The sequence below is a fragment of the Benincasa hispida genome, chromosome 12 (assembly GCF_009727055.1).
Source record: "Benincasa hispida cultivar B227 chromosome 12, ASM972705v1, whole genome shotgun sequence".
NCBI classification, from domain to species: domain Eukaryota; kingdom Viridiplantae; phylum Streptophyta; class Magnoliopsida; order Cucurbitales; family Cucurbitaceae; genus Benincasa; species Benincasa hispida.
Window position 1 is genome coordinate 45,214,725 of NC_052360.1, and position 72,089 is coordinate 45,286,813.

Below are 72,089 nucleotides of genomic sequence, written 5' to 3' on the forward strand. Positions count from 1 at the left end.
TCATCTAGCTTTTACACTTATTGTGTAGCTCTATCATCTAGCACATCACTTCACATCGTTTAGCGCCGCCTGAAGCTACCCGATCGTCCCTCCAGTGCCTTGCACTCATTATCTCGCTCTCTGGCTCTCGCTCATGCAGCCTTAATGAATGAGTAACCTTTGGCAATGCCTCTTGCCAATGCTTCGGCCAACATGCGTCCCTTGTCATGCCAACGATTGGTCAAACTTCATAAACACAACACTTGGCTGTCCTTGGCTTTAAGGCTTAATTTCCTTATAACCTCTATAAACTTAGCCTCATCTCATGTATTAATGTTTTCTAACACCAAACGGATGGTTTTCTTTTGACTTTACACTTAGCCAAATTCCACTAATTAAGGCTCAACTTAAAACTACTCAAGGAAAATCTCTTCAACACTTAGAAATTTCCTTCTTTTCAACATAGGATTTAACCTATACTTAGTTAATTCCCTTAATTACCTTTTTAAGTAGGGAAATTGAGATCCGGGTTTCACAGACTAATTGTTATGGCAGCCTTAGAGTTCCTAAATTCCTGAAGTAGCAATCCTTTCATCGAGCCAGTGATAGCTCTAGACACCATCGACTTCCTACTTAGAGCCTCAACTACCGCATTTGCCTTACCTGGATGATATTCAATTGAGCAGTCATAATCTTTGATCAACTTAATCCATCTCCTCTACCTTAAGTTCAACTACTTCTGGTCAAAGATATATTTCAAACTCTTATGATCCGTAAATATACGACCACGCTCTCCAAACAGATAATACCTCAAAACCTTCAGAGCTAAGACAACTGCTGCTAATTTCAATTCATGGGTAGGATAGTTGCACTCATGCTTCTTTAACTGTCGAGAAGCATAGGCTACCGCTTTCCCATCCTACATTAGCATACAACTAGTCCCTATCTGGATGCATCACAATAAATCTCAACCTCTTTACCTTGAGTAGGTAAAGTAAGCATTGGTGCTTATGCTAATCTCTGTTTCAGTTCTTGGAAACTATGCTCAAATTCTGGCCTCTTTCCCGGAATCGAGCGTTATAAGCATGCGGATGCTTTTTCCCACTAAATTAAAGTTGTCCTCTTTCCCGGAATCGAAAAATTACAGCCTAAAAACGACTTTAATGACTCTAGCAAATTTATAGACCCTTTGCCACACATTAAAGCTCATATACATGTGAGCAATTACAAATTTAAAAAAGAAATTAAATGAAAACTAATGTCAAAACCGTAATGTATCCACTTTAGTCAACCAAACATTCATCATATGTATAACACCTACCAAAATGCAATAGAATGCTATAAGCATGCTCTGATACCATTTGATGGAATATAAAGAACACATACACAGTGGAAGAGATGAAATCGACAATATTCTAATTGCAATAAATACAAGAATAAGCATGCAAAGGGATAAAGAATACAACCTTTGAAGACTCCACCGCAATCTTCCTCTCCTAAGCTCGATCGACACCACCAACGGTAAATCCCGCTATTCTCCGGTTGAAGAACATGGTTGTGGGACTGTTATGTTAGTGAAAACAAGGGAAATTCATTATAGAAAGAAGGAGAGTAAAGAGAAATGAGGTGGAAAATTTTAGGTCAAAAGTTGTGGAAGCATTGATTTTGCAAAATTAAAAAACAAAGCCATTTGTAGAGAAAACACATGCAAAATCCCATTTTGCATGTCTACCACCTCAAACTCCATCAACATATAATCTCTAGGTGTCAAGCTTGGGAAATGCCACTTCAATGTCCACTTAATTAGTGGAAAAATCCAACAATTGGATTTTTCCTCTAACTAATTTTTTAATAAAAAAAATGAAAAACAATTTTCAAATTTTGGAAATTATTTAATCAAAACAATTTCAGTTAAATAAAATAAACAAATTTAATATCATATATTAAATTGTTTAAGACACCTAACTTTGATTAATCACATTAATCAAGTTTAAAAAATACTTTCATGCTAATGATCAAGTATACTCTAAAAAATAATTAATTATTTAATTGTAAATTATATCTCATATAAAATATAATTTTCCCTAAAACCTGAATTTGAACATTTCAAATTCTTACTTCACCTAGTTCTTCAATTTTTCCGTCTTGAGCTAGCAAGGAGACCGATAGACCTACAGATCATGGGCTCCAACAATCCGAGACTAACCAGTCAAACTGTTTAACCTAGTTAATCAACATTCATTAACTAACAGAACTACCCACTATAGCCTATAGTTGCACTCCTCTCACTGTAGATATATTATGTGTCCATTTGATATAACCATCATCAATAAGTTGATCCTTCACAGGTTGTTCGTAACCTCAGCTAGGTCAAATACCGAAATACCCTTGAGTTACATCTTCTCTCCTTAAGTACCATTGTCCCTCTAATGAACAATTGATTTAGGATCATAATCACTAAATCCATTCCCTCTCGGGCCAACTACAGGATGGGCCCCTTGTTCAAGACCTGAGATTAACCCCTTAAGAGAACAACCTTTCTACTATCCCAAAATGGGAAAGAGTGAATTCCATCTTGAAAATTCTATGTCCCCAGCAATCTACCCAGTCTTATCCTTGAAATGGGAGGCATATTGAGCAGCGACGTTGGGCTTACCTTACCTATGCAAATCAAGAGACAATCGCGAATAAACAGGATTTCATAGACAGCTCAGGATTCAGATCAAGTTATCTAGGTCATCAAGAAGTGAAATTAATCAGTGTTAACAATAAACGGTGTTAATACGTAACAGTGATTATTTTGTGGTCTGTCTTACACAATCTCATCGTGTAGAAAACCCCCGATCACATGTCTCTACATGAACGAACTGATCACATCGTTTATGACACTTTACAACATTTGTAAGAATCATAAAGCGGGTCGTATTCAATAGTATCGCCAGAAATAGGTACCCAACCTAATCCAAGTACTACAAATGGTTAAGGCTAGTTTACTTGAACTTAATCAAGTTTATGTCTCCAGTATTCATGACAATAGCCAAGGGTTCGTAGTTTATTGGATTTAGAGTTATTAAACAATCAACAACACTTGTCTGAATAAACTTCATATATATTTATTGTTTACAAAACTATGAGTTTTAGGACATACAACCCAACAAACTCCCACTTGGACTAAAACTCCTAGTGGGTTACAACAAAGTTGAGTGTTGTGAGAGAAAACTAAATACAATAAACTAGGACATCTCATATCCACATTTTCTCCCACTTTCCCTATTTATTCCACACGTAATTCTAAACTCTTTAAGAGACCCTCGAAAATCTTAGCCGGGAGAGCATTTGTAAATGGATTAGCAATATTGTCCTCATTCTTAACTGTAGTTCAATGTTCATAACCAAGATTGGACTGATACCTACTAACAATCCCTACTGCAAAGCATATGTCTGGACGAGTACATAGCATTGCATACATTAGACTTTCGACTGCTGATGCATAGGGAACCCATCTCATATCCTCAACTTCTTGAGGTGTCTTAGGACATTGTTTCTTTGACAAATGTGTTCCATTCCTAAAAGGTAAAAGACCTCTTTTTGAATCCTACATCTTAAACCTAGACAACACCCTGTCTATATAAGAAGTTTGAGACATGGCTAGCGCTCTGTTCTTTCAATTTCGATTTCGAACTATTTGAATCCCAAGAACATACTGCGCCTCTCCCAGATCTTTCATTTGAAATTGGGTTGCTAGCCAATTTTTAATGTCAGTTAGGTATCCTACATTATTCCCAATAAATAAGATATCATCTACATACAAAACTAGAAATGCTACAGTGGAGTTGATGATCTTTTTGTATACACACAGTTCATCAACATTCTGTTCAAAGCCATAAGATTTTACCGTAGTATCAAATCTTATATTCCAGGATCTAGATGCCTGTTTCAATCCATAAATAGATCTCTTCAGTTTGCAAACCTTTTGCTCCTGACCCTGTACAATGTGTTGGGGTTAATGCCCTAAAGTCTCGTGTCCGGTAGTTTGTAAACAGTATATACGAACAGATGTGATTGTTAATATATGATATTTACTTCACATCTTGTTGTTTTGCTCGATTATTTGTTTTATTTGCTTTACCACAAACCAACAAACATAAAATCCCTGGTTATCTGTATGTGATTCAAGCATGTATGTGGTGACATACAAGTAGATCATGTCTTGAGTGATAACCAAAATGGTCTGTGTATATGGATATAAGAGGGAAACCTTCTCCTGGTAATGCTACAGACACGGCCTGCTTTGTGGAATGGTCACAAGTGTTGTGACTTGCCATAGATGGTCTGATCCTGATCATTCGTGTTGGGGACATGCGAGCGGGGGAGTCCTATACAAAGAGTTTGTATAAGACCTGACCATGAAGTGTCAATGTCTCGTTATATAACACCGTTCATGACAGAGACTTCACTTCATTAGGATGACTATAGATAACATGACCTCAATCCTGAGTGAGTTGGGAACTCCTGCCATTAAGGGCGGTCCTTTTATTTGTATGGGTGCGAGTCGCCAGGTCGCCGATTCAAACCTACCATTTTGGCGATTCGTCTGATTTGGGAGCTGGGAACTCAGCTACACAAGATGGAATTCACTTCTTCCCTGAGGCAAAGGTAAGTAGATAGATGGCTCCCTTAAAGGCTGATTTCAGGGCTTGAACGATGTGGCGCCACATACCTTCTCTTGGCCCGAGAGGTGTTCACACATAGTTGGACTATGTTGTATTGTTCATTAGAGGAATCAGTGGTACTTAAGGAGTGAGATGTAACTACAGAGGCAAAATGATAAATTGGCCCAACTGTACTTACGAGCATCTGTAAAAGGTCATCGTACTCATGATTGGTTATATTTGATGGACACAGAAATATATCTGTGGTAAGAAGAGTTCAGTTGTTAGTCTTTAGTGGAATCACTGACAGTTAACGGATGGTGGATCTCGTAGCTAAAGAGTTTAGTCAGCTATTCACGTACCATTGGAGCTTCGAGCCACAGGTCCATTAGATCACCTGGGTAGCTTGGATAAAGTCGAGAACCAGTGTTTAGGTTAATTTGAAATGTTCAAATTGACAAGAGGAAGTTCAATTATATATGATATAATTGGACTAGTTAATTATATATGATATAATTGGCAAAATGTATAAGATACATTATTTTGGAAGAAATTAGATATAAATATGATTTATGTCAAGAAGAGGAGAAAATACTATAGTAGATATATGATATCAAACTATAGGATATAAATATAATATGATTATATTTATTAATTAAAGTAATTGATTAATTATTTGATAATTAACCGATTGATCCACGTTCGGAGGTGGGAAGTGGGGCTGCGAAGATTATGGTAACCGGTAGGTTAAAGTAATGAAAATCGTTTTCATTTTTTTTTCAACTGAACATTTGTATCCCCCGCGCCCAAAAAGAATCCATGAAAGAGCGATCGCGAGAGCCTATACGATAGAAGCTCGTTCGTCTAAATGATCATCTACTTCACGCATTCTCTAAACGATCGTATACATCTTTTCTAAATGATCGTTCATTTTTTCCTAAACGATCGTGTAGCTCTACTATACAATAAACAATTCTGCTATACGATAGCAGAGTTCATCTTCCACTTGCTTATCGTCTACATGACGTCTTCTCTTCCGTCCTCTACCAAACTCACCAGAGCCCACTCTTTGAGTTTTTAATGTCGAGGATACCCGGGTTTCTCTTGTGGTGGTGTCGTCCCCGCGGCATTGTTCGTGTACGCTCGGATCGTGTTGTTGCAATCGACATACTTGTCGGGTGCTGGTAGATCGGTGGGAGGTTTTTCGCTGATTTGAGTTCAGTCGTTCAAAGAGTGTCTTCATCTGGTATGAACCCTTTCCTTATGTTTTATTGTATTCAAAGCATGCCGATAATGAGATTAATATGCATAACTGTATGTATGGAATGTATATCGTTTGAGTTTTTGTCACTGTGAAATCGGAACGATCTAAGCCCGCTCATGGAACTTTCAGCATGAGATCGTTCACAATGAACCCTTCTGATTGGACCATATAAATACTCTTTTCAAGTTCTCAATTTAGAAAGGCAATCTTGACATCCATTTGCCAAATTTCATAATTATAAAAAAGTGGAAATGGACAAGAGTATCCTGATTGATTTAATCATAGCAACAGGTGAGAAGGTTTCTTCATGTCCACCCCCTCAACCTGGGTGTAACCCTTTGCTACTAACTGGGATTTATAGGTCTGTATCTTCCCCATAAGATCTCTTTTATGCTTGTAGATCCACTTACAACCGATAGGTCTTACCTCATCAGATTTATCTACAAGTTCCCAACTTGAACTAAAGTAAATAGAATCTATTTCAAGGTCAATGGCTTTGATCCACTGATCTTGATCAACATCATCCATTGCCTGTTTATATGTTAATGGATCCTCTAAGCCATCATCAGGTATGTGACTTTGGTTTCAGTTAAGTCCATATAGCGGTCAGGATGTCTCACAACCCTCCCACTACGTCGAAGCTCTCTCAACTCTTGAGTATGATGTGATGGACCAGACATCCTTGATCTACTACAACTCTTGTTGATGAGCAAGGCTGATCAACAACTTTTATTGATTCGTCTGTAACATTATTTGAAATCTCTTCCAATACTAGTTTAATGTGGGGTTTATGATCTCGAATGTGGTCTTCCTCTAGGAATGTGGCATTTGTCGAAACAATTACCTTATCATCCTGAGGATCATAAAACTAACCACCTCTCGTTCCTTTAGGGTAACCTACAAATAGGCATAATTTTGAACGATGTTCCAATTCCTTAGGATTTTGCACCAACACGTGTGTCGGGCAACCCCAGATACGGAAATGACGTAAACTAGCTTTACATCCTGTCCATAACTCATAAGGTGTTTCTGAAACACTCTTAAAGAGAACGTTATTCAAAATGTAAGTTGTAGTCTCTACTGCATACCTCCAAAACGAGTTAGGCAACCAAGCATAACTCATCATGGATTGAACCATGTCCAACAAGGTTTTGTTTCTCCATTCAGATACATCGTTTTGTTGAGGCGTTCCCGATGCAGAGAGTTGTGACTGAATCCCGTGTCCTATCATATAGTCTTTGAATTCCATGTTCAAATACTCCCCACCTTGATCTGATTAAAGTGTCTAAATAGATTTACCTAATTGGTTCTCAACCTCGGTCTTAAATTCCTTGAACTTTTCAAGAGCTTCAGACTTAAAATGAATTAGGTAAATGTGACCGTACCTTGAATAATCATCTATAAAGCTAATGAAATATTCATAACCTCCCCATGCTTTAAAACTCATCGATCTACAAAGGTTCGAATGCAAAAGTTCTAAGGTTTCTTTGGATCAAACACCTTTTCCAGAAAAAAGATATTTTTGTTATTTTTCCCTCGAGACATGACTCAAATGTCGGTAAAGAGACATCTTCTAACTTGTCTAGAAGACCACTTTTAGCCAGTCTCTCAATCCTATTGAGATTAATGTGGCCAAGTCCCAAGTGCAAAGATAGGTACTCTGAGAAATTTGTTGCCTTTTTATTTGAGTTTCAGCTGTTTTAAACATTTCTGTGTTATATACAGCTTCAACTTTAGATGGTTTTAACTTATATAAGTTACATTCTAGGTTTGCAAAACAGATTTGTATACCTCTTTTTGTAATGAACGCTTCATTAAGGCAAAAATTTACTTTGTACAAATCTTCCAACAAACAGGAAATAAATATCAAATTCCCTTTACAAGAAGATATATAAAGAACATTTTCTAAATATAGATATCTATTCCCAAAAGTTAACTTAACAGCTCCCATTGCTTTAGCTGAGATGTGCTCCCCTGATCCAACCCGGAGAGTAATCTCATCTTCATCAAACTACCTCAAGGAACTAGTTTCTTGAGAAGAAAAACAAACATGATTAGTAGCCCCTGAATCCAAAATCCAGGTAGAATCTTCATTCTCCACTATATATGTTTCAATAACCAGTAAATCTAATTTATCTTGTTTTTCTTTTTCAGCTTTTTGTGCAGTTGGTTTCTTCCCCTTCCCAATTTTCTTCTTTTTCTTTTGAATACCTCTATGATTGGAGAAAGAAGGGCCAGATTTACTCCCATAAGACGATTCTTTCTGGGTTTTCCCTTTAACGTGGAAGCAACATTTGCTTCTGCCTCTAAACCTTTATTTTTCAATAAATATTTGTAAATTTGGAGTCTGTTGACAGATGTGGACTGTTGTCCAAAAAGGCCTTGCAATGAGTCCATGATCTCTTTTGCAGTAGCTAACTTCTCGTGTTTTTTAGACAATACATCAGATATACTGGCTAAGATATAAACCTGAGCCTTCTTATTAGATTTAACCCATCTTTCATATGCATCCTGAACTGTTCGGTTTGTATTGGGACTAGGGGATGGAGGACACTCCTCTGTTAAAACAAATTAGAGATCATCTATTACTAGTATCGTGTTGATATTTGATTTCCAAGTTTCGTAATTATCGTCGTTAAGTTTTTCAGAAGCTGGCAGTTGTATAATGGATGTTGATATTGCTAAAAAAGTAAACAAATTATTAGAGAATTTATTTTAACTCTTTTCAATCCAATTTATTTAGCAAAAATAATGTACCCATTCTCATTATTATTTTGCTACGATACTTCAGTGAGTCATAATAGCCCCCACCGAAGGGCAGTTGACTACTCCTTCACTGAATAAGACATTATTGACTAAATACTAATACCAAAATAACTTTTATCCTTATAGTACTTAGTTACCATTTATTTGGTCAATAACTTTACTAACACTTAGTAAGTCTTATAAGTGTATACCTGCCACTTTCGAATTACAGAGATCAGAATCAAACAAGCCTTCAAAGGAGAAACAATTTTTTGAAAACAGACCTAAGTAACCCTATCCATTTTTGGAGTACACGGTGTTCCAAATGCTATGTTACAACACTCTGAAGGGATAGCCATCGCTAAACGACTAGCAAAGGGTCGTATAAAGCCAACCAGCAGGAGCAACATAGGAATCTCACAATGTGATCTAATGGAAGAGACCGTAGGATGTGTTGACACACACCCTTCACCCACTTACAATAAACTACTTCCCCTATTCACATTGATATTGACCCATGCAAACACTTTTCGAAGAGAGGTTTCCACTAACAGCAACTCGAAGCCGAGCCTGGATCTCACAGTGTGAACTCTTAGGAACGTGAGAGCTAGAAATAATATATCTCATATACTATTAATCTCCGACTGAAGTTTTTTATTTTATAAAATATTGGGCATTTACTTGGTTATTAACCGGCTAATATTTAACAACCTAGGTCCAGGTGATTTTTCCTAGTATAACTCTTATACTGGGATTAACCTATGATGTCTAGGTGATAAACCAATTTTATTATCTTACACCACTCATGCATGCTCATAAAACTAGGGTTATTGACTTAGATGCCAGTTTAATCTTCAGGTAGGAGGTGTTCCGTAAACTGTCAACTTAAGTACACCCAACCTTAGAAAAGATCTCCCTGGGTAAGTAAACAACTCTTGTTTTACAAGTAATTGACCTATTCTAACTCTTAAAAAGGCGATTGAATTATATCGGTTAACCCTAGGTGAGCATGCATCTTATCTTTGTTATAGATTTTAAAAGTCTAGGTTATTTTATAACAATTATAAAATAAATTATAAAATTTATAACCCTAGAACATTCATCTATAACATGCTTCCTTAAACAAACATGCTTTAATATAACACTTATATTAAAACCTAGCATGCATACTATACATTATAACACTTATAACATATAACAAATGCATGCCCCATGCTTATCCTATGCTGGGGTTTTTAAAAAAATATATGGCATACTTTATGCACACATAATCAAACAATATTATACATCACATGCGCAATAAGTAAACAACACTAAAGTAGACTGGTTTTGGCATTAAAAACAAACAAACAACTAAATTATTACATAAAACAGCAAGCAGCTCCCTCGAACCGGCTTCAAACACTTTAAACCAACTCGAACCAGCCAAAAACCACTCGAACCAGCTTGAAAACACCAAAAGCAAGGTTGAGCCGGTCAAACCAGCTTACTAAGTTAACTAGACCAGTCCAGATCATCAGGACTAGCTGGTCAACGCACGCTGGCGCGGTCAACGGGTGGGAGCACGTGGGTCGGGTCGCTGACGGACAACAAGTGCGCAAGGCGTTGATGGAACCTGGTCACACACGTGGAAACGAACCGGGTTGGACTCATGACAGGTTGGACATTGGCAACAGTTGGCGCACGTGGGGAACGCCACCTAACCGAGTCGGATGGCACTGCGGGTCGGGTCTAGGAGCTAAAATCGGGTCTGTGAGCTTTTCTCCACCAAATTGAAGTTGTCCTCTTTCCTAGAATTGAGCAATTATAGCCTAAAAACGACTCTAATGACTCTAGCAAATTTAAAGACCCTTTGCCACACATTAAAGCTCATATACATGTTAGCAATTACAAATTTCAACAACAAATTAAATAAAAACTAATGCCAAAATCGTAATGTATCCACTTTAGTCAACCACACATTCATCACATGAATAACACCCACTAAAATGCAATAGAACGTTATAAGCATGCTCTGATACCATTTGATGGAACATAAAGAACGCATACACAGCGGAAGCGATGAAATCGACAACATTCTAATTGCAATAAATACAAGAATAAGTATGCAAAAGGATAGAGAATACAACCTTTGAAGACTCTATCACAATCTTCCTCTCTCGAGCTCGATCGACACCACCAATGGTAAATCCCGCTATTCTTCGGTTGAAGAACACGATTGTGGGACCGTTATGTTAGTGAAAATAAGGGAATTTCACTATAGAATGAAGGAGAGTAAAGAGAAATGAGGTGGAAAATTTTAGGCCAAAAGTTATGGAAGCATTAGTTTTGCAACATTAAAAACAAAGCCTTTTGTAGAGAAAAGACATGTGAAATCTCATTTTGCATGTCTTCCACCTCAAACTCCATTAGCATGTAATCTCTACGTGTCAAGCTTGGGAAATGCCACTTCAATGTCCACTTAATTAGTGGAAAAATCCAACAATTGGATTTTTCCACTAACTAATTTTTTAATAAAAAAATGAAAAACAATTTTCAACTTTTGGAAATTATTTAATCAAAACAATTTCAATTAAATCAAATAAACATATTTAATATCATAATTAAATTATTTAAGACACCTAGCTTTGATTAATCACATTAATCAAGTTTAAAAATACTTCCATGCTAATGATCAAGTATACTCCCAAAAATAATTAATTAATTAATTAATTAATTAATTGTAAATTATGTCTTATATAAAATAAAATTTTTCCTAAAACCCGAATTTAAACATTTCAAATCCTTACTTTACCTAGTTCTTCAATTTTGTCCGTATTGAGCTAACAAGGAGACCGATGGACCTACAGATCATTGGCCCCAACAATCCGAGACTAACCAGTCAAACTCTTTAACCTAGTTAATCAACATTCATTAACTAACAGGACTGTCCATTTGATATAACCATCATCAATAAGTTGATCCTTCACAGGTTATTCGTAAGCTCACTAGGTCAAATACCAAAAAACCTTTGAGTTACATCTTTTCTCCTTATGTACCACTGTCCCTCTAATGAACAATTGATTCAAGATCATAATCACTAAATCCATTCCCTCTCAGGGCAACAAGAGAATGAGTGTTGATGAATCGCTGATAGGTATGATTGATGATGTTCTATGCTCGAAATGATGCGATTCTACTGCTAGATATGCGTTAATTATGGATGTTCACGTAGTATGCCATGCGTTGTCACAAGTTTCCTAACGATGGAACCAAATGTAATTCCACTACAAGTTTCTCGGTGTGATCCAAGGTCGAACTCAGGGACTTTTTTAGGTTATTGTGATATGTTCATGATATATGCGACCATGTTTTCAATCTTTAAAAATGTGTTTGTACAGGTATAAAAATTGCAATAAAATAAAGTAAAGTAGTAAAGATGCGATAATAAAATAAAATACAATAAACCTAAGCTAGATTATATAAGATACAGGCTTCATGTTACAAGATGCTGGGGTCAAGGCTGGCTGTGAAAGTTATGCAAAGACGTGGAATGCGGCGACAAGTCTTATGAACAGAATAGAAAGAGAAAGATAAATAATATAAACAGCACAAGTTCTCGATTGCGTTGAAGCTAGAAATACTGTTCCGCTCTTCTTTTGGCGTACACCTTTTAGTGATCGGCCACGCTCCCACATGTCTGTGGTGAAACAAAGAATAACGTAATGAACGCAAGGTTGCTTCCATTTATGGAAGTACTACTCACTTTAGTTAACGTATTCTTCTAACCCTCTCTCGATAGATCAGAATGGCATCTTCACTTCTGCTCTCACAGGTGAAGATGTCGTCTAGCGTGCCTTAGCTAAACGCATTTTATACCTTGAACACAGATTAAGTACTTGTTTGATTCATATTAACTATCAGGGGATTAAAAAGACATCATGGAGAAAATGATTAATGAAGAAATGGAAATAGACAGAGAATGGTATATGAAAGCTATCGAAACATTTATATATCTATTAAGCGTTTGATACATGGTGTGTGAATGAAAAGATAAAGAGAAAGTGAAATACAACGATGAAAGAGATAGAACAGATACAAACAAGTGCCAATGTCTTGGCACTGATTCAATGGAGATCTGCTTGTCGGATAGGATGGATTTGATGGTAGGAAGAGCTTCCCTCTCAAGCTTGCTCCACTAGTAGCAGAGATCTTTACATAGAGTTTTCGATCAGGTATTCAGCAGGTTAGATCTGAGATTAACCTCTCGGCCTTATCTCGTCTTCTTCCCGGATATCTTCAATTAAGCAATCAGCTCAGCCTTTTCTCTCAACACTTTAGCAGCAATTCGCCCCGTATCAAGTAGCATAAGTTTTCTCTGAAATCTATGGGGTATTTATAGGTGCAGGTCTTTGACTCCGACCTTGTAGTCCTCACTAATGGTTATGGTAATTTCGAAGATGGAGGGATATTATTCCTTCTGTTATGCAATCAGACTGTCAATTCTGCACAACCGTTAGTTGCACACGTGTTTCAATCCTCCGCTTTTGCGTTGCTCAGTTGCATCTTTCAATCGTGGATTCGCATACGGTGTTGTTTTCATTTCCGCATGCGGTTGAAAGTCAGCTTTGGATCGACTGTCGCATTGCGCCGTCATTGGGTAATCGTTTCTTCATTGTTGATTGATGGGCGCAATGTGACAGAGATGGTTGATCAGTTTCTCGTGAGCCTTGAGCGCAAGCGGTGACTTGGTTTCTTACAAAATAGAGTAAACCTCGGCTTGTCTTCTATCTTTATGGCGTTAGTGGGTGTAATTGCGATCATTTATAATTATTGTAATTATAAGCTAATCTTCATACAATCAGTGCATATTAACTAACTTTTGGCCGCAATATCTAGGTAAGGTGGCATAAATAACTTATATTTCTACAAGTTATCAATGGGACTCCTTGTTCAAGATCCGAGATCAACCCTTAAGGAAACAACCTTTCTATTATCCCAGAATGGGTAGGAGCAAATTCCATCTTGCAAATTCTATGTCCCCAGCCATCTACCCGGTCTTATCACTGAAATGGGAGAAATTGAGCAGCGACGTTGGGCATACCCTCACCCATGCAGATTAAAAGACAATCGCGAATAAACAGGAGTTCATAGACAGCTCAAGATTAAGATCAAGTTATCTAGGTGATAACTTGTAGAAATACAAGTTATTTATGATGCCTTATCTAGATATTGCAGCCAAAAGTGAAGGAATATGTGTCGATTGTATGAAAATTAGCTAAAAAATACAATAAATATAAATTATCGCAATTACACCTACTAACATCATCAAGATGGTAGAAGAGGATATTTCTACTCTATTTTGCAGGAAACAAGGTCACCGCTTGCGATCAAGGCTCAACGGGAGACTGAACAATGCATCTCTATCACATTGCACCCGTCAATCAACAATGAAGAGACGATTAACACAATGACGGCGCAATGCGACAGTCGATCCCGAGCTGAATTTCAATCGTATGCGGTAATAAAAACAACACTGCATGCGAGAAACCGATCGAAAGATGCAAATGAGCAACGCAAAGGCGGAGGATTGTGACACGTGTACAACTAACCGTTATACAGATTTGACGGTTTGATTGCATAACAGAAAGAATATTTATTCCTCCATCTTCAGAATTTCCATAACAAGAAGTGGGGTCCACAAGCCAAGAGTCAAAGATTTTAACCTATAAATACCCCCATAGAATTCAGAGAAAGATATACTGGATATGGGTATAATTGATACGAGGGCTAATTGCTGCTAAATTACTGAAAGAGAGGCTGAACTGAGTACTGATCGGAAGAAATCCGGGAAGAAAAGAGATAAGGCTGAGAGGTGAGTCTCAGTGTTATTCTGCCAGATCCCCGCCGGGAAGCTCTCTCCTGAGATCCCTGCTACCGGTTGAGCAAGCCTGAGAGGGAAGTTCATCCGTCCGCACGATCCATCCACATTGGTAAGAAAATCTCCACCCAGATCGGCGCCAAGACGTTGGCATTTATTTGTATTTGTTTCTAACTTTATTCACCACTGTATTTCATCTTCTTAATCTCTTCATTCATAAATCATGTATCAGACGCTGAATAGAAATAGTGAATGTCTCGATCGATTTCATATCCCCTTCTCTGTCTATTTTCGTTCCTCCATTTATCGCTTTCTTCATAAAGTCTTCTTAATCCCTTGGTAATTAATATGAATTAAACAAGTAACTTACTTTATGCTAAAGAAATAAGAACATTTAGTTAAAGCATGCTAGACGGCATCTTCACCTGTGAGAGCAGAAGTGAAGATGCCATTCTGATCTGTCGAGAGAAGGTTAGAAGAATACGTTAACTAAAGCAAGAAATGGAAGTAACCTTGCATTCATCACGTTTGTCCCTGTTTCGCCACAGAGATGTAGAAGCGCGGTCGATCACCGAGAGGTGTACGTCAAGGGAAAAGTGAAACCGTATTTATGCCTTTAATGCAATTAAGGAACTTGCGATGTTTGTACTAATTATCTTTTCTCTTTCTGTTTCATACATAAGACTTGCCACCACATAACACGATTTTTGTATATCTTCATAGTCAGCCTTGACCTCAGTATCTCGTATCATGAAACCTGTATCTTGTATCATCTTAGCTTAGATTTACTTTAACGCAATTTACTTTAAAGCAATTATATATTATCGCATTTTTACCGCTTTCTTTACTTCATCGCATGTTTAATCACTTGTACCCAAATTCTTTTATTGAAAAACCCATGGTCGCATTTATCACAAGCATAATGTAATAATCTAAAACCGTCCCTGTGTTCGACCTTGGATCGCACCGAGAAACTTGCGGTGAAATTATACTTGGTTTCAACGCAAGGAAGCTTGTGACAATGCACAGCATACTACAAGAACATTCGTTAATAACGCATATCTAGAAGTAGTATCACATATCATCATATATCGCTATGCATATCCATATTCGTACCAGCGCATTGTTTAAGACTCAAATTTGCATTTGTCAAGTTTATGGGGCCGTTGCCAGGGAACTGGTAACGGGGACATGGACTTGAACCTTGCGTGCATCATTGTATAGTTTATGCTGTTACACTAGGTCATCAAGAAGTGAAATTAATCAGTGTTAATAGTAAACGGTGTTAATACATAACAGTGATTATTTCGTGGTCTGTCTTACACAATCTCATCATGTAGAAAACCCCCACTCACATGTCTCTACATAAACGAACTGATCACATCGTTTATGAAACTTTACAATATTTGTAACAATCATAAAGCAGGTTGTATTCAATAGTATCTCCAGAAATAGGTACCCCAACCTAATCCAAGTACTGTAGACAGTTTAGGCTATTTTACTCAAACTTGATCAAATTTATGTCTCCACATAAAGTCAAAGTATTCATGACAATAGCCAAGGGTTTGTAGTTTATTGGATTTAAAGTTATTAAACAATCAACAACACTTATCAAAATAAACTTCATATATGTGTACTATTTACAAAACTATGAGTTTTAGGACATATAACCCAGCATATACCTGGTCCTGAAAGCAGTCTTTGGAACATCCGCCTTCTTTAACTAGTGGTACCCTGATCTCAAATCTATCTTAAAGAACATCGTGGGTCCCTTCATTTGGTCAAAGAGATCATCTATACAAGGTAATGGATACTTGTTCCTGATCATCACCTTGTTCAGCTGTCTATAATCAATACACAATTTGAGTGTATCGTTCTTCTTCTTCACGAACAAGACTGGTGCTCCCCAAGGAGACACACTAGGTCTGATATATCTCTTGTCAATCAACTCTTTCAACTAAACCTTTAGTTCTTTCAATTCTGCTGGTGCCATCTTGTATGGTGCCTGTGAAATAGGAAATGTACCTAGAAGCAAGTCAATAGTAAACTCAACTTTCCTAACAGGTGGTAAACCTGATAACTCTTTAGGGAACATGTCTAAGAACTCCTGTACTACTTGCATATGTTCAGGCTTCAACTTCTTATCTTGAGAAATCATAGCATGAGCCAGATAGGCTTTACATCCTTCGCTCAGTAGCTTCATGGCCTTCACTATTGATATAAGACTCCCTGGAAGTAACCTTTTACTTCCCACAAATGTTACTTCATGTTCTCCTGGTTTCCTGAATACTACTTTTTTCTTATACTAATCAATAGAAGCATAACACTTACTCAGGAAATCAATACCCATAATCGCATTAAATTCTAATAAGTCTAGGGGAATTAAGTCAACACAGAAGTTCTTACCTTTAATAATCACATCACAACTCTTATAACATTCATGTACTACCATAACATCTCCCGTAGGTGTGGAATATACAAATCCTCAAACATGATTTCAGGCAGCTTATTTAAACGTGATGCAAACATGCTAGACACAAATAATGCATAGCACCAAAATCAGATAACACATAGCCAGACTGATTACATAAAATTACATTATCGGTTACAACATTCGAGGATTCTGCTGCCTCTTGGTGAGTAACTGCGTAAACGTGCCCCTTAAGTCCCTCTCAGGCCAATGAGAAGGTGAGGCCTCTTGTTCAAGACCTGGAATCAGTACTTAAGAGAACAACTTCTCTACTATCCCTAAAAGTGGGTAGAAGTGAATTCGTCTTGCACCCTATGTCCCCAGCTATCTACCCCATCTTATCCCTAAAATGGGAGGCTTATTAAGCTGGCGCTGTTGAGCCAACCCTCGCCTATGTAAATATAAGGATAATCTTGAATAAACAGAAGTTCATAATTAGCTCAAAATTAAGGTTGAGTTACCCATGTCATCATTTTGAAATAGTCAGTCTTAAACAGTAAACAACATTATAAAGTAAGAGTAACTTATTTCTTGGTTCGGTCTCATACAAGTTCTTTGTATAGGACACCTACACTTGCATGTCTCCACATGAGCAATTTAGGATCACATCATTTGTACTAAATATAAAATGGGTCGCATCCGATAGTGTTACCAGAATAAGGTACCCAACCTTATTCGTATACTATAGACCGTTTTGGCTATCTATTCGAACTTGATCTATTCTTATGTCTCCACATAAAATCCAAGTACTCATGTAATAGCCACGGATCTTAGTTTATTGGATATAGGCTTTACAAGTGCAATTTAAATATTTAATAACATATTTATTGAATAAACCTCAATAACTCTTTATTGTAAATAAAATATGTTTGATCTTACAAACTGCGAGTTTTAGGACATATAACCCAACAAACTCCCACTTGGACTAGAACTCCAGTGGATTTACATTTATACAAATATACACAATGTCGAGTATAAGAAAATAAATACAATAAATTAGGGCATCATATACATAGTATTTCTCCCACTTGCCCTAGATTTATCTATCTCGCAATTCTAGTCCCACTAGTGACCCTTGAACACTTTAGCCAAAATGACCTTTGTAAAAGGATCAGCTAAGTTGTCTTTTAAGGCTACCTGCATGACAATCACATCTCCTCGGTGCATGATCTCCCTAATAAGATGGTACTTGCGCTCGATGTGTTTTCCGCGCTTATGGCTTCTTGGTTTTTTGGAATTTACAACTACTCCACTATTATCACACTAGAGAGTGATGGGCATATGCATATTTGGAACCACTTCCAAATCGGTCAAGAACTTTCTAAGCCATACTGCCTCTTTGGTTGCTTCACATGCAGTCACGTACTCCGCTTCTATGGTAGAGTTAGTAGTAAAACTTTGCTTTATACTCTTTCATACTATAGTTCCTCCATTCAAAGTGAATACTAATCCCAAAGTTGATTTCCTAGAATCCACATCGGTCTAAAAATCAGAATCAATGTATCCTATAAGGATCAGATCCTTAGCACCATACACGAGCATGTAGTTTTTTATTCTTCAAAGATATTTAAGAATGTTCTTAACGACAGTCCAATGATCATATCCAGGATTGGACTGATATCTGCTGACAATTCCAACTGCATAGCATATGTTAAGGCGTGTACACAACATGGCATACATTAAACATCCAACTACTGATGCATAGGGAATTCGTTGTATAACCTCAACCTTTTAAGGTATCTTCAGACATTGTTCCTTGAGCAAATGAATTTCATACCTGAAAGGTAACATACCTCTCTTGGAATTTTGCATTTTATATCTAGACAATATCTTGTCTATATAAGAAGACTGAGATAATGCTAGCATTCTATTCTTGTGATTCTGAATAATTTGGATTCCAGGAACATATTGTGCATCTTCCAAATCATTCATTCGGAATTGCGATGCCAACCATCTCTTAACATTAGCTAAGAATTCTATTTCATTTCCAATGAGTAGAATATCATCAATATATAAAACCAGAAAAGCTACAGTCTTGTTGACACTTTTCTCGTAAACACAAGGTTCGTCAATGTTTTGTTCAAAGCTATAAGATTTGATCGCAGTGTCAAATCTCATATTCCAGGATCGAGATGCTTGTTTCAACCCATAAATAGATCTTTTAAGCTTGCAAACCTTTTGCTCTAGACCATGTTCTATAAACCCCTCTAGTTGAGACATATAGATACTTTCTTCAAGATAGCCATTCAGAAAGGTTGTCTTGACGTTCATTTGCCAGATCTCATAATCATAAAAAGCAGCAATGGATAAGAGTATTCTAATAGACTTGATCATAGCAACCAAAGAGAATATTTCTTTATAGTCCACCATCTCTCTTTAGGTAAACCATTTTACGACGAGTCTAGCTTTGTAGGTCTGTACCTTACCAGCTTGGTCTCATTTTCTCTTGTAGATCCATTTGCAACCAATAGGTTTTACCCCTTTTGGTTGATCTACATGTTCCCTGACTGAAATGAAGTACATAGACTCTATTTCGAGATCCATGGCTTTTATCCATTGGTCTCTATCCACATCTTCCATTGCCTGTTTAAAAGCCAATGGAACCTTTAAGCCATCATCAGGTATTGTGACTTGAGTTTTTGTTAAACCCATGTACCGGCCAGGCTATTGAACAACCCTCCCACTACGTCGAGGCACTCTCAACTCTTGAGAAGGATGTAAAGTACCCGTTTCATCGACAACTCTTGTTGAAGGACCAACTTAATCAATAACTTTTGTTGATCTATCTGTAGTTTCTCTGGACATCTCACTTAATACTAGTTTACTGCGATGTTGATGATTGTTTATGTGGTCCTCCTCTGAGAAGGTTGCATTTGTCGATAAATACTTTATCTTTCTCAGAATCATAAAATAGACCACCTTTCGTCTCTTTGAGGTAGCCTATAATTAGACATACATTAGAATGGCGTTTCAATTTTTTCGAGTTCTATACCAACACATGTGTTGGGCATCCCCAAATTCTGAAGTGACATAAACTACCTTTACGTCCTCTCCACAACTCATAAGGTGTTTTTGAAACACTTTTCGGGGGAACCATGTTCAAATATACACAACAGTCTCTACTGCATGTCCCTAAAAAGAACTAAGCAACTGAGCTTACCTCATCATCGAGCAAACCATGTCCAACAGGGTTCTATTTCTTCTTTATGCTACACCATTCTATTGTTATGTACCAGGTGTTGTGAGTTAATACTGAATTCCGCATTTTATCAAATAATCCTGAAATTTTAAGTCCATATACTCACCACCTCGATCTAATCAAAGTATTTTAGTCTTTTACCTAATTGATTCTCAACCTCTGCTTTATATTCCTTGAACTTTTCGAGTGTTTCGAATTTATGATGCATTAAGTAAATATAGCAATATCTAGAATAATCATTAATAAAGTTGATTGAATATTCATACCCTCCTCGCGCTTTAACATTCATCAGACCGCAAAGGTCTAAATGTACCAGCTCTAAAGGTTCTTTGGCTCTAAGACCTTTTCCTATAAAAGATCTTTTGGTCCTTTTACTCTCAAGACAAGATTCACATGTTGGTAGAGAATCATCTTCTGACTGGTTTAGAAGTCCAGTCTTAATCAATCTCCCAATCCTATTGAGATTAATGTGGCCTGATCTTAAGTGCCAAAGATAGGTATTTGGAAAAATTTTACGTTTCTTGTTTTGAGTTTCAGCTGTTTTAAACATCTCTAACTCAAAATAACCTTTACCTTAATTGATTTTAATACATATAAGTTATTTTCCAGTTTTTGCGAACATATTTTGATACCTTTCGAAATAATGAACACTTTATTATCTTCAAAAGAAACTTTATAGTTTTTGTTTTAGCAAACATGAGATAGATATAAAATTCCTCCTCATAGAAGGATTGTATAAACATTTTCAAGTAAAATGTAACTATCTTCAATAAATAATTTTATATCTCCCACTACTTTAGCTGAAACAACCTCCTCGATCCCTACCTTAAAAGTTGTTTCGCCTTTTGTAGGCTACCTCTAGGAACTATTTCCTGAGTGGAAGCACAGATATGATTAGCGGCACGTGAATCTATTACCCAAGTTAATTTATCATTTTCCACTAAACATATCTCAATTACAAGTAAATCATGTTGACTTTATTGTGCTTTCTGTGCTTTTTCATCAATGTCATTCGTGTTTATTACTTTTAACGTATCCAGAACATGTTCATTAATAGAGGTTCTATCCTTTATGTCATAGTTATAAACTTTTTCGAGAATATCGATCCTAACAGATTGTCCAAATAATGTCTGTAACGAATCTATGATTTATTTGGTACAAACCATGTCCTTGAATTTCTTAGCTAATACATCAGATATATTTGCTAAGATAAGGATTCGGGTCTTTTCATTTGTCTTAATCCATCTGTCATATGCATTTCAAACTTTTTGGTTTGCTGAAGAACTGGTAGCCTGAGAACATTCCTATGTTAAAACAAACTTTAGATCATCATCTGCTAGTATTACATTTATGTTTGATTTCCATATTGAATAATTAAAATCGTTAAACATATCGGAAGGGAGTAATTTGAAGAATTCAACCGGCCAAAATTATAAACATATTCTAATTAGTAAATTGCTTTTAAATCTAATTAAATTTTAGCAAAAATAATATTATACCCTAATTTTATTATTTATTTGCAAGGATACTTTAGTGAGTCGGAATAGATGCTACCGAGCGGTAGTCAAATACTCCACTAAAGCAAGACATTCTTGACTAAATACTAACTCGGAATAACTCTTATTCTTACTATGTCTTATAGTGCATCTTATTTCTCTAATCTCATCAGCTTGGGATCCAACTTTGTGCTTTTACCATTGAATTGAGCCCCATTTCAATTTTTTTTTTTATTTTTTATAATTCTCTGGAAAAGAATTGTTATCGCTCGGTTTTCACTCATATGTTATGATGGTGGTTCACATACCTTCTGTGTTGGTCGGTGCCCTTACTGCCACATTTCTATTGACATCGAATGCAAAAGATTTGAAGGAGTATTCGAATGACTTGATAATTTTAACAACCCAACCATAGGTTAGTTTTTTTTTTCTCTAGTTTTGATTAGGTTATTGACACGTGCAGGTACACATGTCAAATAATAGTATAGTTAAAATGACTTTGGTTGAGTATTGTTCTTTGGGTATCATTCTTAATTCTTTTAACTACCTAATTGTTCCAATTTTATCTAAGGGACAAACATGTGATAATAATTAATCAAATCTAAATCTAATAGAGCAAATCAATAGCGACAAACAGAATGAAACTAGATAGCATTAATAGATTAACCGAATCAATTTCATGCAATTAATTAATTAGATGCAATAGTAAGACCCTTCATTCTTCATCTCTATTCTCGCATATCACTTTAGTACATAATGCATACATTACCTCCATATATCTCCACAATTGTATTACTTTGGGCATAAATCTCATGGATTTACTTTTGGTTTCACCCAAAAAGCCACACCATCGGAGATAGTTGTTCTCTCTTATAAATCCATGATCATTCCCTTATTTAATCAATGTGGGACTTTGATTGCATTCTCACTCAATACAAGACATTAGATAAAATCAATCAAATAATGGCCGAAAGTTCAAAAGTATTAAACAGAAATATGCTAGAATGAAGATGCACAGATTAATCCAAGAATAATGAAGTCAGTTTGAGCAATCTAAAAACTACATCAAAATGCTGAAATTTACAAACAACAACTCATGGTTATGATACAAACATAGGCAATCCACAACATAATGAAATACAGAAAAATCGAAGACAAAGAAAAAAGAAGAAACAAGTCGGGTTCTCGATTGTCGTTTTCAAGCTTGGGATCACCCTCCAACAAGATCCTCAATCATTCAACTCTCTAAAATTTTTGAGTCACTTCTGTCCAAAAATCTACTCTCGTTTGCCCCCATGGAAGCCCTAATCAAACTCCATTCGATTGATGGAAAAGATAAAATATATAAAATAATTTGTCGACAATGTTGCGACGCTGGTGCAAAATGCCCCCACTGTTGTGTTAGCATGCCGCATCGCTGTGGGAAAAAATTCTTGTAGCATCACGAGGCTGCCTTATTTTTCACTTTCAAGTTTTAAACGTCAAACATAGTGGCGTAAAGCACTGTAACACATTGTAGGTACTTTTTTTCATCTTTCATCATGCCCTAAGTTTAACTTTGACCTTTCTATGGATATTTTTGTCATTTTTGTTCCGATTAACCTGTTTTGGTCTAAAGTCGCAATTCCTACAAATTCAACAAATGAAAGCATCAACAAACATGAATTAACAACAAACCAACTAAATTCTAAGTTTAAAAAAGCACTTTTTGAGTACTTTTAAGTTATACATCATTTTAGTCGAGTCATCTTGACTCGAACATCATTTAAATATATATTTGTATACAAGATTTCTAAAAGATATGAAAAAATGGCTTATAAATATTTATGTTGTTTATAAAAGGTTTTAAAAGATCTAGTTTTTTGAACCCATTGCTCAACCTCATCAATGAGCCTGAAGCACAAAGAGGAGCCAAGCCCAACCCAAGCTTGATTGACCTAGCCTAACTCAACCCTTCAAAATTGTCTTGAAATCTGGCTGAAGTTCATTCAAATTCCTTGAAATTAATTGAGTTTGAAGCTTTTTTTTTTTTTTTTTTTTTGTATAATTTTAAATTTTTAGTTTCAAAAGCTCAAATCTCGGAAAATAAAAAAGTTCAACAAAAAAAGCTTTAAAACTCATTTTAAGATAACTTACCAATTCATAATCTATTCTGATGGGATAAAACATGGGAGGTGAAGACTTAGGTATGAATCATGCTTGTTTGGATGAAGTTTGTTCATCCAATGGACCGACAATGATGTACTAAGACCTCCAAGAGCCAAAATCTACCATGACCTCATCCAAAATAAGGTTAATTTAGCTTAAAAAGGAATACATTCTGATTTATTGTGTGGTTTATGTAGGGAGAAGGAGGAAATCTCAACCCATCTTTTATGGAAGTGTAAGGCTACAACAAAATTTTAGTCTCGTTTTGTGTTTTCTAATCTTAATATTTTTTTTTTTTTTTTGTTGTAATGATGGGATGTTATGGAGTCTTTTAACACCGTTGAAATTGGTTGGTGAACCATGACATAGTTTTACTATCTATGAGTTGGATGAGTTCATTATGACTGCGTGACCAATTTGGGAAGCTAGGAATAAAATTATTTTCCAGGAGTAAGTGACGAATGTTGATACTATTTCTACTTCAATTGGGCGATTTTTGCATCAATGTCAAGAGGTCTCAACTGAGGTTAAAGATAACTCTTTGAAAGTTCCAACCTTCATTTTAGAGACCAATCACGTGATTGCAATAGATTGGTACCCTCCTCCGACCAACTCATGGAAGCTCAATTATGTTGCTATGTGAAGCCCTCAACGACAAGCAGGAAGACTGAGGTAGGTATTGCGTGATTATTTGAGTCATGTCTAGTTTGTAGGATTGTTGCTAGATTATATATTACAAGTATCTTATAAACTACGACCATCATTGAAAGTCTTCTTTAATCTCTCAATTGAATTCTTGAAAGATTGAGGTGGAATCTGATCGTTTAGAGGTGATTAAGCTTATGAATAATGATTCTATTGACCTTACAAAGATCAAATTCTTCATTAAGAAAGCTAAGGAACTATCACAAATGCTTGAAGAAATCTCTTTTTGTCATACTTTTTGTTGTCACAATGGTCTAGATCATGCCCTTTGAGTCAAGGAAGATAATCAACTTCCTTATTAGAGAGTTCGTTTATGCAGTGGCTTATTGAGATTATCTCTCAAGGTTGGATTATTCTATTTTGCCCTTTCCCCAAGAAAAAGAACCCGGGCAATATGGTAATTTCATACTATCTAAAAGTAAAGATGGTCCCAAAATGTACTATTTTTCAAATGGGTCTTTTTATCCAAAACCAAAACATAAATGGGCCATTTCTTGGAATAACCCAATTTTAAGGGTTTCATTTTCAGTTTCCTCCCCAGCTCTTATGCCGATTTCGATTTCCCTTCCCTCGGCCTTCGACACTCGACAGCGTCCTCTGCACCGTTGTTTGCTATTTTGCTCCCTTACCGTCGATCTCCCTCCAGTCCGTCGATATCCCTCACGACGTCTCTCTCATCCAGTCGGTCGATTTCTAGTGACACTGCGTACTAACTCCAAAGGTAAGTCTTCACTCTTCCGTTTCTCTCGTCTCCTTCACTGTCTTTCTCTGTTTTTTCTTTTTCTTTTTTAAAATCTCAGATCTTCATTTCTGATATCTCACACTCAGGGCCTCAACCTTAGATACTCTTCAGTGTGAGGCAGGCAAAATTGTAAATCCAATGTAAAAGAAGTTTATGTGTTGGTGGCTGTTTTATGAATTTGGTGAGATTGTAGTTATTAAATTGTAGATAAATTTAAGTATTTGAAATTGTTGAGGAAAAAGAAAATAATGACCCGTGACCCAACCAAACCGGATTTTGAAGTGTTGGTTTGGAGATATGTTCGGGTCATTCGGATAGCCAATGGGTGCTTTTACCCGACCCATGTACACCTATTTGCTCTTAGATTTGGACTACATGCACAAGTTTTTCCTAATTCTAAAAGCTAACGTGCAGGTTTGATTTACGTCAACAGAAAATGATTAATCTTTTCTTGAGCGGCAACTCTTCCTGAGTCATGCCTGCTATAAAAAAGGTAGTCCAAAGTCGTATTTCCTTTATTTCCTTTACTATTAATACTATTTTTTTTTTTGATAAGAAGTCCGTAGTTTTATTTTTTTTTTTTTTGTTAATTGATCTTTGCTTATTTGCACCGTCCCTTGTCTCATTCCTATTTATGTCATAGAGAATAGAAGGCTTCTTTTATATCTTATTACTAATTTACTTTTGCTTCGTCTATTCTTGGTTTAGCTTGAAGTCGACATATAGTAGTACATACTCTCTACAAATATGTTAATGGGCTTATGGCTCTCTGCCTTTGCTAATGGTGTCTGTAATGATTCATTAACTTCGATTAGGAAATTTTTTCTTTTTGAAGAAATTTTTTGCATCATGAAGTGGATGAATTTGTTATATGCAATTGATCCTAGATGTCTATACCACATCTATTTAATTTTCACTATTTTCTGTCCACATTTCGTTTAATATACATTATTATAACCGAGACCTGAAGATTCTTATCTAACTTTGTTAAATGAGGTTGTGTTACAAGATTCATGTATTTCTGTGGCCTTTAAATCTTAGAGTCGGTGGGTAGTAGTGATAAAATAATAAACGAAAATTCAAGCAGGGCAGGAGGTTGTAGAAAGACAACGGTATATATAAAAGTCACTCACAGGATAGAAGGGTGAAGGTTGGATCCATAAAAAACTTAATCTAGGCTTTATTTGTTTTTATTTTCTTCAATCCGGTCATATTGTTTTGGATATTTCTTTGTTAAGTTAGCCTGTAAGGTTTAATAGATTTGCAACCTTTTTTCCTTCATTATTTGATTATTTTATTCTATAAAAACTAAGTCAAGTTCTCACTGATGCCGTTTCCCATTTGATTAGAATTCTGAATGCAGTCGGATTGGGAATGTTTTCCACAAGTTGATGAGGCAGATTGGGAATCCAGTTGATTTTGAACTTCCTGATTGGTTTAGCAAATGGAAGCCTATGCCATATACCTTCATTAGGCGCAGTATCCTTTACTACTTTTTTTTCTTTGTTTTCCTTTGAACCGCATACACTTTTTTTCTTTCTTTCTAAAGTATGTACTTCTCAATAATGAAATTTGCATACCTTGGATATTTTCTTTTTGAAGTACCTTTCATTAAGAAAATTTGCTTACCTTGGACAACAGTAAATTAGTTCAGGGAGGAGGGAACTTCTCCTTTGATGGGTCTCGCATTTTTCATTGTTGTAGGTTTTGACTTGAGGGCAGAGTATGGACAGATTAACAAATAATGTGATCAACCATTTCACTATAATTTTATTAGTTGAAAGCAAGCATTGCATTTAATTTGTTTGGAATTCAGTGAAATTTGTTTTATTTAGTACTGTTTATCTTTGATTTTTCTTATCTCCTTTTTTCTCCATTGTTTGTTGATGTTGACAAATGTTAAGATGTCTACCTCACAAAGAAATTTAAAAGAAGGGTTGAGGATGATGGGATATTTTGCTCCTGTAGTCCTACACCGGGGTCTCCAGGTGTCTGCGACAAAGATTGCCATTGTGGGTAAGCAATTTGCCCTTAAGGTGCCTTGGTACCGTGGTTGATAGAATTCTTTTTGTTTTTTTGTCTTTTCTTTTTCTCCATCGGTAACTTTTGTAACTTTTGAAAATTTAGCATGTAAATTACTGCCCTATCAACCAATGTAATTTGTTGTGTATTGTTTTCTTTGTAGGTCAATTTGATTAAAAAAAATAAGAAAAAATTCAATGATATTTGAGAAGTTATGAACTACAATTTACAAAAGAAACACATCAACAAAACTTCCAAACCAGAACTTATCAAAAAACAAATTGAAAAGATAGAAGGAAGCAGTCCAACAAGAAATAATTTCAGAAAAGGAACAACTTTGTGATGTGAACTACGAATCTTGGAGAATTCTTGAAAGAAAAAGTATTATTCATTGTTCATATATAAGGTGAAAGACTTCTATTTATAGAGTATTATAAAGTGGGAATAAAAAGGGAATTAACCTAGAATATTACCTACTTACCCAATTAACTCCATTCTTCTTACATCATTCTACCTCTCCAAAAGGAAAACTTGTTCTCAAGTTTTTAAAAGGAAAGATCTTGGTGGTAGTAGCAAATATTAAAAAAAAAAAAAGTTTTTAAAAGGAAAGGAAATGAAACAATCAAAAAAATAAAATAAACTCGTTCAACAGAGTATGGCCAAACCAGCTTCCTACATTTTGAATAAAAATATTATGATCAAAGAGGTAAATCCAAGGCATAAAATTTCCATCAAGTTCGTCAAATATTTTCATCATACGCATCATTTTTGGCCAACTTTGAATGGGCTGTTTTCCAAAGATTTGCCTACTGTTTTGCACTTGTACCACCAAGTCGAAGCACCACTTCAAAGTTTAAATTAAAGGAAGCCATCTTTGCCTTTCTATCTTCGGGTGTTCTCATGTAGTCAAAGAAGCTCTCTACATTCTTGACCCAATCCAAAAAAAGTTCAATGTTCATTCTGCCATTATAGCAAGGCAAATCAATTTTCATTCTATAATTTGAATCTTGGCACCAAGTTTGTTGATTTGCGTTTTGATGTTGCCAGTCTCGATATTCTTGGACAGGTTTTTGGTTATAATATCTAAATTGAGGGTGGTGTTGATCATTATGACAAGTTGGATATGTTTCTTGAAAAGGAGGGTATCTATTGTGGTATTCTAGTAATTGATTTCCCATTTCTTCATTGACAGAAGAGTCCGAGTCAAACCCCGACAAATTGAGAGGGAAAGTTCTTTGTTGTAACATAGAATGTGCTGGAAATTGATTTTGTCCAAAGTACCTTGGTTGAACTTCAAGTTGAAAGTCGCCCATGGTTTCTTTCGATTTTAGTTCTGAATAATTTCAAGTTGAAAGCGTCTGGGAGGTCATTATTGGCCTCTTTGATGAAAGCGCCCTACTTGTTGGTTTCTGGCCATATTAGAGGGTTGAGGCTCGGTTGCCTTTGTCGGTGAGGCTGTCTTCTCCCTTCTTGATGTTCTTGCAGAATGGCCGCACGTTCTTGGATGCAAGGTTGATGATCTTGATGTTATTGATGGGCAGCGGTGTGTTCTTGGACATGGGGAATGATAATCGCTTGTTCTTGCAATCTTGGGACGTTAGTAGTGGTCGGTTCTTGACTGTGGGGTGGGTTGCTAGATAATCTACCAACTTCATGAGTGAGATGGTCCAAAGCTTGTTGGATTCTAGCCAAGGTATAAAAAATTCCTACTACATTGGTTTGGACTTCTAAAAGGCCAACATTCATATAATCCAAAGAGTTTTCAACTAGGGATAGTTGGCTGTCAATTGCTTGGGAAGGAGGTGATGCTTCCGCATCTAGGATAGGAATATCGAGATTCTTGTTGGCAATCTTGATTCTTGACAACCATTAGGCCCTTTCACGAAGGCGCTCTGGTACCCATGGTGGAGAGTACGAATCTTGGAGAATTCTTGAAAGAAAAGGTATTATTCATTGTTCATACATGAGGGGAAAGACTCTTATTTATAGAGTTTTATCACAAGTGGAGGTAAAAAGAGAATTAACCTAGAATATTACCCAATTACCCAATTAACTCCATTCCTCTTACATCACTTTGACAACCTTAGTATAGAGCAGAACATGTATACCTTGATGAACAGAGCCTCTGATGGGCGGCTTATTTCTTTCAAGCCAAATTCCCCACATCAAATATTTTAACATGGTTGACCCATAATATTATTTCTTGCTTTTCCTTTTAAATTGCTGCCACATGGGAGAGTTAAGTTAATTTTTGCCCTGAAAATAGCTAACCCAAGAATTACAAAAGTCTGAAAGGAAGCCTCCCACAATTGCTTGCTTTATATCAAATGGAAGATATGATGACAATTCTCTCCAGCCTCAGACGAAGTGGACAGCACCTAGGATTTTTTTATTGACAATCTGAATATTTTAGTAGAATATTGTTAACCGTGTTCAAATTTCAAGAAGACAATCAACTTTATCCAATTTCCAGCACCTTCTGTCTTCTCTCCTAGAAAGGGATCTTCATTCCGATGGCTCAAGGTCCTGCAATATTCACTTCATCCTTTAAATCTCTTTTAAGTTCTAACTGAAGCTTTCCAAAACTTTTTCCAGCACTTTGAGATTTTTGTTGCAGTGAAAGCACAATTCAGTCTCAATTTCAAAATGATGCAATACAAGCTTTAAAACCTTGGCCCTCTCTATATACCTGGTTTTGATTTTGTCCTTGATGTTTAAGTTCCAATTTTACCCTCAACTTCTTAATCAGTTACAAGTAAAACCTTCAGTTAGCAGTCTCCATTTTATTATAACTTTCAAAATGTTATAAATTGAAACCAAAATAAATATACAGAGTGCATCTTACGTTAGTAGGTATCAATTATGGAAATTTTCCCTGTGCTGGGTACTTTAATGGAAGTTTCTAACAAAGTTCTTTGGAAGAAAAACTAAAAGATAGGGGTAGAGTTAAAACCTTTTAAACATTAATGGAAAATTGTAAAAAAAGCTACATAGAGCAAGGTATTTTTTGTATAATTTATCCCAAAAAAGAAAAAGAAAAAGGAATAGAAAAAAACAAAGAAAAGAAGTAGCTATGATTTTTTGATTGAAAAGGAGTATAATATTCAAGAGTGAGATGGTAAGTTGTCCCGTTAGAAACCCAATGACCTTTTGTAAATTAGTGGTCTACACATTTATATTCTTTGTAGCCAAGCTTGTCAATTTCTGTGTAAGGCCTTGAACCCTGTTCCTGCATTAATTTTGCGTGTATTTGTAGGATGCTGCTGTCTAGCTGTTCTTCAGGCTGCAAGTGTGGGATTTCATGTCTCAACAAACCATTTCAGCACCGGCCTGTGAAGAAGATGAAACTGGTCGAGGTAGTTTATAAAAATATTGATAAACTACAGTATTAATTGTCATAGCTTCCATTTCCTTTTCTCTTGAAAAGTAGGATTTTTGTTAACCTACAGTTTTATTTGATGTCCTGTTTGGTTTTAAATCAACGATCTAAGTTGTTTATTCTTTTAATAACTTTGCTTCCCTTTGCTCCCTTGCTTGTACATAGCACTACTACAAAAATTATGCATATTTTTTGGGTGCTTTGTTGGGCTGGTTTGTTGTAATGGGAGGGTTCTTTTTTTTTTTTTTTTCTTTTTTTTTGTCTTTTCCTTTTCCTCTTTTGTATCTTGTTTGTACCTTTTCAATTTATCAATAAAAAGTATTTTTTTTGTTCAAAATATTAATGCATGCTATATGATGATAGGTTTCTGAAACCCACCACCTCTCACGTACACATTTACTTCATGAATTAAAAATTCATAAACAGAGCAGACTTCTTATAAATGCAGGTATCTGTTACTCACTTACTCAGGAAAGACCGAGTGAAGATGATTATTGGAGAGTTCTTTTGGATAGGGGGCGAAAGAGGGGGGGGGGGGGAAGGGAGCTTGGCCTTGGTGGTGGAGATCTTAAAGCTAGAAATGTAGTTTCCTTCCCAAATGGAGGATCCTTTTCATGAATGAAAAGGATGCCTTGTGGAGGAATATTAATGCTAGGATAGGAACAACAATGCAAATATATGTCCTTGGAAAATACATTCGTGGGGTTCCTTGTTTGATGGGTGATGGGAAGGATACTTACTTTTGGGAGGACATTAGTTGGGGATGAATCCATTTGCTCTCTATTTCCTCAGTTATATCATTTATCTTCCACCATGAGGAATCATTTGGTGGCTTTTGTCCTTCCTTCTCTATCAGATGACTCTCTTTCTCTTGGTTTCTTTCGGAACTGTCTAGTATCAAAACATGGATATTGTAGCCCTTTTATCTTTGCTTGGGGAGGGAATAATCGTTTTTGGGTCCAAACCCTTCCTAAGTATTTTCTTTTTGTTCTTTCTTCAAGTGTTTGGTGAACCTTTCTTTGTTCAATCACATGGTCTTTCCTCTGCTGTGGAATGTTAAAATTCCCAGAAAGGTTAAATTATTTGTCTGGTAGGCCCTTCATGGACATGTGAATACTTTGGACTGTATGATAAGTTGAAGAGAAGGTTCCTTACTTTCCATTGTCCCCAAATACGTGTTTTGTGTTAGAGAAGTGAATTTTTGTCCCATCTTATCCACTGCAATCAGTAGCAGAGCGTGTGATTTTTTGATGGAAATATGTTTGGTCTTAGTTGGTGTAAACCTCATATTTTAGAAAATTGGCTGATGGAGTCTTTTAATGGATGGTGGTTAAGAGGCAAGGCAAACATGTTGTGGTCCAATGTGGCAAAGGCTATTATGTGGTGAACGTAGATGGAATGACAGTGTCTTTAAAGATAAGTTCAATTCTTTTGTTTGCTTTTGTGATCTTGGATAATTCTTCACAATGTTTTAAAAGGGCTTAAGGCGCCTCGAAGAATGGCTCTTCCATTGTTCCTTTGCTGCTGAAATCTGGGCTGTTGTATTTTCTGCTTTTGGTTGGAATATTGCTGCTTCACTGGACGGAATCGCATGTATCAGAATGTTGTTCCCTATATTGTCCACTGATCACCCTTTTAGCAACAAAAGAGCATTAATGGGCTAGCATTGTCTGAGCCATTCTTTGGAAGATGAGGGATGAGAGAAGTTCTAGGATTTTTAAAGGAAAAGAAATTCCTCGGGGATGCTACTCATCCTTTTTCAATACACTTTTTGGTGTAAAAATATACACCTCCATAGTTACAATTTAAATTTCCTTGTGTCTAATTGGAGGAATCTTTTGTGATATTGTTTATAGGCCATTTTGTACTCTTTGGACATTTCACTCATCAATGAAATAGTTTCTTATCTAAAAAGAAATTTTATATATTCTTAACAGTACAATATTTCTTAAAAGTACACTATGTACTAAAAAGTTGACAGAAAAAAAAAATCTCAATAGTCATCTAAATCTCATCCACAATATCATTATGACTGCTAGGATCTTCCATAGAGTCATCACGTATCTAATAGTTTCATCCTCATTTCTGTTGTCACTTTCAGTAGCTACCCATTCGTTCTCATCCAATGTCATCGCCCTTTTACCTTTATCTGTTTATGAATAAATTTTCTAAATAGAAGTTGGAACTAAGTGAATTCAGGAAACTTGTTTAAATTTAAAAATCATTTCAATGAGTCACATACCTCCACTTATGTTGAGAATTGTCTCTTTAAATTACTTCAATATTGGGATGTGACGAGAGTGCAAAAGATGTATCAACCTAATTGAGATAGCTTCTAAAAATAAAAAATTTCCTCTTCTTTAGAAGCCTTCTGAAAGTAATATGGCAAGAATTGATATTTGCATCCCAATGTTCAAAGACAGAACCATTGGGAACCAAAGCAACTCCATACAACTGAGGAAACGATGCTTTGAAGGAAAGATCCGGAACCCAAGTATCTAGCCAAATTCTGATTCTCCTTCCATTTCCCAACTTGAAAGCGGCTAGGGATTCAACTTTCAGCCAAGTTTTGGATATATTAATCCAAGGACTTCTCAAACTCATGCCAAATTTTCTAGAAGAGTGCCAACTATGGATACTTTTAATAACTTCACACCAAAGAGCTTTGGGTTCCCATATGAATCTCCAACCCCATTTAGATAATAAAGCCATTTGGCCGACTTCGGATGGAAGAAAGAATATTCATGTTCCTATGGGTTTTGGTATGAAGGGATGGCTGGTTTTCTGGGATTTGCTTAGAAATAGTGTCAGTACTTTTATTGATTCAAGGAAGGAAAATACCATCCCTCAATTCCCAGTTGAGAAGTCACAAGGGGGGTTAGAAAGTCAGGTAGTTTAGTGAGGACCTTTGTTGATGTGATTCATCAGCTCGTGGCCTAGAAGGTAGCAAGTCCTAGTGTTTCTATGGTAAGTGTTTAACCGCAACCCCCCGTGGTTAGAAAAGAAAGTGAGATCTTGAACTTGAATCTCGATTCAGTGCTTGTTGAAGAATACTTATAACACTACTTTTGGGTGGAGGTTAAAGAGGCACTGGAAGTTTTCAGCCACATCTCTATTATTCCATTCCCAGATGATACGACTTCGATCAAACTTCATGATGATTTTGCTTCCTTGATGGTTGATGGAAAATAGAAGCTTTATGGGAAATTTCATTTAAAGATGTCTGGAAAGATTCATTCTAAACAGGAACTTAGAAGATACTTTGGAGAGGCTGGAGTCGTGTCAAGAACTTATCATTGACTTATTGTAAGAATTTAGTATTTGATGCAATTGGAAATCAATTAGGAGGTTTGAAAAGTATATCCTCAAAAACCCTTAATTGCTTAGACTATTCTTTTGCTGTTATTAAGGTGGAAATTTTTTTTTGCGGGTTTATTCCAGCAACAATGGTTATTAAGAATTTTAATTTTGGTGAACTGTCTCTTAGTTTTGATGCCACTGACTCTTCGAATTCTTGAGTGTGAAGCCTTCAAGTCTCGTTACTCTTTTTGCAAAAGACTTGTCAAATTCCATTGATCAAGGAAGAGTTAATCAAGTGTTGAAAGATGAAGAGTTTTTAGTTGAAGATAGCATTTTTGGCGTTAGATTTAATAAAGCCTTGTGAAGATGATTGCCTTAGATTATAGAAGGATAGTTCAACCATTTCTTTGATGCATGAGGAACGCATTAACTCCTATGTGGGGTACGAGGTTAATGCTAATCAGAATGTCTCTCTCTCTCGCTTCAGTTTCCAAGAAAAAATTTATTCCTTCTCCGTCTTCTTCAGAAAAAGATGGTGTCATTAACAACAGACTTCGGTTGAAGATCCTATCTCTCCTCACTTCCTCATCACATCCTTTGGAAGAGGAACAGTGGTGGACAGAAACTTGTCGAAGGTTCTAACCAATCAAATAAATTTTGTAGTATTGATCAAGAAATTTTACTACTATGTAGTATTAGTAGCAAGACCGAGTCAATCCACATGGAGCTACGTGTTTTTTTCTAATCAATATTCAAGTTCCTTAAGGTGACCAAAGGGGGGTTTGTTTCTTTGTTTTGCAATATAAAAGTAAATGACAAGAAAAGTAATAGCATGAATTAAAACGAGATAAATCAAAGGAGGGAAAGGAGATTTTTTTAGTTGTGATTATAGTTTCAAGACTGGATATATATAGAGTAGCTTGTTTTAATATGACCTGTTGGGTACCAATTATAATAATCGAAAGGTATCTCAACCATTGTTGTCAAAATTGTATTGTATCGTACAATTCAACTCAAAATGGAAGTAAAACAAGTTAAACCGTGTTTTGAATTGAAATTGAGAGGAATTGTACATTCTGGAATATTGAATAGGACAAATTGGGCCGAATTGTTATTTATGACCCGATTCAAGCATATCAGTAAAATTGAAAATAACAGTAATAAAAAAACTACAAATATTGTACTCTTAGTGTCGGTAGTGTTTAAGTTGGAGAGGAAAATGCTATTTTGTGCCTGCCGGAGAAGAAATGAAGAAGAGCCGGCAGCTAGCAAGGATTCAGGGAAAAAATATAAAAATGAAAAGTCGGTAGAAAATGGAATAAAAGGGGAACAAAGTAAAGGGGAAAAGGAAGAATAAGTGAATATCAAGGTCTGAAAAATGAAAATTCAGCTGAAGTAGAATAGAGACAATAATAAAGGAGGGACAAAAAGAGGAAAACGAAGAGGTTGACGGGTGGTGGACCTTGAAATATGAGAAATCCAATAAACTAAAATTACTCAAAATGAGGAAAATGAAGAGAGAATTTTATTTAATTATATTTTTAAAAATCATTTCTTTTTTCCCTTATTAATGTGTCATCAAATTTACTCATTTTTATTTGAAAATCTAAATATATTTATTTTATTGATGTTTGATGTTATTTATCTATCTTTTTATCCATATTTGACTATCTATCTTTTTATCCATATTTGACAATTTATATTTATATTTCAAGATTGTTTATCAAATTAAAAACTTATGATACACGACAAGTTACGATACAACATGCACTAAATTTTAATTTCGATACTCGTTCCGTTTTATGAGTTAACAATCTCGATCTCAACTCAAGAATGGAACTCATCTAGATGAAGAATTGAACCTAATTCAAAAGAAGAAGCTTCTGTGCAAAATAAAGTGCCCCAAGCGGAAAGTTGAAAATTTTCAGCAATTCTTGTCAGAGGTTTCTGATCTCTACTTCAAATTCTATGGGCAACTCAATGTTATTTCTCTTGCTTAATGGGAGTGACCTTTTTTCAAAGCTGTCATGTTGGTGGATGGTTTCTCACTTCTCTGAGTTCCTTTGGTCTATTGTCTCCTATTTTGGCCTCATCACATGGTTATTGGTTTCTTAGTTTCAGATTTAGTGCTCTTCTATCAAGAGCCATCTCATTCTATTCTGGGTTTTATTTCTTTTTGCTCTACCTTTTTTTGTACAAGTCTAGTCATGGGTTTTATTTAGTTGTATTTGCTTCATTTTACTTATTATGTTTCACTATACTTTGAGCATTAGTCTTTTTTCATTTCTTCAATGAAAAGTATAGTTTCATTTTCATAAAAGAAACCTTGATCTCTACTAAATGATAGCCCATTGGTGACTTCAAGTAGATGAGTAACTAACAATTCTTTACCATCGGTTACCAGTGCTTGCTCTCTCAGAATGTGTAATACATAGGGTGCGAACACTCTGCATTATTTCCCAGTTTTTTGTTTGTAATCTTTTCATTCATTTCATAAGATTAGGGGTTATCATTGAAACTACTAAAACTGAACCGAAACCGTTAATGTGGTTTGGTTCGGTTTAATATATCTTCAAACTGAATTATTGTGTTTCGGTTCGGTTTCAAATATGAAAACTGATTTGAAATCGAACCAAACCGCTTTTTTAATAAATATATTAAAAAATAGTATATATATATATATAATTTAGAAAATATGAAAATGCATAAAAATTAAAACAACAAAAAAAAACCGTGAAACCGAACCGCTTATAATTTAGAAAATATGAAAATGCATAAAAATTAAAACAACAAAAAAAAACCGTGAAACCGAACCGCTTATAATTTAGAAAATATGAAAAAGCATAAATTTTTTTTTAAAAAAAAAAACCGTCGGTTCGGTTTTAGAAAATACACTTTAAATTTTGTGGTTTGGTTCGGTTTGAGCCCCAAATTGAACTGAAATGAACCATGAACACCCCTACATAAGATTGTAGCACAAAGGGAATTATTTCATGATCTATGTTAAATTGGAATCTCCAGTTAAATTAAGCTATACCTTGTAGACTGAGAAATGCGGTTCGGGGATTGTAGCTGATGAGGATATCAAACAAGGAGAGTTTGTAATTGAATATGTTGGAGAAGGTGAAGTTTCTCTTAATTTAATCTTTTTGACTTTTTATGAATTTTATATGTTCTATGTATGTGCACTTCACGATCCACTACTATTTGAAGACATAATGGGTGCAATTATTAACCATGCAGTAATTGATGATAAAACATGTGAAGAAAGGCTATGGAACATGAAGCATCGTGGGGAGACAAACTTCTATCTGTGTGAGATCAATCGAGATATGGTAATTGATGCCACGTACAAGGGAAATAAGTCGAGATATATAAATCATAGTTGTTGTCCCAATACTGAGATGCAGAAATGGTATTTCTTTGATCCTTCCTTCAGCTTTCCAATTTCTATGGTGTTATATTTTTGAAATGGAGCATGGACATGTGACACAAATATGACACGTTATGGACATGTGATATTGATGCAGGACATGGAGATAACAAAATGTATTATATTTATAAATCATATAACTTACGGTAGTTACCCACTAAATATTGGTTGACAATAAACTATTATTGATTTATTTATGAACATGTTTTATATTAATTTTTTTGTATAATTATTATTTTGTAATATTATATAATTTCTGATACATTATATAATACATATTTTACTTTTCAAAAAGTGAATTGAATTTATGACATGACATATTATAGTTCGAAGTGTTTTATCTTTATTTAATCTAATTCCGTACTTTAAAATTTAAAATTCAAAATCTGGATACAATGAAAACATAAAATTATTGTTTTCAGAATTTGCACCGTATGAATCACAAAATCCGATAACAGTTTCTAGAGATAGAATTTGGATTGTCTTTCAAACACATATTTGCTAGACTCAGGGAATTTGAAATCATAAAATAGAATCTGGATTCTCCACCAAACAAGCCATTAGTTTCTTATAGAAAAGAGGTCTGCCAAACAAACTTGAAAATATAATTGAACTAGTTCTTTTCCTATTTTCTTTTACATATTGAGTTTATATTTATATTTTAGGTGGGCTCTTATATTACCTTCATTTTCCAGTGAGCAGTGGGCTTTTTATTATTGAAGGGTTTATTTACTTATTTATACAAATGTACGCCATAAACATGTCCAAGCATGTAAAACCTCGTTACCAGCGTGTTGGAAGATTTAAAAATATTGAAATAAATAAACATTCCTTTTTCACGTCTGAGCAGGTTCGTGTCATGTCAATACTGACACTTAGCAACATAAATAGTGTCTGCGCCTTCTAGCTTGAAATGTATTCATTTTGAAGTAATTGCTTATATGAATTATTTTCTTGAAGGATTATAGATGGAGAAACAAGAATTGGCATATTTGCAACTCAAGACATACAGAAGGGCGAGCATCTAACTTACGATTATCAGTATGATTAATTGCTAAACTCTTGAACAATACTATATTTAATGTACTTTTTGTGCCTTCTTTGAAAAGGATGAATATCCGTATGATTGCTATAGTGGAAATATTGTGACATCTACTCTATTATCGACTGTTCTATTTTCTGTACGGTGTTTGTCCCTGGCTAATGAGTTTAGCAGGTTTGTTCAGTTTGGTGCAGATCAAGATTGTCATTGTGGTGCTGTTGGCTGCAGAAGAAAGCTGGGAGTAAGACCTACTAAACCAAAGACATCTTCAGAAGCTGCATTGAAACTTGTAGCATGCCAGGTAGCTGTATCATCACCTAAGATGAAAGCATACTTGACTCGAAGAGATGTAAGTAGAGCTGTACTAGTGTTGCTCAGAAAAAAGTTGTAATTATTTATGGTACGTTCTTGCACATATTTGTTGTCTGACTGGTGCTTTTGTATGTGAAAAGTGAAAACTATATATTTCACGTATATTTCAAATTAAATAGTTGACAGTTCCTTATATAAAGATATTTTTGGTAAGACGTTCAATATACAGTCATATCTTAAAGAACTGCTGCAGGCATTTTTAAAAAATGGCTTGTTGAACGTAAAAGCTTTTTGGAATTTTGTTATTTGCTATTAATTTATGTGATGTATTTCAACATTCAAAGAAGTACTAGCAGTACATGTACGATATCAGTTTAGATTGAAGGTTCAAGTATTTCTATATTTTGAGGTAACTGCATTGAAAAAATTTCTGATCGGGATTTTTTTTTGTGGAAATAGTTGTAATATAAGAAAACTATAGAATAATATGTGACGGACTAGTTAGGGGTATATGTGTAAGATTTTTATGATATTAATAAGGGAAATTATGGGTAATTAACTAGTGGTGTCTTAGCGGGAAATTAAAGGGAATTACGGACTTTAGGGGGTGTGGATGATTTTGGTGAAGTTTTACTTTTTATTATGGGACTTTAGGAAAGAGATAAGCCTATCGAAAGACAATATTGTAACTTCTCATGATATTGCAATATATCATTATCTGTGTTCTTTGTGTTTCTTTGAGTTCTATCGTTAGGTGTGTTTCTTTGAGTTCTATCGTTAGGTGGTATCCTAACATATTGTGACGTCTATACTATAATCTACTGTTTTATTTTCTGTTCTGCTTGTCCTTGGGCTAGAGAAGAAAACTGCATCTGCATCGGTGTAAAAAACAACTAAAATTTGGAAGGATAATAGTCACGTCTTAAAAGAGCTGTTGCAGGTGGCTTTTATTAATTGAGATATACCATGTAGGGTGCTCTGTGTCACAATCGCTCTTTCGGAAGCTTCTCTTAGCGATTGTGCGGCACTTGTTCCCGCTCACGAACAAGCCAGCCAACTCGATTACGGACTGCCGATGGCACACCGAGTGCCTCTTGCAACCTCCACCCCCGTTTTAGGGAAAACGGTTTTAGAAAACGGTTTTTTTGGAGAAAAGGTTTTCGTAAGAAGATTTGTGAGTGTGAATAAGAAGAAAAGATTGTAGTAGACTAGAAAGCAAATAAGCAACACAACGGCTTTATAGAGTACTACTCCGGGTATGAGGAAATGATGGTTAGTCTTATCCCCATATAGTGCATTCTGAACAAAAAGCCAACTGGCGCCCTTGCATATGCAAAAGGGCGAGTGGTCACTTACAATGAAAATGTAAAGAAAGCAAGCTAACTACACTAATACAATAACAGGATGTGAAAGTAAGCTAGAAAGGGTTGGATTGGGCATGCGGCCATGGCAACAGGCCCTGGACAAGCATGACCGTTACATTCTCCCCCACTTATTTGGTTGACGTCCCCGTCAACCGACCTTGTTCAAAACCTGCAATGGCTGGAGCTGCATTCTTCAAGTCTTCGGCCGCTCCCAACTGATCTCTTCGTCGGGAGATCCTTCCATTTCACTAAGAACTCTGTTAGTTCAGTCTGGGTCTTCCATACGGCGCGTACGTTTATCCAGGATTTGTGCAACTTCTTTCTCAGCAGAACTCTTCATCGTGACCGGTGGGCGTCTTAGCATGTTTCGCTGTTCGTCCTCGGGATCGGAATGATAGGGCTTCAGGATACTCACATGGATGAACAGGATGAACTTCATCCATGAGGGTAACTGAACCCTGTATAGAGGTTCTCCGAACCTTCTCAATTATCTCCACTGGACCTTCATATTTCCTTACTAGCCGTTGGTCCTCTCTGGCCTCGGAAAACGAAACTGTTCCGGTCGTAGCTTGATCAGGACCTGTCCCAGCTTGAAACTCAAGGGCTCCTCCGCTTCTTATCAGCCCACTTCTTCATCCTCTTCGATGCTCTTTCTAGTTAGGCGCGATCTCAGAGGTTTCGCTCCACTCTTTAGTGAAGTTATGTGCCTGAGGACTTTTGCCTGCATAAGGGTGGTCCACAAAGTGTGGCATGAGTGGCTGTCTGCCGCACACGACTTCGAAGGGTGTTTTTCCGTCGCGGAACTCTGCTGCTATTGAAGCTGAACTGAGCCACATCTAACAACTGGACCATCAGTTCTTCTGCCTAGCGTCGATAAAGTGACGCAGATATCCTCGAGCATACTGTTGAAGCGTTCTGTCTGTCCATCGGTTTGGGGATGATAGCTAGAGGAGATATTCAGTGATGATCCCCAATATTCTGAACAATTCTGTCCAGAATGTCCCAGTGAATCTTCCGTCCCGATCGCTAACAATGCTCATGGGGAACCCCATAATTTCACGATGTGGTTTGAAGAACAACTGAGCAGTCATCACGGCTGTGCACATTTTCGGCGTTTGGGACGAACGTGGCATATTTCGAGAACCGGTCGATGATAACAAGGACCGATTCAAACTCTCCGCCACCTTGGCAAATGGTGATGAAGTCGAGAGACACACTCCCACGGTCTAGAGGGCACAGGTAGGGGTTCCAGCAGACCCGCTAATTTCGCCCTTTTCAACCTTATTCTTGTTGGCAGACAAGGCAAGTCTTGGTAAATTGCATGACATCGTCTCGAAGACTTGGCCAATTAGTAGCCTTGCTTCAGAAGGCATAAGTCCTCTGCCAACCATTATGTCTCTGCCCACGGTGTATTCGTGACACTCCTTCATCAGTGACCTTCGTAACTCCCCGGATCTGGGGATGTAGAGGCGATTGCCTTTTGGTGTATAGTAGATCAATCTTCCACCCAGAAACTGGTGTGTCTTCCCCTCCCTGGCCAATTGTAAGATGGCCTGCGCTGCTTATCATTTGTCAAGTGAGTTTTGACAGTTTTCTCTACTGTTGCACTCAACGTACTTTGCTTGTAGGCGGGCGAACATGCACAGGGCCGCATGTTCGCTTCTTTCGGCTAAGAGCGTCAGCCGCCTTGGTTGCTCTTCCGCCGGTCTATGTTCGAATTGGAAGTCGAACTCCGCTAGACATTCCTGCCACCGTGCCTGTTTGGAGACAACTTCGGTTGGTTGAAGAAGTGACAAATGGAGTTATTGTCGGTCTTGACCACGAACTTGGCCCCAAAGAGATACTGTCTCCAGGCCCTCAAGCAGTGAACTACTGCTACATCTCTTTTCGGGAGGCGGCATACTCCGTTCTGCATCATTTAGTTTTCTAACTCTTCATACGCGATGGGGTGTCCGTCTTGGAGGAGAACACCGCCCAACGCGAAAGTCAGAAGCATCATCTCTACTTCAAATGGCTTGGTCACGGTCGGCAATTCCGAGGACCGGCCCCTCAATCATCACTTTCTTCAAGCCCTCAAAGGCGGCTTGACATTCAGGAGTCCAGCTCCATTGGCTATCCTTCTTCAAAGTTCGGTTAACGGCCTGTTCTTCTCGAGAATCCTTCTACGAACGCCTAATAGTAGTTGGCTAGTCCGAGGAAGGATCGTAGTTCGGTCACGGATGATGGTACCCTCCAGTCTCTAATTGCGGCCACCTTGCCCCTTTCCATACCATCCGACCACACTCAATCACGTGGCCGAGGAAATTTATGCGCTCTTGGCAAAGAGCACTTCTCTCTCTTTACATACAACTGATTTCTCCTCAGCTTTTCAAAGACTAGTTGGAGGTGACGCGATGGTCTTCCAACGAGGCACTATAGACCACAATGTATCAAGATATACTACGACGAATTTGTCGAGGTATTCGTGAACACTTGGGTTCATTAGGTACAGAACGTTGCTGGAGCATTGGTGAGGCCAAAGGGCATCACGAGGAATTCGAAGGCTCCATATCTCGTGACACAGGTCGTCTTGGGTTCGTCTCCTTCAGCAATTCGAAACCTGATAATATTCCAGACCGTGAGGTCCGCTTCGAGAAATACTTTAGCACCGTGAAGCTGATCAAATAAGTCAGTGATGATAGGAAGGGGATATTTGTTGCGGACTGTGAGCTTATTCAAGGCCGCGATAGTGCGATGCACAACCGGAGGCTCCCATCCTTCTTCTTCTGGAACAATACTGGGGCTCCATAAGGAGCCTTTGCCGGTCTAATAAATCCTGCCTCTAACAACTCGTCTAACTGTTTCCGAAGCTCAGCCAATTTCTGGCGGGGCCATCCGATATGCATTCTTGGCAGGCGGCTTTGCCCCTGGCAACAACTCAATCTCATGGTCAATCCCCCTTCGTGGGGGTAAGGATTGGGCAGGCTTTTCGGCATTGACGTCCCGATACTCTTCCAAGACAAAAGAACTCTCTTGGGGGATCTCCTCTTCAGTGGACTCAACTGATTCTATCGGGATGGCCATGAACGTGGGTTCGTCGTGGGCCAGGCCCCTCTTCAATTGGAGGGCTGAGATCATTCTCACCCCATTTGGCTGCTTGATACTGGCCTTGGACTACGTCGGTGTAGATTCGGTAATGACTAAGCATTTGGCAAGGGGCATTGGTATGACTTTATGTTCAAGCAGAAATTCCATTCCCAGTACCACGTCGAAATCATCCATCTTGACAATTACGAAGTCAACGAAGCCCTTCCAATCTTCTAACTTCACTGGAGTTCTCTTCGCTATCCCCGTAATTGTAGGGCTGCGGAATTCACAGCTTTCATCTTCCCTGCATCTCTTTCCCAATTTCAAGTTCAGGCGGCGAGCTTCCCTTTCAGCCATGAAGTTATGGGTAAGCCCCAGAGTAACCATCGTGGTCTTGCCGATCTTTGGTTGACCCAAGGCGTCCACATACATGAGACCTTTCTCTAGTGGCTCCGTCACCTTTCCATATTCTTCTGAAGTGCAGATAGGAATTTCAATGCCATTCCTGGGATTCTCAATTTCTGCCATGGCTCGTTTACCGTCTCCTCCAGTTCAGCCTTGTCTTCGGAGGTAGTAGGCCAAATGTGCTTTGAAAGCATGAACGCAGTTCGATTTGGACATTCGCCCGCCCTGTGTGGCCTCTACAATGAAACAAGAATAGGGGGCGATTGTAACTGTTATGCTGTTGTGCGGCCCCGCCAGTTGTTTCCTGATCTCGGTTGGGAGGATTTACGGTCCCCCCTGTTTTCTTGTCTCTCCCTCCAGGTCGGGGAGGACTGGAACGGCTGTTTCTGTTTCCCCCATTGGAGGAAGTTGATTGTTTCCTCACATCTTGCGAGTCAGTGCTAAGGTCGTACAGCCGTTCAGCTGCCGGCGTAGGCAGAGGGAGATCCTGTACTCTCTGTTCATATAGTTTTTGCTTTTGCCCACGGTTTCACCCTTCCACAAAGCAAAAGACCTTGTCTTTTCAGACATATCTCGTATGTCTAAACATAAGTCCTGCAACTGTTTTAACATAGTCCCTGATGTTTACCTGTTTGCTTTAGCTCTCGAAGTTTTCGTCGAGCCAAGATCTCGACATTTTCAGGGAAGAACTGCGAACGAAGTTCTTGTTCAATCTATCCCAAGTATCAATAGTGCAGCGTCCTTCCTGTATGTCTGTAAATCGTGATCTCCACCACAATTTCGCATCTTCAACTAGATGCATCGTTGCTATTGTGACTTTCGACTCTTCAGTCAATGTGTTCGTCGCCTGAAGTATTGCTCAAGGTCGAAGATAAAATTTTCCAGGGCCTTCGCTTCTCGCACCCCACAGAAGGGTTTCGGTTCTGGGATTTTTATTCGGCTCACTGCATTGCTCCCCAGGTGGGGCTTGGTTCCCTACCGCTCGATGGTGAGATTCATCTAGCACTCACATCCGTATCTCGGCTCTGACGACATCCAGGGTCGATCGAAAGTCTTCAAGTAAGTCAGTTACCATCTGAAGTATTGCTTTTGGGAGCTGTCCAGCTCTTCGACACGCTCCTCTATGTGGGCAACAGACCCGAGGAGCTATCGCCTCGTTCAAAGCTGCCGGACCGTACTGTCTTGGTCTCGAGGGTCTCTACCCTCATCATCAATTCTCTGACGGGTAATCCGTCTAGGCGGCCTACCACGCATCAATTTCCATCGGCTTTTCTCGGCAACTTCTTGTAGCCGAGTCTCAAGGAAACGACATTATCTGGGACCTCTCTCAGGTAGAGCATTTGTTCTTCCATCTCCACAATCTGTCCACATGGGACTTGTTCAGGTTCTTCGTCGCCGACATGATCACTAATCTCTCTCTATAAGCCAACCTTGGCTCTGATACAACTGTCACAAATCGCTCTTTCGGAAGCTTCTTTAGCGATTGTGCGGCACTTGTTCCCGCTCACGAACAAGCCAGCCAACTCGATTCCGGACTGCCGATGCACACGAGTGCCTCTTGCAACCTCACCCCCGTTTTAGGGAAAACGGTTTTAGAAAACGGGTTTGGAGAAAAGGTTTTCGTAAGAAGATTTGTGAGTGTGAAATAAAGAAAGAAAGATTGTAGTAGACTAGAAAGCAATAAGCAACAACAACGGCTTTATAGAGTACTACTCCCGGGTATGAGGAAATGATGGTTAGTCTTATCCCCATATAGTGCATTCTGAACAAAAAGCCAACTGGCGCCCTTGCATATGCAAAGGGCGAGTGGTCACTTACAATGAAAAATGTAAAGAAAGCAAGCTAACTACACTAATACAATACAGGATGTGAAAGTAAGCTAGAAAGGGGTTGGATTGGGCATGCGGCCATGGGCAACAGGCCTGGACAAGCATGACCGTTACACTCTGCTTGTGATCCAACAGTCGAGCATGGTCACAACTTTCGGTTTTAGGAGTGGGTGACTGGAGGACACATTACTTGATGATGAAAGTATACTAAGAGTTAGGTTCTTGTTACTTAATATGTGGGTCCCACCTCATTTTAGCTAAGTTCAAAGCAAGGGCTGAACTTAACAGCATAATGATCCCTTAGTGGGTTGCTGGAGGACACATTACTTAATGATTTATTGTAGGAGTTTGATATCTTGCTGGCTTGATCGGGGAGTTCTTCCTCCACCTGCCTTTCAAAGAGAGAGGCCATTTTCTTTTATGGGTAGGGGTGGTGGTGCGGTTGTGTGGGATCTTTGGGGGGAGAGGAACAATAGAGTGTTTCGTAGTGTGGAGAGGGATCTTGGTGAGGTTTGATCTTTGGTGAGGTTTCATGTTTCTCTTTGGGTTTTGCTTTCAATGACTTTTTGTAATTATGCCTTTGCAACATCTTACTTAGTTGGAAACATCTTACTTTTTTCAATGAAAGCATTTGTTTCTATCAAAAAAAGAAAAAAAAGTGCTGAAGCTAGGGGTGTAAGGGTTTCGGTTCCACTTGCTTTTGTAGAAAATCAGAACCTCTTAAATCACTTATCGACCCAAAAGCTTAAGCTGATGGGTGAAGGCAAATTTAATACATAGCATCTAACACTCATCCTCACGTGTGGCTAGTAATATCAAGAAGACCTAACAAGTGGACGTCTATACTAATTTTTTTTTTTTTTTGGGGGGGGGGGGGGGTTAATATTGGCAAGGGTTTTAACACGAGACCTTCCTAGACCACCTGCTTTGATGCCATCTGAAATCACCGATTGACCCCAAAAGCTTAAATTGATGGGTGAAGATAAATTTAATATCATACATCTAACAGAATCTAATCAATTAATTGGTGAAGATAATATTGCAGGGGTTTTAACATAGGACCTCCCTAGACCACCTGCTTTGATGCCATCTTAAATCACCGATTGACCCAAAAGCTTAAACTGATGAGTGAAGATAAATTTAATATCATACATCTAATAGAATCTAATCGATTAATCAGTGAAGGATATGTAGAAATTGGAACCGAATCGGGCTCAATGAGAAATTGCACTGACTGAACCACTTAGACTGCAGTTTGGTTGGCTTAGATTTCAGTACACCGAATACAGGTAGAAGGAATAGATTTTGCAGCACAATTTTTTTTTTTTTTTTGAAATTAAACATCCTGAATTCTCCCAGAACTCACAACCTGGGTATCTACGTGCACCTACTCACCAACTTTACCAATACAACTTTTGAAATAAGTAACGAGTTTAACCTGATTAAACCAAAAATTTTTTATTTTATATTTTTTTTTCAACCCGAAATTGCCAAACCGATCGGTTTCAACCCAAACTGACAAGTGGTATGTTTGGTTTAAGCGGTTCTTATGGTGGGTCATCCTTTTGGTGGTATGAAAAGATTGATTTAGTTGGCTATTTTGCATGCTTCCTTTTGGACTTTTTGGTGCGAGCGAAATGACTGTATTTTTCAGATTCTTTCTCATCTTTTGATAAATTTATGGATTTGCTATTATCTATTGCTTTTTATTGGTGCAAGGATAAGCACCCTTTTAATCATTTTTGCTTGTCTTATTTAGTCTCCAATTGGAAATGCTTCTTGTAATTGTCTATTGGCTTTTGGGGTTTCCCCTTTTTCATTAATCAATGGAATGTTTCTTATCTAAAAAAATAAATCCTTTGGTGAGAGTACACCATGATGAAGTCATATTCTGCTGTATTCCTATCCTGTTTCTCCCTGAAAATGTCATGGACCACGTCTTTCTCATGATAGATTTTGTCTATTATCCATTTCTCTTAGCTCATTTTTTAGTTGGATCTAGTTGGTCTTCAAATATGAACTATGAAAAATTGAATGGTTTCCAGATATGGTAGTAATAGAATGGAGAAGAAACTACAATGGTTGATTCTCGACCATGTTCCTTCTACCTTGTTCTCGTAGTTGGTATTTACTGAGTTTCAATTTGCTAAGTTGTTTTTTATTTTTTGTTTTATTTTATAACTTTTTTCGTGTTGTTTGCACAATATATTTCCTCTAATTTTAAGGGATGAAACTAATTGAGTTCATTTTATGGGAAGGTTTACAAAAACGGAAATTTGCACATAGGTACGTCCAGTATCATCTGATCACTTTAGTGGGATCTAGCGCTGATGGATGCCACAGCTTTCTTATGTAAACCGATAAGTAATTAGAAGAGTTTTCTGTTGACTTTTTATTCAGGAAGTTCAAAGCAGGCATTTAACCAGCAAGCGGTGCACACCTATAATTGCATTGGTGAGGTCATTTGGATTGCTCGCCCCATCAGTGGAAGGTACATTAAACTCATCTATCATATTTGTTATTGCTCCCTTGTCTTTATTGATTTTTGTTTGCACTGTTTTTGTTCACTAAAATTGGTGGTGCCTAATGGCTATTGATTGACTTGGACGAGATACATGCATGTTTTTGCTGGTTTATGTGCTATTTATTTTCTGTAATAGAAACTTAACATCCCGATCATATTAATCTAGTTGAAAGACAACGTTGAACTTGAGAAGCCACCAAACCACCAATAGCTTGACAGATAAAACGCCAAGAGAATTTACAAGAGCTATGACGGATGGAATTGGCCAGTTTCTCCCAATCCTAGACTCAGTACTTAGCATCTATAAGCATTCTCTTCATGAAGAAATCTACAAAGCCAATTAGCCAATAAAGCTAAGTTACAATTCTGAAAATTACCAATACCAAGATCACCCATTAATTTGGGAAAGCTGAGTTGTCTCCCAGCTCACATTGTGCCACCATCACCACAAGAACCTTCCCCAAAAAATGAAGGACCAGCTTATCTAACATCTTTGTAACTTTGGTGGGAGCTTTAAACAAAGATAAATAATATGTGGGCAAACTAGCAAGAGTGGCCTGGATAAACATGTGTTTGACCACCCTTCGAACTAAAGGCATACTTTCAATCAAGGTTGTTAAATTATGAAACAAAAAATGTATCGAAATGAAACTTTAATGTATAGTGCATCACAAGTTTCAATTTGATAAATAACAATGAAATAAATATAAATAGCAAACTTTGAAGTAGAGAAATAAATAATCAAATATTAAGTAACTCCCTAAAGAACTTCAAAGATAAACAAACAGGCTTGAAGTATTCCTATGTTGGTTAGCCTCCCAGGAATTGTTCTAGGAAGCATGTGAGTGAAGACAAAGCATCCTGAAAAGATTTGAGTTTGTTTTTGGGTACATTGTTTCACTCTTCGAAGTAGTTGAAGACAAGTTGGTATTGTTGGCAGATTGTAGGAATGTAAGAGAATAAGGAGCTGCTAGTTGCTGAATTCAGATCCTCATCTTGGGCTTGAGGGTGCTATAGATGATATCAGGGCGGAACCTCTCCTATAGGATGTGGTTCGGATATTGTTAAATTTGTATATTATTGAATGGATAATTCAGAGTACATAATCAACCCTCTACAAGGTGAATAAATAGACATCAATAAACCAATAAAGGAAAATACATAAATGGAAAATACCAAAAAGGAAATAATAATGAAAAATAAAATAATTAGGAATAAACTCTAATTTCCTTTTAACACCCTCTCTCAAACTCAAGGTGGTAGATTAGCGAACAACTTGAGTTTGCAAAGATAACTTTGGAAACAAATCAGCAGATCTGGGATGGAAACATAACTCCTGAAGAACCAAAACACGAAGAACTTCTAGGCTGAAATAGAAACCCACGAAGAGCGAAACCAAGAACCTTTGGGCTAGAACAAAGATCCTCATATAGATATCTAAAACAAAATTTACGAAGAATGAACAAGAACTTCTGGGCTAGAATAAAAATCCTCATATAGAGATCTAAAACAAATCCCACAAACGACCGATTTGCAAATGGAACAAAGACCTTTGTGCAAAAGTTCGCCATAATCGCATAAACCAAATTGAACCAACTTAAACCGCACCAAATTGAGTGAAACAAAACTAATTAAATTGAACCAAACTAAAACCGGTTTGACTAAAGTAAACTGAACTAGATTGATTGAACCAAGTTGAACTAGGCTAGATTTAACTAATCAGAACCAAACCAAATCAAAATGAATGAAACTAATTTTTTTTAACTGAACCGGACCAAGCCGGTGAACCAAACTGAACCAGTTTTGAGCCACTTAAAAAATTGAACTAGTGTTTCGTGAAACCTTCTGTTCGGCAGAGACCCACGACATTGATAAGTTCTTAGGTAGAAACGGTACCCATGACAGAGGATGGAGTGACGACAGGGTGATGACGGCGTTGGCGAAAACAAATCTGAATGGATCTGAGCAAGTAGGGGCGAGGCGGTGCAGATCTGTGGTCTTCAGGGTTGTGTGGTGGAGGCTCGACACGGATAAGCTGTATCATGGTCGGCAATTGGAGCACGCGGATCTGTGACAAAATCGGCTGGACTGGGTTGATTGAAGGCGTGACTCGGATCTTGGCATGGTTGCGAGGCATGATGGTAAGCATCTAGTTGTACGACGAAACAAATATGGGATGAGTAGAAGTCGGAGCTGGATCGGCCGGATCTCAACGTTGGTGGGCAGGATGCTGGCGGCACATGTGGAAACAGATCTGAACGACATGGGGTGAGATTTGGGTGAGACCTACGGATAGAAACACAAAGATCCACGATTTAAGATGGATAAAGGAGTTAAGAGCAGAAAATCCTTATGGTAATGGGTGATGGGTCTGCCTTCGTCGTCGTTGATTGCGGAGGCAGAGAAAGGATAGAACTTTGGTGGCTAAATTTCATTGAGACAAAATCTAATACTCTGATACCGTTAAATTTGTATATTATTGAATAAATCAGGATAATTTAGAGTACATAATCAACCCTCTATAAGGTGAATAAATAGACATCAATAAACCATAAAAAAGAAATAATAATGGAAAATAAAATAATTAGGAATAAACCTTAATTTCCTTTTAACAAATATGAATCAAGTTGAAATTGGTGGGCATGTAACACCTGAGTGGAGGAGTGATACATAAATCGAAACTTCTGAATGAAAGTGATCTTGAGGAGATGCTAGTATGGTTAAGAAAAGCTTGAAAGAATTTTGGTCTTAAGATGTTACATTTAGAATATGATAACTTTTCGTTGATAGATAGGAAAGAATATAGAAAGGCATACAAAATGAGTTGTACGATTCAGTATCTTGATTTGTAATATACATGTAATTTCCAATTCAAAATCATGATTTCATCATTTGCCCTTTTTTATTTGAATTGTATGATACAAATTGATACAAAACATGTATAGTACGTTTTTAGTATCATTGGTGGTATTTATTACCTTTGGAACAATATATGACTTTACTGTAATGCTCAATTGGTATACTGCCTTACCCAAACAGCATCATAAACTGTTTCCAAGAGTGAAAATCAGGGTTGAGAAGGGATTTTTTTGGGTTCCATCATGTTTGGGCTTCAGGTTGGTGTTTTTGGTTAGAAAGGAGTAACAAGCTCTTCAATAAGAGGCTTTTAGTGTTGGATATGCTTGGATGACCTTAATACTTTCTTTTGGTGTAATTTGGTGCTCCCTACAATTCTTACCGTTCATATTTTTGTGCCAATTCGGAGACCTTTTGGTAACTTTTTTGGCATAGGGTTTTTGGATTTCTTCCCCTCTTGTAATTTTCATTTCAGCAATGAAATGAAATGTTCTTTCTCATTAATTATTATTATTATTTTTTAAAAAATTTTTTTAAAGAAAAAAGTGTTCCATATGTACCGATCTCTGTTTTAGCATCGCATCTGTTCTATTACTGGATATAATTATTAATATAGTTTTAGATTATATTTATTTTTTAATATTTCCACGTAATGTTTCAGGTCTTTTGGTATTATAAAGAGGTTTGATCAACATTCCAGCAAACACTCTGTAAGTTGACTTATTTAACCTTCTTTTGTATATCTTGTATATTGTAGAACTGTTGTTAGTCTCTTTTATGTTCTTGTAGATCATGTTTGAAGACGGCAAGGTTGAATTTATTGACATGTCAAAAGAGGATTGGGAATTTGCAAGGCCTGTGATAGAGTTGTAGAGTACGGTATGCAATACCTTTAATTGATATGATCTTTTTTCTTATGAAAAAGTGCTACCTATACTTTCTGGTATCTCTTGCCCGTTGATTCAACATGAATGAGGCCAGATCGATACGAATAGTGCAACTACCAGAGTAGAATAGGGACTACGTTGATTTAATAACTGGATAGGAAATTGAAGAACTTCCTTTCCTGATGGATGTATGCAAACCAAAATGTGCAGAGTTCAGCATTAGCGTGAGAACTGTGCATCAAGAAATTAGCAACATGAATGGGAAAGGAATGCACTATTCACTTACCTTTTGGGAAACTAATCAAGAATTGTCAGGTAGATTGGGCAGCCAAAGGTTCGTCTCCCGGTTGTACTAAGCAAAACTTCTAATGCTCGACTTATTGATAGCTCAAATATGAAAAACTATATCCCTTGCGGGAAAAATACGAAGGAAGGAAAAGATGATTGTATTTGTATTAGATTCTTACTCACATATTCTTGGTGAGAATGGTGTATGATATATTATACTGTTCTTTTACATTGGAAAAAGAATAAGGACTCAACCAAAATTTGGCTTTGTTGCTTCAGTCTGTATACCTTTGATCAGCGTGGAAATTATTTGACTAAACTGCAGTAATCACAGCTACGTTTGGAAAGTGAATTGTACTAGTATTTTTTTTTTCTTTTGAAAAAAAGAACTTCATAAAGATAATCTCTCATTAAGAATAGAGGACATTCACTTGGTAAGAAGAAAGTTAACAAGCCTCGTGATTTTTCAAACTAGAAGAATGTTGAGCAACAAAATTAGCTCACACAATTACATGTATGATTACACTTATCAAAAGAGTGTATACCATTCGGACGTGTAAGAATCAATGAGGCATTTACTATGTTTTTTGTTTAATAGATATCAGCTAACGGTGCATTAAAGGTTGTAACTACTCTCCTCTAAGTTGAAGGAGTGAAGCTAAATCAACAATGCCTCGCCTTCCAGAGCTTTGATGGGCACTCATAATCAATATGCTTGTATTTGGAATAGGTAAGAGATCCTCGAGAGTGAAAAATAATCCACCCCTAAGCCACTGATTCTTTTTTCACTACACCTAGAGGTATCAACATTGAGCTTCAAAGGGGGAAGAGACCACCTTTCATGACTCACATGGTCTTGAAACTCACTGGGTTCGAGAACATATTGGCACCACCTAAAGAAGATAATTGTCAATAAGATTAAGCACTTGAAAAATATTAAACTTCTTGCTACGAGCACCTAAATTCAAAAGGTGATTTCTATAGTTCCAAATATTCCACAAAACAATAACTTTCAGAAGATTCTCAATCCTCAACTTGCTCACGATCCAACCTCAAAGATCCAAAGTCAACCAATCTTCTCTGTAAGAATCAAAGGATTCAAATAAGATGTGGAAGTATTCACACCACACTTTTTTTTAGAACTTACACAACCACATAATATGACTGGAAGACTCTTTTAAGTTCCTGCAAAACATACAAGTGGTAGTATCAATCCTTTTTTTTTTTTTTTTTTTTTTTTATATTAACACGGGTTGAGATTGAGTCATTAATAATCTTCCACACAGATCTTTGCTTTGGGGATGACCTTGATTTTCCAAAAGGTTTTCACAAAGGACTTTCCCCCCACTTGGTTGAAGAAGAGGGTCCCTTTTTGGAAGAATTAATAATGGTAGATAGATAATATGTACTTTTAATAGAAAAAGGCCTTTGACGTCCCTCTCCACATAATTTCATACTTTAATTTCTTATTTTCTGGAGGGGTATTAAGAATATCATCAATGTGAGCAACAAGAAAATGGTCTTTTATAGTAGAGACCTTCCAACCATCATTGTCATCTAAAAGATCTTTCACCCTTTTACCTCTGAGCTCGTTACTAACCCATAACGATTTAAATCTCCTTCCCGAAAAATCCAAGAGTCCTTGTCAATTGAAATGTAAGCAACATTTCTTACCTTCCATCTGCACCCTTTGGCAAAGAGCTCTCTGCCTCACAAAATACTTCTCCAAGTCAACGACGGGTTGTTTTCCAGAGGAGCCTTCGAAACGTTGTCGTCTTTAAAGTACCTTCCTCGAAAGTTCTTGAAAGTAGATTGTCCGGATTCCTCAAAATTCTCTAGTTTTGCTATTGGTTGAAGAAACTACTATCTCTTGAACCCATTCCACCATGAAGCATACTTTTGCAAAGATTTTTCCAACTAATCCAATGAGCCTTTTTCCTTTCTTTTGAAGAGCCCCACCAAAACTACGCACAAAGACGATTAATATCCTGACATATTCCCCTGAGGGATCCAAAAATAACTCATCGTGTATATGAAAATTGCTTGGACAATCAACTTGATGAGCACCTCTTTTCCCCTCAGAGAAAAAGCATTCCTTCCAATTTTAAAGGACTTTCTAGACTCTATCTTTCACCTTTTGAAAAATCTTGTTCTTGCTATGACCTGATTGGGATGACATCCCAAGGTATTGATCCAAAGAGGTGGAATGCTTGACTTCGAGAATCTCACTAAATCTCTCAGCTCACTCTTCCGTTATATTTTTACTTGTCATGAAGGAATACTTATCAAGGTTGATCTGATCTGTTGCTCTGTCGTACACCCTCGGAATCTCCTTGATTGTATCAAGTTAGTGTGACTCAATGATATAGGTTAATCCATATGTATACCTTGGTGGATAAGATATTTATTACCTTTTCTAGGTTAAAATGTTAATCACCTGACTCTATATTTGTGGAATTTAAAAATGAAAGGACTAAGGAAAAATTGGTGTCACATGATCTCAATGTAATGGGTAAAGCTGTGCCTTGATCCATATTTCAATTTTTTTTTTTTTAATAATATGTGGGGTGGAGGATTGAAACTTTGACCTTGAGGATGATAATACTTTTGACTTTGAAGTTGATAATACTTCCTCGATTCCAGTTGAGTAGACTCGTTTCAGCTCATATTTGCAAATTTAAATTTTTATTTAATAGAAATATTTAGCGTAAGTTAAAAATTTTCATCAATAATTTGATGTTCTTTCTGGACATTTTTATCCATCAAGTGCATCTTAAATGGGTGGCCATACCTTCATTTTAGAGTTTATTAAAAAAAAAAAAAAAAAATTCATTGCTGAGGTTTTTTTGGATTCAATATATTTCCAAAACTGGTCACAATATTATTTCACTCATTAAGCATATTTTAGAGATGAATATTTTAGCATTAATGTTCTGGATATCCTTTTGAAATTGACATTTCCAGAACAAACACATCTGAATCTCAACGTTTTCAATTTTGGGAATCAAAATTTGAAGCTCCATTATTTGCAATCAAGATTTCATTCTTCCACAACTTTTCGCTCAACATTTCCATTTCCGGTAACCACTCAATATATCTTCATTTTCGGCATTCAATATTTCACCCTTCCAAAAGTTTCACATCTCACCATTCCTGCACATTTCACCCATATTCCATAGATTTCGCTTTTAAATATGTAAGTTATGTTTTGTGTTTATTATAGTCGTATGATTTTATGTATTTCATATTTATTCCAGTAAGTATGTTTATTGTTCTAGATTTAGGAGCCAGGTTCTTTGTGTTGAAGAGTACGGTTGTCATTTTAAGCTAACAGAGTTCAATGAATATGCATTCATGTTCTCTTTAACTCGTGTTTGCATTACATGATGTGTTAGATATTTTTTATGTTTTTAGATCATAAATGGCATGATAAATTGTATAACTATACACGTTTATGTTTGAAATATGTCAAGTAGTCGTTTGTCAAGTTATTAAAATGTACAGTGTATATAGTCCACAGTATATCTTATATAAGATGATATGTGTAATATGTATTTTTTTGAAATACACCGTTGTTATATATGTTATATATTATAGTGTGTTGGAATACCTTGAATTTGTTTGTTGGCGCTTCGACCAACCAAGAGGTTCCGTGTATATATGTTATATATTATAGTGTGTTGGAATACCTTGAATTTGTTTGTTGGCGCTTCGACCAACCAAGAGGTTCCGTGTATATATGTTATATATTATAGTGTGTTGGAATACCTTGAATTTGTTTGTTGGCGCTTCGACCAACCAAGAGGTTCCGTGTATATATGTTATATATTATAGTTGTTTGTTTGTTAGCATATTTATTTATTTGTAGTTATTTACGATCGTGACCCTAGGGTTTAGAGAAGTGCGCTATATAAACTTTCTAACCCTAGAGACGCTGTTTGATGTAATTTTTTGAAAACATTCTCCCTAAAATACTGTTTTTCCTCTGTCCGTCACCGTTAGAATACACCGTTAGTGAATCACGTATATCTGTGTGTCGATCTCTCTATCTCTACGTTCCTTTTTGTGTTATTTAATTGTCGATTTCGTAACATAGTGTAAACCCCATACATACTGTTTTATTCTTACCATAGAATACACAATATCCATTTATTCCATTACGTTGGTAACACTGTTGTTTCAATCGTTTACGACGGGCAATTCAATGTAAAGGACAACTGTGTACAATATAAAGTATAAGAGATTGTGTTGCGGGAGGGATTGTGGTTACTTGAGTTGCAAGATTTGATAATGGATAAGTTAGGTGTTATGGCCAATATTTGCTTCTATTGGATCTAAGGAATTCATGAAGAAGGATGTGACAATTACATTAGATGACAAAATGAAGTGGATATACAACATAAGAATAGATGGCTTTGAACAATATTGTTATCTGATTATATAGCCAGAAAACAGTTTAGCGTTGTTTTTTGGCAAATCGACCCTATAGTGCTTTAAGTAGTGACGATGATGATGTACAAGGAAATTTATTTTTTTCCAGAACATTGATGTCGCTAAGATTTCATCTTAATTTTTCAGTTAAGGTGGATGACATGTTTCCATCTAAGGATGAGTTGCATGATATGTTTCCATCTAAGGATTAGTTGCAGAATGCGCTACGATCTATTGTTATTAGAGATAATTTTCAATTTAAGACTATCCAATCAAACTGATTTTTTGATCGTACAATATGTCATTGAAGATAGTAAATGGATCCTTCGTGCTCGTCATCTTGGAGACAATGACACTTGCACATAGATTATTAGTAAGTTTGCTAATGACCAGACTTGGTTAGGATTGAAAAAATTCTCAAGTCTCCGCGGGCCCCGCTTCGATCTGGGCAGGGAATCCCCATTTCGATGGGGGATGAGGCCAAATTAGGGACCTCTTTAGGTCCCCAAATCGGGGATGGGGTGGGAATAGGGAGGGTATCCCTGCCCCATCCCGACCTTGACTTCACCTCGATTAGATTTTTAATTATATTTTCTATATATAATATAAATATATTAAGTATTTAACTTTTTATATTTAGCTTAGGTTTTAATTAATTAAATCTAAATCCAACTAAAATATCCAAGCCTAAATCAAAAAGAATTTTAGGAAAAAAATTTAAAAAAAGGTCCTTATGGAAAAACAAAAGGGGAAACAGGGAATGGGTCTCTATAGGGACCTGTTTTCTCGATGAGAAATCCCCATCCTATCCCACCATTTGGCTAGTATTTTAACTAATCGCAAGAAAACTACATTTTTTTTTTTTTATTAAGAATTTCATTAAGAGGAAGACTAGTATTAGTAGAAGTGAACTAAGCACTCCTAAGGATATTGTAAACTATATTTGGTCGAAACATGGACTGAATTACTTTGATTAAGAATTTCGATTCTTTTTTTAAATAAAATTTAGCAATTCAATTTTTGAAAATTGTATTCAGATAGGTATACAAAAGGCTGGTATATTTCTGCATGCACAAAAAAATATTTAGACTTCAAACAGATATGGAAAAGCTTGGGGTGCCTGAGAAGTAGCATTGAATGAAATAATAGCATCTCCATAAGACTACAAGTTGAAGAACTATCAATCAAAATACATGAGCAAATAATTTCAAGAACAAAAAATGCAGCTAATTTCAAGTAATAAAATATATTAACAAACTAATTGCAAAATCAAATAGAAGAGGGACAGATAAATTGACATCATGATTTTATAATGGTTCAACACAATCTGGCCTACATCCACTTCTCAAGCTCCTCTGGAGTACTTCACTCAAACTTGACTCTTTCCATAGCTTAAAGTCGAATTGTTACAACATTCTTTTTTTGGGCAGAAGAATAAACTCAATCCTTTCTACGGTTGAGGACCAAACCGTTACAACACTTTTGTTATAGGTTCAAGAGTAACCATTTGCAATAGATTTGAAAATGAAGAACAACTCGACAAAGATTGGATTTTACAAATTGTAGCACTTAACAAATCAATCCTCACAACATAAAATATCTCTCTCAATAAGAAGATGAAATGAAGAAAAAAATTGAAGTTTAGAGAGAGTAACAATGAAGACTTTGTATTTTATGGATAATTGAAAATAATGAAAATTGTGATGAAATGTGGAGAATAGTTTAAAAAAAAAAAAAGTAGATGAAAACTAAATTCAATTGGAGTCATTGGATGTTTGTAAAATATAATTCAATAGTGAAGATTGAAAAAAGTAATGATAGTAATAATATTTTTTTAAAAAAAAATCAATTAGTCGTTTGACACAAACATAAGATAATATAATATTATAAATAAAAAATTTAAGCCATTTTCTTTTAAAACCTAACAAAAACTAAAAGTCCACCATTTGGGAATTAATCTAATCTAGCTAACCATATACATATAGGCATTAGCTACTTAGAACTCCTAAAGGAACTTGACTCAAAATCGAATAGGAGATATTTTCTATCGATAAGTAATTCAGTGTTATGATATGATGTGGTCACATTGCCCAAGGCACATCACTCGCATAGTTGAAACATTGTTACACCCATGTTCATCCCTTCTTATTTATTATTTTTAAGTAAACCAATCACAACTTGGTTACCTTTGGTCATATTGGTTCATGGTCTTAATAACATTAAAATCGATTATGGAATATATGGTCTCCTAGTCTGTCTTTTCAGCATGCACTATTCTGATGTTGTTTCTATCTTTTGCAGGGCTGGGAGACTTTGAATCCATTAGATATCATAACTTTTTTACTTATTGCTTCTGCTATTTGCACAAACACTAACTTTTAGTTTTTTTAGGGCCACAACAATCCAAATTTTGATCCTATCCGGTGGGCGGTGAGCTTGTGGAAACTTTTGGATTGTCCGCCCAGACTGGCTCCCATTCTTTTGGCTCAGAATTCCCTAGTTATTGATTCTTCATTATGAATATATGATCATTATTTATTTATTTATTTATTTTGCAAAGATATTTAATTAAATAGCTTTGGTTATGGAATCAAACCTCTAATTTATGACTTCGAGATTAAAAGTAACAGCATTATGCCAATTGAGCTATGCTCATTTTGACAAATATATAATGATTATTGATTATTTATAATTTGTTAATTATTTATTGTGATTAACTTTTATTACTTCATTTATTATTAACAACATCTATCAATGTTAATGATACATGTCGTAGTCTATTACAGTCTATCGTTGATAGACAGTGATATTTTGTTATACTTAGAAAATATTTTAAGCAATTTTACCATTTTGAACAATTACCCTCTAAATATAAATATTTGCTTTAATAAATAATTAATTAATCTATTAAAATATTTACTTGTTTTATTTTTACAATAAAATTTATTAAATGAATGCAATTATTTATTTACATTGTTAATTAATTAGCTAATAATATCTTAAATATATTTAATTAATAAATTATGATTATTTAAATTTAGTTAGTACAAAAATTAAAGAATAATTGATCATTTATTGTTTTGTTTCTAATCAAACATTTATTTGTCAAGATTAATTTTAATTTATCCTTCCTTATGAATATATGACCATTATTAATTATTTATAATCGGTTAATTATTTATTAAAGTTCATTTTTATTCCTTCATTTATTATTAACATTTATATTTTAAAATTTTAGTATTTTTTTAATTAATATTCTTTATTACCATATAAAATTTTCATCTTATTTCTTTTCACTTTTTTATATAATATATTGTTTATTAAGATATTTTTTCTTTTATTATTTAATTAAAATTAAAATCACTAAATATCTAAACTTAATTAATAAAAAAATGATTAAGTATTATATTATAATTAAGAGCCTTTTTAAATATAAAAAATATTTAAAAATATTTACACTTTATAGCAAAAAAATTTCAAAAATATAAAACACTTTTGAAACTTTTTGCTATAAAGTACAAATATTTGGGGATTTTTCTATTTATAAGCATTTCTCTTATAAATTAATGACATTCACTAAATATATTACTTGGTTAATCTTAATGGTAAATTACTCAATTTTCAAATATCTATAAGAAAAATCATTTTAAATGACAAAACTGCTAAAAACATTTACAAATAATAACAAATTATCGACTATTATCTATATCTATCATGACACAGATACTAGTATATCGTTTTTTATCACGATCTATCACAGATAAACGGTGATATTTTACTATTATTTACAAATATTTTGATTCATTTTCCTATATTTGAAAACAACCCTATTATAATTTATGCTTAATTAATTCATTTTTATCCATATATTAAATGATATTAAGTATTCAATTAATTAATCTATTAAATTTATATAAGATAGTCATACTTAATTTCATAATTAAATACAAACATAATTTTTATTCATAAAATTCTAATAATATTTCTCATGCACAATCAAATACAGTTATCTATAATTATAAAATTACATATTCTTATATATATTTTATTCCCAAAGATTTATAAAATCTCAAACAAAATACCCCCTTAGAGATATTTTTAATCTAAATACTTGAGTCACAAATGAATGATACATTACATCCAACTTCAGGAAGTTTAAAATCCCAAAATTGCTTTTAATGTAATAAAATGGACAACCCTTTTGGGAATTATATTATAAACTCAAACAAACAGAAAAAAAATAAAATAAAATTCTTCTTGAATTAACCTTATCCAGGCTTCAATGAGAAATCGAAAGATAAAAGTAAAACTGGAATCATGGAAAGAAATAGCAGAGCTCATCTCAGAAGTCCTCCAAAGCAGCAAAGAGGTTAGAATTGACATAATCGTTATCCACCAAGCTCACCAAGTAATAGCTGCTCTGTATCTGAAACAAATGGTATAGCGCTTTGTCATCAATAATAATCCTCCAGATAACTTCTCAACTTCTAATTAACCTTATAGATAAAACAACATTTAATCTTACTAAATTAAGCCTTTCAATGACATTTGACACCATACATTTATGCAAAGCCTATTTAATAATCCTACTCCACACACTTCTCTACTGTTGGATGATACGAGGAAAAGACAAACCAGAAATTAATTGAGCACTGAAAAGATATAGCAAGTGTACAAACCTCTTCAAGCAATTTTCGAGAGGGGTCGCCCTCGGGATATAAGGCAGCCCATCCCCTTGACCAAATCTCAAATGCCTCATCTTTCCACACAAGAAAACTGGCAGGATCGACAACGGTTGGCTGGATGATCTCTTTGGCTGGGAAAACTCCCCATGTTACAGCATTCACATCCTTTTGAGTGATGTTGGATACCCAGATGCCTTCCTTATTCACCGCCATGTAGGTTAGAGATGGAAGAGACCTGCATTTGTCAACAACAACATCCAACTTTTCCCTGGAACAGAAAAACTCGATGTATGCCTTTTGATAAACGTAACCTCCTGGTCCACCCCATCCTGTAAATCATTAGCAATCGTCCCAACACTGGTCATATTACTAAACAAGCATTCTGCCGCCATTTGGTACAAATTTCAGAAGTTAGAACCTAATTAGATCACTAAAAAAAGAGTAGAGACCAAGTATAGAACTTTCCAGCAAGAATATAATTGTCTTGCAGACAAATTCCTCCTGTTACGCTCCTACCTAGCAGAGGGGAAGGTAACCCTCTCCCTAGAAACGGGCAATTCAAGAACATGATGGTTGTTTTGTTACTTAAAATGTTATTCATGGTTAAAGTTTACACACCACACCATCAAAATATCATGCTTAATCATCAATTAGGGGAACGTAGAGTTCCACTTCATATTATTTTCCAACTACTTCTAAAGTGGGGAGGCCAAAGAATTTGATCCTGGTGGGATACTGACTAGTGACTACACGTGTTTCATCTCTTCAAATGACCATTAATAGTATTTGAGAGATGGGCCCAACACTGGTTTCTGATTTTCAAGAGGAATATGAATGGAAACTAAGTGGGCTTCATTCCCTTGGGCATATTAAATTCACTCCCTCAACCCCTGATGCTAAATTATGGTTAGTTTCTGAAAGTCTACAGGTTCTCATGCAATTCTATACTAGATTATTCAATGCAGGATGATAGCATAATTTCTTTGTTATCAACTTGTTTTGGTTTCAAAGCAAGTCTCCAGTAAAGACTAAAAACATACTGCATGGCTCACGGATTAAAACAGAATAATTGAAAGTTAAGTACTGAAACACTACATTTAAAAGTTCAGGGACGTGTGCAGAGCAAGCTTGAAATTGAAGGAACATAATAAAGCTAAATTTTACTTTATTACATTCTTTTATAAATATTATTAATATATTAATTAATTTAGGACTCTTTGAATCGTTCATTATTCTTCATACTACTCGTGAAGTTATAAGTCAATCAAAGAGTCTTAAATTGATTAATATATTAATAATTATTTACAAAAGAATGTAATAAAGTCAAATTTAGCAATAGGCAACTTGGCAACTAATATAGGAAATTTTTCACATATAGAAAAAAATGTCAAATTATTAATAAAAATAGCAAAACAACAGTAATAGACACGGATAGACTTCTATCAGTTTCTATCACTGATAGACTTCTATCCGTCTCTAAAAAAAAAGATTAAAATTTTGCTATTTTGTGTAAATAGTTTCCCTTATTTTTCAATTTTTGAAAATCCCCCAAAAATATATTGTTTTTAGTTTTTACTAATTACCTAGTTTGGTTTTAGTGTTGCAGTACTTTTCCTACTTTTTCAAACATTTACTCAGTTGTGCTGTCAAAAAAGTTAATTGTATAAATGCATTAATTTGTATTTACCTACGGAAGGAGAATCAGATCTTTCTCCATTGACTGCTGGTTGGCTGTTGATAGAAAGGAAACCTTTCATGTTTAGTTTTCCAAGCTGTTCGCTTATTATCCTTGTCTCAGCCTGAAGACCTTCTAATTCAGACCAAGGACTGCTTCTCAACTTTCCAAGGCAGTACTTCATAAATTTCTGATACGAAGCAATCAAACATTTCTAGTCAATCGCTAGCAGTTATAACAAAATTTCTCTACACTCTTGGTTAGGAACAGTACCTCATAAACATCCTCTACACTTTTCAATGGGAGAGCCCATTCCTCAAGAAGCTTCTTGTCACGTGCCCGTGGCCGCATAAACTTAAAGTGCAAAACAAAGCAAAAATAACACTGATTAAACTTCTGTACGCTAGAAACCAGGTCTGAAGTGTTATAACAATGTACAAATAAAGTTCGAATAAAGTTTAATTTTTAGCTCTTAGAAGTGTTAATTCTTTACATAAACATGAAAAATAAATCATCTCACCAGCTTGCCTGTAATAACACTAAAAACAAACATTATTTGGAGGCAAAAGTCTACCACAAGCTTCCAACAGAATTTGGTACTGGCTTTCTTTACAATTAATATCTTTTCCTAAAGTAAGCTATAATAAGATTCATTTGACTGAACAGAATTCTGTTTTCATTATGTCATGGTGCCAGCTAATCAAACACCTAAACAAACATCATGCGGGAAAGGTTTCTCAAAGACTACTTTCAAGTCTCAAATTCATGCAGATCACCAGAGTTGGACAATTATAGACTGATGTGATCCATGGGAGAACGCAAAACTAGTTTTCAGACAGTCAACGAGAAATAACTCAGATGTTAAAAGGAAATCTCCTTCCTACAGCTCTCTCTCTCTCTCTATTTATATATATATATATAACAAATATAAACATAGAGAATGTATTAACAAATATCACGCACAAAGATCATGTATTTACAAGTTCTAGTTTATTATTCATACCTGATAGTCAGTTAGTGCCCCATATGAAGGATTACTAGAATCACTCCATCTACCATGGGGATACTGGTCCCAACCTATGGTCCTCGATATGTAGCTTCGAGGACGATTAGCCCTGCGATCAACAACTACATAGATCAGCTATATCTTAATTTTAACCTACTGTAAAACAATTTTATGCATCCAAAATCATTAGGAATGCATCCTCATTTTGCAATAAGCATAAGAGATACCAGAAGATTGGGCGAACGTCTTCCCTGACACGGAAAACATTTGTGGGTCGCCTCCAAGGTAAGGATCTTGAGATTTTGCTCTCTTCAATCAGACCAAGATTCTGCCACGAGTATAGAAGTGCACTTTGACATAGATATAACCACCAAAAATAAATAAATAAACTACAAGACTCCGAAACAACAACAACAACAACAATAATATATGAAAAAAAGTAAAAGAACAACGAAGTATGAATTCCATTATCATAGAAAAAGAAGCCTAAGGACATCCAATCAACAAAAACCTATGTCATGTTATAGTATTATTTATCCTCAACAAGTATACGAGTGTATGAGTGTCATATTCCTCTTAGTATAAGTTAATTATACCAGTGCTCCAAACATACTTTTAAAAGGCTTGTCAGCAATTTACATTCAGAAGTTTTCATAGTAACAATTACTTTATGGGTCCTTACAAGTTTACTTACAAATGTAGATGCAGATTCTTAGTTGTCCAAATAAAACATGAACGAAGAGTTAAGAAAGGAAAGAAAGCCAAATTCAATAAATGGCAGCCCCCCACCAATACACCAGAATCTGAGCATACGTCAACAAAAGCTTCAGAAACTTCCCTTGTACCAGGGCATCCACAGACAAAATTACCCATAGAATCAATAATTGTACGTAAGACTAGAATGCGTTTGATTGGGATACTGGAATATACCATTAGTATAGCCAATGCCGATTTCTCCATATTCAGTGTATAAATATGTAGAGTCTTGATTCCATGGGCCAAAATCTTCTTGCACATCTCAGTTCCGAGGTGAATTCCATAAGCTTTGACAGCTTCTTCATTATCCTTGATAGGCTCTAAGGCAGCCATAATCTCATCTGGAATCTGCAAGTTTTCAAAAATCACACATACAGGTAGAAGAGAAACAATTTAACATTATACATCAAAGTAACTTCTCTTTAGAGAAGAAAAACAAAAAATTGATGATCACTGATTGTAAATTTTGAAGTATCATGGAGGGCGACAAACAAGTCTGGATGCATATAATCTATATCAAGACCATTAATAAAGATCAGAGAGGTTAGTACCTTCGTTTTGCAAAAGCCAGTCATACGTAAGAAACCTTTGTAATTATTGATGGGCATAATACCAGGTACAATTGGACAAGTAATTCCAATTTGACGACAATCATTGACGAACTTGAGGAAAATGTCAGTGTCATAGAAGAGTTGGGTAACAATCAGATCAGCCCCAGCATCAAACTGAGAAGAACGAAAAACAAAATAATAAAATAACAGCAAGCATAAAATAAACAAAAACAAACAAACAAATTAACATATATAAAGTAACCCATGTAAGAACAGGTGAAGATGAATTAAAATTGCTTTAAGATGAGAGTCACCTTTTTCTTAAGATAAGCCAGATCGCTCTGGTAGCCTTCAGGCGTCGCCACACCATTGCTTCCAATCACGTCCGGATGTGCCTCTGAGAAGAACAGAATATAAGTAACCATTAGCATTCCGTTAGTTACAAAAAAAAAAAAAAAAGAAAAGAAAAGAAAGAAAAGGGAGCTGTAAGTAGATCTATAACTTTCGATCAAAATAAAGAAAACCTGGATATCCAGCTACAGTAATGCCGAAGTAGTCACCATATTTCTCCCTGATATGTTTAACCTAGGAATAAAAAATGGAAACATTTAGAAAGCAAACCGACAGAACAGAAGAAAACGAACAGAGACGAAGCTTTAGAGAGTACAAGATCGAGAGCACAAGCGAAGCCGCCTTCGATCTGGACAAATTTGTCCTGTCCATGGGGAGGGTCACCGCGAAGCGCGAGGACATTCTGAAGGCCATTGGATTTGATAGTCTGAAGAGCATGGTCGATCTTCTCAACAGGCATATTGGTGCAGGTGAGATGCATCATAGTCTCAACACAGATCATGTTCTGCATCTTGTTGGCAATGTCGAGGGTGAGATCGGCGGTGGAGCCACCGGCGCCCCAAGTAATGTCGCAGAAGGAAGGATTATGAGCCACCATGCGGTCCATCCTCTCAAACAGATTATCAACGCCGTCCTCCGTCTTGGGTGGGAAGTACTCAAAGGAAAAAACCACTCTGCCGCCATCGCCGGTGGTGGCTTCCCGGATCTTGTCAATCACCTTCATCTTCTCTTCCCTTATGTGGTGTAGCAGCTAAGATCGGAAGCAGCAACCTGCAAATCAATGGGGGGAAAAAAAGGACAATGTGAAATATATGGGGGGAAGCAAAAATGGGTAGAATTGAAATTGAAGAGTGATGAAGAGAGAAAAGAGATGGAAGCACAGACAGAAATGGGGTGAAAGAGAAGGAGAATGACGATAGGAAATCGCATCTGGGTATTGTCGGTTAGAGATATATAAATAATAGAGAAAAAGATGTGAAGTCCAAGTGATGGGGAAGCCAACCACTACCATTACCCAATCCAACAACCTCGCAATCGGCTTGACTGAGCCGAGGAATTGAATACCAACCCCCGATTTCCCGAATTTCCATTACGGGTTTGGAAACTATTGCTTTCCTACAACACTGTATCACACTTTTATCTTCAATTCTCAAGATGGACGTAGCTTTCCAAGCCTCCCTAAACACAACCCCTGTGAAAAGTTTCTTAAAAACATTTTTGTTTGTTTCTGGCTCATTATGTTAAGTGGCCACTATCTAAGTAAGTTTGCAACGGTTGAAATAATGAAATTAATCTATATAATTCATGCATATTGAATTGTTCAAATAAGAATATAAACGATCAGATCAAAAATTGCAATTCGAGTAAGATTTTCCTCAACTAAACATCCCAAAATTTTAAATTCTCTCCCTGACGTGGGAAGCATCAGAACTGACTATGTTTAGCATATTGGAGACCTTAATCCTTGCATCCTATTTATAAACTTTTAGTACATCACATTAATGCCTGTAATAGTTAATTGAGTATCCACTTAATCAAATTTCATATTCAATAATAGTCTATAGACCTATTTAATTATAGGTTACTTTAATCAGGTTATTTAAATAGCCAAATAATATAACTATACCAATATGTGGTTCACATTTTGATTATAACAAAAAAAAAATTGGTTAAATATTCTAACAATCTCCCACTTGGACTACATATTAACTTTGAAGTATGTATGTATGTATGTGTATATTGGAATGTACCATCGTACAGCGAAAGTGACCAGGATGCATGAGCACTCTAATTCATTAATTTTGACCGAAATGAAAGCATGCTGGACCAAGATCAATAAGCACTCTAATTCTTTAATTTTGGTCGAAATGAAAGCATACTTCAGCAATAATAAATGGGTTTCATGACATACCTTTGTAGCATTTCCCCAAAGCTTGAAACCAGCTGCTAATCTCCTCTAAATCTTGTTGTAGACAACCCCAACATCTTCCCTACTATCGTCTTGGTGCTCTAGATTGAGTTGTGGGACTCAAAATAAGCCTGAATTAAAGGAATTCAGAGATAAAATCACTGTAGCAACCCAACTGAAGAACAGCTTCTTCACTCGAATTTTCAAAGAAATTCTATCGGTTGCCCTTGCCTCAAATACACCTCAATCTCTTCAATATATTGTAGACATTCATGCAAAGTGATTTGCTGCATGAGATGCAGCTCATGCTTGGAGTAAATGAAGACCAAGAAGTGAGTTGTTAATGAGTTACTTGATGAAGACAATGGAAAAAACTAATTTTCCATTTTGTGTTTTTTCTTCTCTTTTTCAATTTATCAAAAATTAATTTCATAAATCAATTTCATTTAATAAAATTGAAAATATTATTAATTTTACAAACTTAATTTCACAAATTAATTTTCTTAATAAAATTAATAATTATTATTTAAACAATTTAAATAATTCTAACTAATTTAATATTATTTTTACACAATTCCATCTTCAAATATTTAAATCATATTTAAATATTATTTCTTGAATTTCATTTAATTCTAATTTGAACGTTTCAAACTTACTTATCACGCTATTCTAGAGCTAATACATTTACGAGCTAGTAGGGGGACCTCGTGGACCTACAGATCATGGGTTCCAACGATCCGAGATTAATTGACTAAACTCATTAGACCGAATTCACCCCCATTCATTAACTAATGGGTGATTCTACTAAAGCCCATAGCTAAACTCCCTTCATTGTAGATATATTATGTCCACTCGATATAATCATGATTAGTAAGTTAACCCTTCACAGGTTGTTCGTAGTAACGGCTGGGTCGAATATCTGTTTTACCCCCAAAATTACCTCTTGTTCCTTAAATCCCACTGATCCCCTAATGAACAATTGATTTGTGATCCAATCAACAAATTGAATCCCTCTCAAGCCAATGAGAGGGTGAGGCCTCTTGTTCAAGACCCAGAATCAGCACTTAAAGGGAACAACCTCTCTACTAACCATAATCGGGTAGGAGTGAATTTCGTCTTGCACCCTATATCTCCAGATATTCATCCGGTCTTATCCCCAAAATGGAGGCTTATTGAGCAGAGACGTTTGGTCTACTCTCACCGTTTGCAGATCAAAGGATAATCCCTAACAAATAGGAGTTCATAGTTAGCTCAGGATTAAGGTCAAGTTACCTAGGTCATCGCTTTGAAATAGTCAGTCTTAAACAGTAAACAACATTATAAAGTAAGAGTGACTGGTTTCATGGTCCGATCTTGTACAAAACTCGTTTGCATAGGATGCCCCCACTCCTCATGTCATAACATGCACAAATTTATATCACTTTGTATGTAGCACTTTATAACTCTTTGTAACAACTACAGAATAAGCGCATCCAATAGTGTTGTCAGAATAAGGCACCCAACCTTATTCGTATATTATAAATCATTTTAACTATTTACTCGAACTTGATCCACTTGTATGTCTCCACATAAAGTTCAAGTACTCATGTAATAGTCAAGGGACTTTAGGTTTATTGGATTTCAAAAAAACAATATATTCAATAACAACTTATTGCATTTTCAGAATAAGTTCTACTATTTACAGACCACGAGTTTTTGGACATAAAACCCAACAGTGTATGTATATATGTGTGTATATATATAATACCAAAGTGCACAACTTTTAAGGCTATTTACCAATGACTATCCTTTAGGGACAATCTCGTCCATTTCATGTAATAGTGATGAAAGCGACTAATCAATTTTGTTTTTTATTTAGGGAAGATAAAATTAGAAAATTATAAAAGTATACAAAACATCGCATGTTGTACAGAATAGGCTAAGCTCAAAAATTAAAGTTGGAGGAAATTACCTTTGAGGACTCTTCTTCAATTTAATCTTAGCACCACTTCAGTCAAGTTTCCAAAATGGTAGGTTTATCAATTCCGCGACTTGGATCACTTTCACCCATGCAAATCAAAGGACTAACCCTCAAGACAGGAGTTCATTACTCACTCAGGATTGAGATTGAGTTACATATGATCATCTTATGAAATATTAATCTCTTCAATTATCAGAGTTACTATTCGGACTCGGGAATCGATGCCCTTACTCAACCCAAAATTCGAACAAAAGCGTAATTTAATTTTCACTGATCTAAGGCTTATACCACAAACGTAGCAAAGCGGTAAGATCGAAGTCGAATCCACAAGGAGACCGTTGAATCAATCTAAGACAATTTATGAATTTCAAAAGAATGATTTTAGCTATTTTGGTTTTAACAAGCGAAATTGAACAAAGGGAAACAAGAGCAAGTGCAGAAAAATAAGGTTTTGAGACAATTTCAAGGGAAAATTTTGGGATTAGTTTGTATACTTTTTATTTTCTATCCTTAGGTACTAGTTTTTTTTTTTCAAGTATGTAAACCCCTCGACCTATTAGAAATTCTAATAGCCAAATAACCAATATTTTATGAAAATATAAATCAGCCCTAATTCAGTTTAAAACTTTTCTTTCTTAGCGATGCCAAAGTTAAAACTGAAAAGCATTAAGAAATGGTTCAATTGTCGAGACATTCAATAAGCCGGAAAGCCATATCTTGTTGAATAATTTATTTGGGAAAGATTATATTAGTTAGCAAATGAACTTGGCCATAAAAAGTCTAGACCTCAACCATGCGATCCTAATATTTGTAACTTAATCGATCAACGATGCATAAGCTAGAAAGATTTTACAACCATGAGATTCAACAAATCAATTTGTCAAAAAAATTGATTGAATTCAATTAAAAATAAAACAAATTTCCCAAAAGGTTCACAACAATTGAATAAAATAAACTAGATGGACTTCAAGAATTAAGGCATACAAACTATCCCAAGAAAATAATTTAGCCTCTAAAAGTCATAATTCAAACTACAACGAATAGAAAAAGTAGAAATCGTGAGCAACTATACCAATTATTCTTCAGCAAATTGACTCAATTACTCAAAAACTGAACAAAAACTCTCAAACTTTTCTTAATTCGGTCTTAAGCTCGATTGTGTGGTGGGCTGTGTTGATGATGCTTCAAAGTTGACCCTGAAGGTCCTTTTTATAAATTTATCGCAGCGTCGCGACGCTAGGGTCAAGCGTTGCAATGCTATGTTACGTCGCACGGGCCCTAGGTCTATAGGGTCGCATAATAAATCAAACTAAATAATCACTCAATTGAGACTTTTTATATAAAAAGGTTATTTTCAATCATAACCATGTACAAACGAGAACACTAAGAGGAAAATTTTTATTTCGTTAATTGTAAAAAGCCCAGAAAAGTCTTATCCATCTCCCAATTCATCTTCCCTCTACTCTGGCTCGGTTATCAGCCTAAGACATACTGATATTTCTAATCAAATAGCAACACTATCAAGGAATGCCCAAAACGCACGCACACAAAACATAAAAGGCATTTATTTTACCTAAAGGGCTAGCTTTCACACTCAACAGCTGATGCGTTGTAAAATGTGATGCGATTATGGTGTTAGTTTGCAGTAATATGTTATGCGGTGAATATGCAAGTTTTTCTAATAAGACTCAAGTATAAGCCTCACTAGGTTTCCTGGTAAGTCCAGGGTCGAACACAGGGACTACTGAGTAAATATACGACAGTTACTTTGATTCTCTTGCGGTGGTGAAAACAAATAAGTTGGATAGTGTGTTGATTAAGAATATTTCCTATGTGACGGAGTTCGTACGACGAGTTGATGAAATCAAAAGTTACAATGAGTATGCAATGAATGGGTTGAGAAGGGGTTTAGTTAACACTTCCTACGATTACGTACAAGTTATGCGATCATGCTACACATAAACAACAACACGTCATCTTTCAATGCAAATGCCATAATTCCTATTTCTAGGACACATGTGATGTATACGAAAAAGTCGATAGGACTTATGTCTAAGCCTCTATTCTTGTCTATGCGATGATGCATGATGCACACATAAAACAAGGTGACCACATACTATCATATCCTATTTCTAGGGTGCATGTGATGTGTAAATAGTGATAGAACTTATGACTAAGTTTCTATTTCTTGCTTATGCGGTTCTAATCTAACTCTCTCGAGCCTACATTCTAATCTGACTCTCTCAAGTCTAGATTCTATCTTTAAACTACTCTCTCAAGTATCTCTAAAGGGTGAATGACGCATACATAAGACAAGATGATCGCATAAAATGTAAAGCTTAGGTCATGCTAGCTAAGTACTTCTCAACCCATTCGGAAATTTAGCTACTCATGCGAAGTGTGGAGAGATTTAACATAGATTGAAATGAGATTTCCATTTTCTATAAATAAAGTGCTGAATACAAAATAACAAATGGAATTAAAGATAAGAAGCCCGGTAACCATTGTCTTGCTTTCCGTGGCCTTTTACACTGTCTTTTTTCACTCCAACGCTGTCTAGATGAATATTCTTGCTCTCGCAAGTGTTGGCCCTCTCTCCCTTTGTATCGCTTTTCGGCAGTCTCTCGATCTGTCCGGGAATGATCTCTCAGCTTCCTCGTCTTCTTGCTCGTCTCCATCCTCTAAGTCTAAGTATAGGTATGTATGTGAACAAGCTAACGGATCTTTAACTTGTATATTCTATATTCTCTATTCTAAAACTTGTTAACCCTTTTACACTAGTGGCCTTCGGTATTTAT

At 36.0% G+C, this 72,089-nt stretch overlaps 2 protein-coding genes across 4 annotated transcripts; one reads left to right on the plus strand and one right to left on the minus strand.

Moving 5' to 3' along the window:
* Positions 1-25,011: 25,011 nt before the first annotated feature.
* Positions 25,012-52,245, plus strand: LOC120093035 (histone-lysine N-methyltransferase ASHH3). Of its 2 annotated transcripts, XM_039051343.1 has the most exons (15): positions 25,012-25,239; positions 25,347-25,441; positions 25,675-25,753; positions 26,610-26,739; positions 27,165-27,276; positions 30,539-30,638; positions 37,006-37,084; positions 37,205-37,376; positions 38,355-38,435; positions 38,611-38,785; positions 47,671-47,698; positions 47,813-47,903; positions 51,454-51,502; positions 51,582-51,671; positions 51,890-52,245. In XM_039051343.1, the coding sequence occupies exons 3-14, from the start codon at positions 25,736-25,738 to the stop codon at positions 51,663-51,665; spliced, it is 1,119 nt and encodes a 372-aa protein (XP_038907271.1). In that variant the 5' UTR covers positions 25,012-25,239; positions 25,347-25,441; positions 25,675-25,735; the 3' UTR covers positions 51,666-51,671; positions 51,890-52,245. The 2 variants fall into 2 exon arrangements, with proteins under 2 accessions (XP_038907271.1, XP_038907270.1); XM_039051342.1 differs by lacking the exon at positions 25,347-25,441.
* Positions 52,246-60,456: 8,211 nt separating this feature from the next.
* On the minus strand, positions 60,457-66,439 carry LOC120067341 (methylenetetrahydrofolate reductase 2-like). 2 transcript variants are annotated; one of them, XM_039018908.1, is made up of 12 exons: positions 66,308-66,439; positions 65,739-66,193; positions 65,596-65,656; positions 65,386-65,468; positions 65,072-65,245; positions 64,695-64,868; positions 63,992-64,092; positions 63,762-63,873; positions 63,032-63,112; positions 62,771-62,948; positions 61,078-61,412; positions 60,457-60,824 (listed from the first exon to the last, which is right to left on the minus strand). In XM_039018908.1, the coding sequence occupies exons 2-12, from the start codon at positions 66,144-66,146 to the stop codon at positions 60,741-60,743; spliced, it is 1,791 nt and encodes a 596-aa protein (XP_038874836.1). In that variant the 5' UTR covers positions 66,147-66,193; positions 66,308-66,439; the 3' UTR covers positions 60,457-60,740. The 2 variants fall into 2 exon arrangements, with proteins under 2 accessions (XP_038874836.1, XP_038874837.1); XM_039018909.1 differs by lacking the exon at positions 66,308-66,439 and having other exon boundaries at positions 65,739-66,301.
* Positions 66,440-72,089: the final 5,650 nt, after the last annotated feature.

Excerpts from the sequence above, each read along its gene's own strand:
- LOC120067341 (XM_039018908.1), bottom strand. The coding sequence starts at position 66,146 with ATGAAGGTGATTGACAAGATCCGGGAAGCCACCACCGGCGATGGCGGC. Across the intron at positions 65,469-65,595 it reads TACTGTAGCTGGATATCCAG|AGGCACATCCGGACGTGATT; the intron begins GTTTTCTTTATT and ends TGTTCTTCTCAG. Across the intron at positions 64,093-64,694 it reads CGGCATTGGCTATACTAATG|AATCTTGGTCTGATTGAAGA; the intron begins GTATATTCCAGT and ends TACTCGTGGCAG.
- LOC120093035 (XM_039051343.1), top strand. Across the intron at positions 38,436-38,610 it reads CATCTAACTTACGATTATCA|GTTTGTTCAGTTTGGTGCAG; the intron begins GTATGATTAATT and ends TGAGTTTAGCAG. Across the intron at positions 38,786-47,670 it reads CATACTTGACTCGAAGAGAT|GTTTACAAAAACGGAAATTT; the intron begins GTAAGTAGAGCT and ends TTTTATGGGAAG.